We start from the raw sequence: 72,089 nt of genomic DNA on the forward strand, positions 1-72,089 counted from the left end.
GGAGTAAATATCAAAAGGAAATTTAATAGAACAAATAGAGGAGATTGACTCACATACTTTAATCCAAAAACATGAGATGTTAGGACAAAATAAAAAGGAGTGCATTAATGAGCCAGGGTTATGTTGACATGACCAGCAATTCTGGGATAGGTCTAAGCTATACTTGGAAAGAGACAAGGGAGTTAAAAATAGTCTGAGTGGTGCTAGCATTACAGGCGGTATGGTCTGAATGTGCCCAAATAGAGTTCCATGTGTGAATAGAGAGGGTATGCTGCAACTCTGATTCCCATAAAAGTTCAACCTCATTCTTAGGACGGTAAGGAGAGGAAAAATGTAGATATTTAAATATTTGAGAGGCCCGGGTTGAGGGGGAGGTGGATAAAGGTTCTACCGTTGGGACCGAGAAAGAGGGGGAAGATTCAGAAAGGAGAGAGAATTAATTAGTTAAGAACAACCTCATAGAATAATTTCTAAGTAGTGAGGGCACAGGTAAGTCAAACTTAGATTGGACCTCTCGGGTGAGAGAAAAAGCTAACCTTTTATTAAATGCTTAAGCAGGAAGATCCCCTTATCAGCCCATTTTTCCCCAAAAAATAGTATGATTTGACAATTTAATAAGTTTGTTACGCCCAAGAGGTGAGTCTAGAAATATTTGCAGAGGAGCATGGGATTTGCGTTTAATTGGATGAAAGGTAGAAATAATGTTAGAAATTGTCGGGTAGTTAAAAGAACGAGAATGAGTAAAATTAGCTAACCATGAAAAAGGAAAATGGTAAATCAGAGATTCCTCCAATCTGTGCCAGACCGAAGTGGAAATTCCCTCTGAGGGAGATAAATACGGTAGCACTTGACGAATTAAAAAGGAGGAGTGATTTTGTCGGAAATTGGGAAAGTGAACGCCTCCTCGATCCTTAGGAGCAGACAAAAGAATTAAAGAAATACGGGCTTTCCAACCATTCCTTAGAAATTTACTCAAAACCCCATTGAGGGTATTAAAAAATGTTAATAGATTTTTCACTGGTAACTTAGACAAATAAAAATGAATAACAGGAAGCAGCATCATTTTAATTGTGTCCAATCTACCCCACCATGATAAGAAAAGGGGAGACCATCTACCTATCATGTTATTTACTTTTAAAAGAACTTCATATAAATTAAGCTGAATCATTTTTGCAATAGAAGAGGAATAGTTATTCTCTAACCAAGTGATACTGCTAGTAGTCCACTTAAAATCAGATGCTTCAAACTTACTCTTTAAACAATATTTATTTAGCTGAAGCACTTCAGATTTAGAATTTTTTTTATCTGTATCTGGATAAGGAGGCATAAGAAGAAAGGCGATCTGAGAAGGTGGGTAAAGAGGTAGAGGGATCCGAAATGTATAACAGAATGTCATCCGCATAGGCAGTAAATTTGATTTCAATTGCCTTATGTTTGAAACCTCGGAAGATGGGTGAGTGACGTAAAGAATGAAGAAAGGGCTCAAGGGAAAGAATAAAAAGCAAGGGAGAAAGAGGACATCCCTGCCGAGTACCTTGTTGTAAAAAAAAAGAAGAAGATTGAGAGCCATTAGCAAATACAGAAGTAGTGGGAGAAGAATATATCAAATTAATAAGGGACAGAATAGGGGGGGCCAAAACCATGCCATTTAAGGGCGCGCATCATAAAAAGCCAGTGAACGCGATCAAAAGCTTTCTTCGCGTCAAGGGTTATGGCTGCAACAGGAGAGGAGCTCTTAGATGCTAGATGAATAATATTAAGAAAAGTTCTGGAATTATCAACTATAGTCCTCCCCTTGACAAACCCCGTCTGCTCAGGACCGATCAGTTCTGGAAGTACCTGATTAATATGAAGGGCTAATACCTTGGCAAATATTTTACAATCCAGATTGATCAATGATATGCGGCCATAATTAACATATAAGGAAGGATCTTTATCTTTTTTTGGAATTAAACAAATCATAGCCTCAAGAAAAGAGCCACGAGCTTCACTGTGGCAGATAAAATATTGAAAAAGAGATAAAAGATGAGGCAAAAGGATATGAGAAAAACAAGAATAAAATTCAGCAGTAAGGCCATCCGGGCCAGGAGCCTTATCCTTGGGCAACTGAGATAGAGAGGACTTAATCTCAGAAATGGATATATCGCTATCCAAAATAGAGCAATCTGGAAGAGGGGAAGAGCGGGGAGGTAATGAATCAAAAAAGGAATCCAATGCATCGTCAGATGGAGAAGATTCAGGGGTATATATGGTCTTATAAAAATCTGTAAAACATTTCAATATCTCCTCATCCTTAAAACGGTGAACGCCACAGTCATGAGTAATTTTGACTATTCTGGATCTTTGGGACTTAATCTTCAGGTAATTCGCCAACAGTTTATCTACTCTATTACGGTCACCGTTTAATAGTATCCCAGAAGCTTCTTCCATGGATTTCCTATTAAAATCTAGTTTTGCTTGAACCAAATTCTTGAGAGTTTCAGCATTATTGGAGGAAAAATATGCATGCTCCAGTTTTTTAATGGAAGATAGCATAGAGGCAGATTCCTTACAAAATTGTTTCTTTTTACTAGCTACAAAATCAATAATGAAGCCTCTATCTGTCACCTTAAAGGCATCCTATATGATGTGAAAGGGCATATCTGGACTGGCATTAAGGAGAAAAAATTCTGAAACTAAATCCTTAAAGCGACCGATAAAAGAGGAATCTTTAAGAAGGGAGTTGTTAAAGTGCCAGGGATGGGATTTGGGGGAGAAGGAAGGAAGATCTAAGTTGATAAGGACAGGGCCATGATCGGAAATCAAAATGGAGCCAATCTCAGCATGTTTTAGATTGGGCAGAAGATGTGGACTCAAGAAAATATAGTCGATTCTGGATGTAGAATTATGGGTCGGAGAATAAAAAGTGAATTCTAAACAATCGCAGTTGAGTATTCTCCAAGCATCGACCAGGCCTCTCGAGAGTATAGTATGAGCAAAGGTCTTTTGCATTTTATTAGGAGTATACCTAGAAGAGGATTTCCTATCTGTAAACAGGTCCATGACCTGATTACAATCACCCCCAATATGAGATTAGAGTCAGAGCATCAGTGAAGAGTGTGTGACGTGGATTGCCAGAATCGAGAGTCTATACCTGTGGGACCGTAAATGTTAAGAAGCGAAATACGGGATCCATAAATGAGAGTGTGAAGAAGAAGCCAACGTCCTTCAGCGTCTCTCTCTTCTCTTTACACAGTATAACCACTCTGTTTTTCCTGTCTTTAGATGGGGAACTATAAACATTACCAACCCATTGTTTTTTTAAGGGAGTTAACATCCTTGTCATTAAGATGCGTTTCCTGTAATAGTGCAATTTTACATTGTAATTTGGAAAGATGTGTAAGTACCGGTTGCTCCTTAACAGAATTACGTAAACCCTTTACATTGCATGAAATAATTCGAATATTATCAGTCATCGAAAGGGAGAGAGGACATCAACCAATAACATGAGCATTACAAAATTGAAAAAGGTCAATCAATAAATATGACAGCAATCAAAATCAGCAGGATAATAGCATTGAAGCAAAAACAGATAAGGATGAAAGAGGATATGAGAGAAATAATGAGTAAGAATAACAAAAAGGGGAAAAGGATAAGATATAAAGAAATTACAAACAGAAAAATAAGTGCCATGCCTGAGGGCAAAGAAGAGAAAGTAGAGAAAAAGAAATAAACAAAAAGGAACAGAAAGAAAAGAAAAGGTAGAAGAAGAAATAGGTGATAGGCAAAGAGAGGCTGACGAAAAGCCAGGGGGCTTCAGTCAAGAAGAATGGGATAAATATCCAGACTAAAAGAAATAGCATGGGGAAGCAGAGAGCCGCAAAAGGAAAAACAGCCGGCAAAGCCGGCAAGGACATCCGAGGAACAAACAGGGCCAAAAGTTGGAAAAATAAATATGAAAGCAAGGAGCCTCATATGAAATAACACAACAGGGGAGACCAACTACATATTAACTACATATTTAAACATAAAAAAATAAACATGAAACGGGCAAGCAGCAGCAACAAGAATATGATATAAAATGTTAACACTTACCAGACGTGAGGGTTAACTGTGAACATTAAGGTTGAGGTGAAAAGGCGGGGGAGAGAGAAACATCTGGGGAATGGGTCTGTACAGAAGGAAAGAACATCTGTAGAGTAAGACACAAGAAACAGTAATATGAAATGGCTTCCAAGGAGCAAACAAGCCACAATGGTCTAGAAAATATAACAATAAAAAACCATAACCAACAACCGTAAAAGAAGACAAAACTCTTCAGAACATTAAATTGAAAAAGACAAGACAGAGAGAACAATGATGCTCAAGATCCTCCAAAGTTCATCTTGTCTCCTTTATGGTGAGAAGTAAACTGTCTTAGATCTTCAGCACGATCAAAAGAGTAGGACCTCTCTTTATATGTAACTTTGAAGAAGCAGGGATGTACTAAGCCTAATCTAGCATTCATGGATTGAAGAGCTGGGTGAAGAGAAAGAAATTCCTTGCGGGGGGCTTCAGTAGCACGGGCCACATCTTGAGAAAAGAAAACTTTTTGACCAGGCCATAACATCTGCTTTCTTAGTTTAGCCGCTGAAAGGACCATTAATAACTCAGTTTACTCCAAAAATAAGACGATTATCCCTCTGGGTAGATTAACAGACGAAGAAGAAGGTGAACCTCCAGTTTTAGGGCCAATGTGGTGAGCATGCTACAGGTTAAGAGAGGTTCCATCCTTTAGACCAACAATTTTGGGGATGTGTATTTTCAAGAAGGCGAGCATGTCAGATTCTTCCTCTTCCCTCAGGAATACCATAAATACGAAGGTTGTTGCATCTATTGCAATTTTCTAAATCCTCTGTTTGCATCTTGAGGAGAGCAATCTCTTTAGACATGGCAGCAACTTGAGGGACCACATCTGAGTATCGCTAATCTTCTGTTCCACCGCCGACACTCTTAAGTCTAAATTAGCCCATTTCTCATCCCACTTCTGAAGAGTAGCATTGGTTTCAATCACAAAAGGTTTAAGCAACCTTATCTTTTCCATTAGGTCTTCCATTGTTATGGATATTGGAGTTAGGTTCTTTCATTTGACGGTTAGAGGGGGCAGCATGATTGCAGTCTTTACAAAGAGAAGACATGTTTGCTGAAGTAGTTTTCTGTCCTAGTGAGAAGGGGGGCTCCATGTATATAAAAGTATTGGTATAACGAAATATTAAGTGATAGGCAGCGCTTATGCATAGGATATGACACCACTTAATATCATTCCTTTTCAACATAGTGAAAAATCTCCGCTGATCTTATCTCACCACACCTGAATTGGGACGTCCGACTCTGCTGGCACCCAGACGAAGAGCAAATGCAATTTCACCAACAGATTTAGTCGCAACCACCTTGCAACAAAGGGTAACAGCCAGCGCTCCAAAACGTATCTCCCAACTATGCGAAAGAAAAACTAGGTTGGAGGAGCCTTGAATTCTAATGTAAAAACCTCAGGAGAGATTAGAGGTGAACATATTTCCAAGCAAAGCACCTGTTTCAAGAGTCCCACAGTATATATAACCAACTAGTATCTTGCTGCCAGTCCATGTCAAAAATATATTCCAAATTTTCCAAGACAACAAGGAACAGAGCTCCAAAATTGAAACAGCAGTGGTGCCTTGAGACACATGCCGCAAACAGTGCCAGAAAGCCGGTGATGAAAGGTAGCATCACGCCAAGGCAAAATGGCAGGCACCACAAGGCTTGTGTGAAGGGAGCGTGACGTGGGGGAAAACAGGTAAAAAAACTGGCTAAATGAAGAAAAAAAGAAGAGCTACCTGTGCCCCCTCTTCCGCTCCGCTAATGCATTCAGTTCATAGCTCGTCCAGTGTGAAAAAACAGCTCCGGTGGGTGAGAAAGGTTCCGTTCGTGGCACAGAGCCTCAGCCAAGCACAGCCATCTTGTGGCTGCTCACGCCACGCCCCGATGACTCCAGTCTTGTGACTAGCAGCTAACTTAGAGTGGTACTAATATGTATGGTGGTCCATGGGGGACGTTGGTTTTGATATGGCTGCTAGGAGCATGGAAGATATCACCAGTCACTGTTCACAGCATTTAGCTAGGGGTTGCACTATTGTCAGGGCTATAAATGAGATGAAAAAACTGGAGGGTATGGCAAAGCGGCATGACTGATGTAATTAAGGGCGTGATTTAAAAATACATAAGCTAAAAATATATGCTTTTGCATAGTGTGCCACCCGACTTGTATTTTGCTGCTTCTGTCATTGCACCCAGATATATAATCCAATAAATTACATTACATCTACAACATCTACAACAAGCCAGGACTACTGGTTTTGTCAGTGGCATGTAATTCCATTGGTTATATCTGAGGGTGAATGTGCACGGTCATTTTTAAATAGTTTGTTTCCTTTTTAAGTCTCCAGGGATGCTGGTTATCAATGGGTGGATTTGCAAAAGTTAGTTTACATATGCCGGCCAGGGTTCACAAAGGTAAACATTTACTTTTGTATACGTTTACTACTTTTCGGTATTCACAAAGGTAAACTCATACCAAAAGTCTAACTTTACTAGTAGTAACTTACCTTTTTGAATACGGAAAAGTAGTAAAGTTACACTTTTGGTCTACGTTTACCTTTGTGAATACTGAAAAGTAGTAAACTTACACAAAAGTATAAGTTTACCCTTGTAATTTGGGCCCGCCGTTTTTTGTTTTCTCCTTTTTCCTGTGTTTGAAGCAGAATATCCAAGTAAAGCCCTTGCCTTTCTTGAATAACTTTTGTGCTTTTGCACAACATCTTTTTAACAATGTTGCCATTTAACAAGATATATGCTCCAATACCTCGATTGCACACTTGAAGCATTTCTTCCTGCAGAGCTGTTTTCATGTAAAAACATGTATGGTGTTTATGTAAAGCACTCTAGTGGCCCTTGGCCAAGTTCGCACTATATAATCTGCAAAACCCCCCAAGAAAATAGCACAACCTTCCCTTGGCATGTCATGTCTCACCACCTGCTTTATAGAACTGCCGGTGCTGAACACCAGCAAGACCTGGCCCACTTAAAGCCCTGACTATTGTATTGTTTGGACATGTGGTTTACACTTATCTTAGATGCACTTTATCTACGGACTACTCATTAAAAGGGCTGGCCAGTTAATTATGAATCACAGATTACTTTTGGCACATCGAAGATACAAATTAGCATTTTTTTTGCATGATGAAACACTTGTTTCCCCACCACTTCATGCACAAACTACCTATCCCTACCCTATCCCTCTCAATCTTCATTTCTATCTATTCTATGCAACTCTTCAAACAAAAAACGTAACTAAAAACATTACTGTTCACAAAGCCAATAGCTCTAACCTTCACAAATGCGAGACAGATTGCATTGCAAACGCTTGTTCACTTGGCTAGGAACAAGTCTAAAGACTTTTCTGCACTGCCTAGTTGTTGTGGCTAGCCTTGCCTTTGTGGAAGAGCTAAGCTCAGAGATGTGGGCACATCAGAATGAATCCTTCTCATTAAACAACAGAGACGGGTTGCCATGAATGTTAGTTCTACAAATGCAGGTGATATGAGCTGAGCAGTGAGAATCCTCGTTTCGGATTTTTTTTTGCATTATTGGCTTCTTTGACCTACCTGTTGTCGCAGTTGTGAGCACCAGGTTGGCTGACAAGCTGGGGGATCAAGCTCTACATGGGCAATCCTTTTATGTTTATTAAATAGTTTTCCATGACAGACATATTATGGGATTGTGTTTTTCCTTTCAGGACTGTGCAAGATATCCATGAAAATGTGTAGCTCTTGAGCGGTATAAAGCCCTTACCGTTGCGCTGTGGCATTACTGTTTTATAATTTATTGTGTTTTATATACTTTCAACTATTAAACATGAATGTCCACTTTAAACATATGCATATTGTTTGATTGACTAATATGTTGTGTTTTTACAATTATGGTGTGGCATTTTCGACTTTATTGCAACTATGAGAATTGTGTTGAGATGTACCTAGGCTAACCTAAAGCGCCTCACTTCAATAGTCCCTCACTGCTCATCAACATCTACACAGAGGTCTCAGTGGTTTAGGGGCCAGCTCTCCATTGTAGGCCAAGTACTTAGAGCACTAGTTGATTAGAAATGCTTACACTCTCCCCCTTTGATCATGCATGATAGTCTGTGTAACGCCTACTTTTTTGGAAGCTTTTTCTCATCTTTTTTTAAATCCTGAGAAAATTTAGGAAGATCCACAGATGACAAAGTTCTTAAACATTTCCTATTTTTGATGAAGAAATCCCCTCAAAAGTAAATATTCAGTACAACATTTTAGGCAATTATACTGATAATATTATTTATCTTTGACTAGGCTGAACATAAACTCAATGATTTAATTTGTATGTTTACTTTTGTATTTTTGAATGAACCTTTTAATGTATTGCTTTTTATCACAAAAGGAATATGCCCCTATATTCTTTCCCAGTTTGATGAATACACTTTGAATGTTAAAAATCACAACGAGCCAGAGAGAAAGCAAAATGTGCCCTGATATCAATGAAGAGTGAACCATTCAATGTATCATGGGCAGCCATGTGTTTTTGGAATTGGCATGCAGTGGGGAATAGCATGAATCATAAAAAATGTCTGAGTGTCTATAATATTGAGTATATAGTGAATGCCCATTAGATATTTTCTCTATTACAATTGCGGATTTTCTTTTAATAGCCTTATTGAAAGATGTTTTGGGGTAATCAGGGTGATATTCTACAATTAGCATATTTGATTCTCAGCCCTTTAAACATAGATATGTAGTTTGTAAGAGTCGTTTGATATAAATTGACGAGAGTGGTTTGTCAAATGATATGCTTATTGGCACAAGAATATAATATGTAAATTAAATATTGTTTTCCAAGTACAGGGTAATGTTAATCAGTGAAATCTATTGAACTACACATGATGCTAGAGCAACGAAAGCACTTACGTTTTTAAGATTGCACAATGTTGTTCCTTTTCAAATAATAAATATAAACATTTAAATTACAAAATAAATAATAAATACCTTAAAAAAGTAATTTTTGTACACATAATATACTCATATTGATCAGTGATTTTTTTTGCAATGCTATAAAATGGCAATAGTCGAATTTATTTTGGCTATTACTTGATCCAGTGTGATATGACACCATATGCTCAGTTTGAAATATTAAAAGGTTTATAACGTAGTCTTTGTAAAAACAAATATGAGGATTTATAATTTCTACGATTTTCCTATGGATAATAGGTCCTAACTATAACTATCTACTGGCGACCACCAATAGGTAATACATATATATATATATATATATATTCACTTAAAAAACCATAGGTTTCACACATGTTATAGTTAGCTGGACATTTCACTCGTAAAAACCATTGAAATTCCCCTGTTATAGTTAGTTCAGATAACTATAACTCGCGCGACCGCAATCCACTGCTGATGACGTCTCATATTACATCACTCATGATATGGTCAGTGACATCACTCATGACATCACTGATGACATCATCCTTGTGATAGAGTGGCGGTCGCGCGAGTTATAGTTATCTGAACTAACTATAACGGGGGAATTTCAATGTTTTTTTACGAGTGAAATGTCCAGCTAACTATAACATGTGTGAAACCTATGGTTTTTTAAGTGAATTTGCAAGGTTTTTTAAATGCTAATTCCTAACTTTAACGTGTGTGAAACCTATGGTTTTTTAAGTGAATTTGTAAGGTTTTTTAAATGCTATTGACTGTATCCTGTAATATGGAATGGCTCAGCTCTTTTTTTTTGTATTTGGATAAAGTTGAACAGCATAGCTAATATCTTCTATAAACTTATAAACAGTTGAATTTTTTTTTTTTAAAGTTTTTTCACGGTGCGTGCACAGTGCTCGCACAGAGCGCGCACCCCGCGATTTTTTGAAAAAAAAAATGGTTTTTTCACCCTACGGGGTCCTTTAGGGACCCCCTGACAAAGGCTAGGGGGTCAGGAACACTCTACCCTGCCCCCTTTTCACGTTCTCCACCTTTCTTTTTCACTGTCACACACAAAATGGCGGCCGACACTTCCTGATTTCGACTGATTCGAATGTTGACTGACATGTAACCACCAATCAGAATTACGCTTGCGCACGTTATGGTGCGCGCACCGTGCGCGCACGGTGCGCGCCTATAGATCTTTATGTACATTTAACTGCAATTTTCTCAGGAACTACTGAACAGATTGACACCATATATGCAAAAGGCACATGCCTGACCTGAGGACTACCTCTTTGCCAAATTTCAAGTAATTCTGTTCAGCCGTTCGGGCTGTACCTTCGAATAAAGGTCCTATGGGAATATGCATGGGGAAAACACGTTTTGGGACCCCCCTTTTTTCTCAGCCCCCGCTTGACGAATCACCTCGAGACTTTCAGGGTAGGAGCTGAGCGGAGCGCCCCATTAGTTTTAAAAATTTCGCGGGGATTCGTCAACCGGCGCCAAAGTTATTCAAAATAGAATTTTCAGATTTCCTATGGGAACTCGGTCCTAACTATAACTATCTACTGGCGACCGCCAGTAGATAATATATATATATATATATATATATTATCTACTGGCGGTCGCCAGTAGATAGTTCTAGTTACAACCTAGTTTCCATAGGAAATCTCAAAATTCTATTTTGAATATCTTTGGCGCCGGTTGACGAATCCTTGCGAAATTTTCAAAACTAATGGGGCGCTCCTTTCAGCTCCTACCCTGAAAGTCTCGGGGTGATTCGTCAAGCGGGGGCCGAGAAAAAGAGGGGGTCCCAAAACGCGTTTTCCCCATGCATTTTTCCATAGGACCTTTAGTCGCAGCTACAGCCCGAACGGCTGAACAGAATTACGTGAAATTTGGCAGAGAGGTAGCCATAAGGTCAAGGAAGTGCCTTTTGCAGGTCTGGTGTAAATCTGTTCAGTATTTCCTGAGAAAATAGCATTTAAAAGCATATCAATATCTATACGCGCGCACCGTGCGCGAACCCTGCCGTGCGCGAGTGCAATTCTGATTGGTTGTTAGATGTCCGTAAACATTCGAATCGGTCGAAACCAGGAAGTGTCGGCCGCCATTTTCTCTCTCGCAGTCTGAGGGGGTGAAAAGAAAAGGTGGAGAACGTGAAAAGGGGGCAGAGTGGACAGTTCCTGACCCCCTAACCTTGGTCAGGGGGTCACAGAAGGACCCCCAAGGGCGAAAAAAGCAATTATTATTTTTTTTTTAAATCGCGAGGTGCACGCACGTTGCACGCACTGCAAACCGTGGGTGCTCGGTGCCCACAGCGCGCGCACGGTGCGCACGGTGCGCACGGTGCGCGCACGGTGAAAAACCTGGAAAAAAATTAAATAAATAAATACATAACTTAGCATTTAAAAAACCGTACAAATTCACTGAAAAAACCATAGGTTTCACACACCTTATAGTTACGAATTAGCATTTAAAAATCCTTGCAAATTCACTGAAAAAACCATAGGTTTCACACATGTTATAGTTAGCGGAAATTTTACTGATAAAAAACCAATGAAATTCCCCCGTTATAGTTAGTGCAGGCAACTATAACTCACGCGACCGCAATCTTCTGCTGATAACATATGTGTCTTTATGAAAAAAAAATATTTGTAATATATGTATAGCTAAAAATTTATGGAAGAAGACATGGGCAAATAAGTGTCTAAATACAGTATTAGCATCAGCAGAGGATTGCGGTCGCGTGAGTTATAGTTGCCTGCACTAACTATAACGGGGGAATTTCATTGGTTTTTTATCAGTAAAATTTCCGCTAACTATAACATGTGTGAAACCTATGGTTTTTTCAGTGAATTTGCAAGGTTTTTTAAATGCTAATTCCTAACTATAACGTGTGTGAAACCTATGGTTTTTTCAGTGAATATATATATATATATATACACATATACATATAATCACTGAAAAAAGGTTAAAATAAAACTATATATATATAAATATATATTTATGTGTATGTGTATATTATCTACTGGCGGTCGCCAGTAGATAGTTATAGTTAGGACCGTGTTTCCATAGGAAATCTCAAAATTCTATTTTGAATAACTTTGGCGCCGGTTGACGAATCTTCGCAAAATTTTCAAAACTAATGGGGCGCTCCGCTCAGCTCCTACACTGAAAGACTCGGGGGGATTCGTCAAGCAGGGGCCGAGAAAAAAGGGGGATCCCAAAACGCATTTTCCCTATGCATCTTCCCATAGGACCTTTAGTCGAAGGTACAGCCCGAACGGCTGAACAGAATTACTTGAAATATGGCAGAGAGGTAGTCCTCAGGTCAGGGATGTGCCTTTTGTATATATGGAGTCAATCTGTTCAGTAGTTCCTGAGAAAATTGCAGTTAAAAGCACATACATATCTATAGCTGCGCACTGTGCGCGCACCATGCGCGCACCCTAACGTGCGCAAGCGTAATTCTGATTGGTTGTTACATGTCAGTCAACGTTCGAATTGGTCGAAATCAGGAAGTGTCGGCCGCCATTTTGTTTGTTTTCAGTGCGAGAGTGGAAAGGGAAGGTGGTGAACGTGAAAAGGGGGTAGGGTAGAGAGTTCCTGACCCCCTAGCCTTGGTCAGGGGGTCTCTGAAGGACCCCAAAGGCAGAAAAAAACATTTAATTATTTATTTTTTTAAACGCGGAGGTGCGCGCACAGTGCGCGCACAGTGCGCGCACGGTGAAAAAACATTTAAAAAAATTAAATAATTTAATACGTAGTTTATTGAAAAATGAATATATAAAAAAAATTATAATACATACATAACTTAGCATTTAAAAAAACGTACAAATTCACTGAAAAAATCATAGGTTTCACACACATTATAGTTAGGAATTAGCATTATAAAAACCTTGCAAATTCACTTAAAAAACCATAGGTTTCACACATGTTATAGTTAGGTGGATATTTCACTCGTAAAAAACCAATGAAATTCCCCCGTTATAGTTAGTTGAGATAACTATAACTCACGCGACCACCACTCTATCACAAGGATGATGTCATCAGTGATGTCATGAGTGATGCCACTGACCATGTCATGAGTGATGTAATATGTGACGTCATGAGCAGAGGATTGCGGGTGTGCGAGTTATAGTTATCTCAACTAACTATAACGGGGGAATTTCATTGGTTTTTTACGAGTGAAATATCCACCTAACTATAACATGTGTGAAACCTATGGTTTTTTAAGTGAATATATATATATATATATAGGTGATCAAGGTCGCTTGGACGGCCGAAATGCGTCTGGACATCATAAGGGAAATAAATAAAACTGTTTGGTATCGCAAGAGGTCTGTGCCCGTGATTTCCTCAAAAGGGAAAAGAATTGCGATTTGCTTCATATATATAGTGAGAAATCCTTGGTAAGGCTTTGCAAGGATCTGAAACGCGTCATATTAAAACACCTCTTGAAGAGACTGGCAGTGGAGTTCAATGTTACTGAGAGCGCATCTATCGGCTACGTATTTTGTGACATTTCAGCCGGCATGCTCCGCTGGCATATGCGCCACCTCCCTCGGGTCCCATATGGTCAGAAGGAGCGAGATTTTGGGAATTGAAATTGAGACCGTACTTTGGACCGGCCGCTGTGGATACTTCGCAGGTCTGGTGTGGACTGCTTTTGAATCGGAGGTAAGCCTGCAGCCTGACTTTGTCTGCCCTTTTGGTGGTGAGGGGGTGGATCTCCTTCGTTCAGGGGGGCTCATGACCTCCGTCCCAAGGGAAGCAGCATTGTGATCGCCAGGTGCCCCTTATTGACACTGCGGACACACTGAAGTTTGTATGCATGTTTTCCGGGATTTGCAGGACTTTCATTGTTTGGGGTGAATTGCATTACGGACGTTGCTTCACCAACTAACAACCCCCCGGATACATCACCTGCCTGTCAGTACAATTTTCTGCAATTGATGGCAGAGTGAGACTTCACGCATCACGCGGCAGGAGGAACCTGTGATTACACAGGGGTAATCTGGACTCCCAGCTCTCTAGAAGAGTTATCTCAGAGGTGTCAGCAACATGGACGAAGACGATGAGAGAAGAGCGGCAGCACATGCAATGTTTGCAAAGAGACAGCCAAGAGCAGCCACAACTGTGGACACTTTTCCCACAACACTTATAGATGACAAATTACGTAAATTAGAAAAACTGAAAAAAACAGAGATTTCCAAATGGTGGGAAGCGACTTCCTTACAAAATTACATCGATCAGGACATGGTTCCCAGGGGTTTGCGCATTTTCACTACGCCAACATATGAAATACCCAATCCAGAAATGTTACAAGAATGGTCTCAGAACTCTGCCCTCAGTTCTAAAAGAATGCTTGAAATCTTGGTGAAATATGCTAGGATAGACCGTGACAAGATAATCAAACAAATACAGGAAATCATGGAAGACATTAAAAAATCCCCTGAAGTGGAGAAAGCGAATAAAGCGATGAGCGCCATGAAAGACCGCCTTAAAAAGTATGAGGAGGACATTAAGGCGCGAAAAGAAAGAAAACTCAACCGTGACTATGGTGACTATGAGAGTGGAAGGATTCTCACATTTAGTCGCAAATACGATCATTTGTACAAACAAAAAGAAACAATCTTGCCTACCAGCACTGATAAAGAAGAAAGCCAGGCAACTACTACCTCCCTTACAAGCGACACTGAATCTGACATCTCAGTGGAGAATGTCGCTGCCATTAATTCCATTTCCCGTCAGGTGAATTTTTTAGAGGAATATCAACACTTACGCCGGAGCTGACGGACTATGCAAGAAACCCCCATACCTCAGACACGAGGACAGAGGGGGAGGAGTCGGGGCAGAGGACGCGGAAGCGGAGAAACAGAAGCAAACAAATACACCAGCGATGGCAGAAGAGGCAGATCAAGGGGCAACATGGGAAACAGAAGATCACGTCCCAAGAAAAACTATTAATGGATCACGAAATGGTTAATAAGACTATAATTCATCTTTCCAGCAGAGTCATGGGTGATGTTGAGAAACAAACTTTATGTCTAGGTTTGTCGTTTTGTCCTTCTAAGCCATTTGATTTCATTGAGACCAGAATAGATCTTTTCAAATTTACGAGGAAATTAAAACTAAAGAAATGGCACAAGTTGAAAAGATTAGGGGACAATAGAAGAGTGAGAACTTCCATGTCTAAATGCCAGGATAACATTAACTCTGGTGATATAGATACACTAATCACCATGATACAGTTAGGACAAGAATCAGATATTAACAACAGCAACAATATCATAGAACCCACACAAGCATGTACATCCACAACTGACAGTGAATTGTCCACTACACAATTCATTGTGAGCTTAGAGTTATCCACTGATTCACCGTGTGCTACAGGTTTTAAACCCAAATCAACATTTTTACCCATGATGTCACACAATAGCATAGACACTTTCCATGACAGTGTCAGTAAGGCACTTTGCACCTTCAGACACAAGAATAGATATCAGAATAGGACTACCAACAACCTCTCATACAAACAAAGAGAGGCGTTAAGATCACTTGCAGAGGATACTAAGATTGTCATCCACCCAGCTGACAAGGGCGGGAATGTCGTTATACTGGATAGGGACAAATACATTCATGAGGCTTTGAGACAACTGTCAGACGACAAATATTACATGCCGATCTCGTTTGAGATCTATAACAACAGCATCACTACCATTTGGGAGAAATTGACCACTTGGCATGACAAAGGCATTTTAATATGGGAAGAATACTGTCATCTTAAGAACGACCATCCCATTCTTCCTGTGCTGCACCTATTGCCCAAATTACCCAAGGATCCCATCAATCCACCAGGGCGTCTGATTGTATCGTCTAGGGGGAGTGTCTCTGAAAACATTTCCAAGTACGCAGATCACTTCCTTAGGGATTTTGTTATCAAGTTGCCCAGTTATGTGAGAGACACCAAGGATTTCTTAAACAAATTACAAAAGTTAAGCTGGGAGGAAGGCTTTCTGTTTATCAACTTAGATGTCCAATCTCTATACACCATCATTGATCACAATAAAGGTTTGGCAGCATGTAACCATTTTCTTAAAAATAGGCCAATTCGCTTCAGAGAGCACACCAATATGATACTAGACATGATTGAGTTCTGTCTCAACAATAACATCTTCCTGTTCAATGGTGCTCTTTACAGACAAAACATCGGTACTGCGATGGGTTCTTGCTTCGCCCCCAGTTTTGCGAATCTTTTTATGGGGCGCTGGGAAGAAGAACTTTTTGCGAACCCTGAAATGGCAGGACACCTTGAACATGTAACTACTTGGATGCGCTATATTGATGATCTGTTCATCATATGGAAGGGCACTGAGTCTGAAGCTACCCAATTTATTGAACAGCTTAACATCAACACTTACAATATTGTCCTCACTAGTAACATCAGCAGCACGATGGCTGAATATCTCGATGTCAGGCTTGACATCAAAGATAATTTCATTTGCTCTGTCCTTTTCAGGAAATCCACTGGTCCAACATGTACACTTTTAATGCATTGCACTTCACCCTCATAATGTGGTCAAGCACAAACACGCTCTATATTCACATATAGATTTTCTTTGATATTGCCTTCCTACAACACGACATACTGTCTATTAGTTTGCACAGATGCACTAGCTCATGTCTGGCAGACAGGGACACCTTTGCTCCTACACGTGGCAACAGCACTATTAGTGCATGCATTAGCTCACGAGCTGACCCGCGCTCATGATGTATTTTACATCATCTTGCCTCTATATATGTATACATGTTGGGAGCATATCATTTTGTGTCATTATGTCCATAATTTCAATATTCAATATTTGTTGTGGTTTTGGCCGTCAAACATTTATTTTTTGTGTGTTGTGACACCACGCCAATGGTCTTAAGGATTGTCCTTATCACCCCAGTCTTATGACACACTTGGTATAGATACTATGTATATATAAGGACATTATGTTCCGAGGAACTTATGTATATAGGATACAACTTTGATGAGTTTCTATCTATATCATACCGTTCCAACATGTCTACCATACACACGACAGTATGGTATTTGTTTATGTTGTCCCTTGTCGATGTCCATGATTAACTTTATCAGTCACCTTGTTTGTTTGCACAAGTCATTACGTGATCAAGGCTTTGCAAGGAGCTGAAACGCGTCGTATTAAAACACCTCTTGAAGAGACTGGCTGTGGAGTTCTATGTTACTGAGAGCGCATCTATCGGCTACGTATTTTGTGACATTTCAGCCGGCATGCTCCGCCGGCATATGCGCCACCTCCCTCGGGTCCCATATGGTCAGAAGGAGCGAGATTTTGGGAATATATATATATATGTATATATATATATTTACATATATATATTAACTAGTGGCGGTTCACTCTAAAAACCCTTGCTAATGACACTGATATCATCAGAAAAAAGCAGACAAGGGAGGAGCAATTGTAATCATGGACCAATCATTTTACAGTCGAAAGGTACAAGAACACATTTCAGATTCTACCACGTATCTTCTACTAGAAGGAGATCCTACGGAACAATTGATTGCGACTTTGAACATGATTTTGACAAAAGCCATTGACATGGGATGGATCACGAATAACACCCGTTTGTTTCTGACAAAAGAGAATCCAAATAGACCAGGGCTGTATATGCTACCGAAGATCCATAAAGATCTCCTGGATCCACCATTCAGACCTATAGTTACAGGTTGCGGGACCATCTTCGAACCAATTGGAAAATACGTAGACCACTTTCTACAACCATTTGTCCAAGAATGGACATCTTATATCAAGGACACCACCCATTTTTTGCAAAAGTTACAAAATACACGAATAACTAACAACACTTTACTTTGTACGTTGGATGTGAAATCATTATACACCTCCATCCCTCATTCCAGAGGGATGGAAGCAGTGGAATGGGCATTATTGAAACAATCCACCGTAGGGGCGGACAAAGTTTTTTTATTGGAAGTGTTACACTTTTGTTTACACCACAGCTATTTTGAGTGGAACAATGAATACTATTTACAATTAAAAGGTACATCCATGGGTTTTGCGGGCGCACCGGCGTACGCAAATACCTATATGGCTTTTGAAGACCAGCATATTTACCAAGATAACGAATGGACTGAAAATCTTTTATTGTATGGTAGATACATTGATGACATTTTTATATTATGGAAAAATAGCCTCGAACTCTTGGAGAGGAAAATAATTCAATTGAACCAGAAAGATGAACACATACAATTCACAAAAACAATTGACAAGAAATCGTTATCATTTTTGGATGTACTAGTAAATGTAGTAGAAGGAACAATTTTCACAGTAATATACCACAAACCCACAGACAAGAACAATGCTCTATTGTTTACAAGTTTTCATCCATACAATTTGTTACACAATCTTCCTTTTTCTCAGTTCTTGCGAGCCAAAAGGATCTGTTCCACGGAGCAAACACTACAAAAAAAAATAACATCTTGAAGGACAGGTATTTATCAAAAGGATATCCTGAGAACATTCTCAGTGAAGCCATTCAAAAAACAACACAAAGGAAAAGAGAAAATCTTCTCACTACCCAGCCAAAAAAGAAACTGACCAGACAAGTTTTCGTATCTACATATTCCACATGTTCCAGACAAATTAAAAAGATCATCAACACCAGGTGGGAAATGTTACAAAACGAAGAAGACTTCAAAGACTTCAAAGACTTATTTAATGAAAAACCATTGTTTGCCTATAAAAGGTCGAGAAACATAAAAGAAATTCGCACCATCACTTCAAAGACCAACACAACAGAATTTAAAGGCACTCAACGTTGTTTGAACTGCGTACATTGCAATAATGTAATAAGTGGAAATGAAGTACATCACCCATCAACGGGAGAAACCATAAAACTAAGACATAACACAAACTGTAATTCTATAAATTTAATCTATGCTATAAAGTGCCCGTGTGGATTTCTCTACATAGGTAAAACAGAGAGAAAAATAAAAACCCGTATCTCGGAGCATAAGAGCACCATTCGCAATGCCAACATGAAAAGTAGTTTGGCAGCTCATTGGATTACATTTAAACATTCCATATCTCAACTCAAATTTCAAGTTATTGAGCAAGTGGTCCCAACCCCTGGTAGAAATCTAACTAAAATGCTTCTACAGAGGGAAACCTTCTGGATTAGAAAGTTAAACACCCAAGATCCCAACGGGATCAATGATAAAGTAGATTTAGGATGCTACTTATAGCCCGATAAGCAGCACCTGTGATGGAGTCCTGCAGACTTACTGTATATAATTGTGAATGAAATATGTACGTAGCATTGGGAACACGAAACAAGTGTAACAATCCTTGTTCATTGAGTATCTGTAAAACCTTATTTCTCTTCCTATACTTTTTCCATGTTTTTTCCCACATGTATATTGATCACATCCCTTCACACAGCCCTTTTCGTGCGGAACACATTTTCGGTATTTTCTAGTGTGGTATTTCATTTCGGTGCAGTTTTTGAAACAGTAGTGATATCGAGTATTTATGGAGTTCTTGTAAGTTTCCCATTTCAAGACGGCGCGGATTTAGTTGTTAGAATCACGAGATATAGTCCGTTTTTCATTATGTCGGCACATTAGCCTTATATGGTAGATGCTGGAGGCAGTGTGAATATTGCCACGGGAGAACCAGTCGAGTATATTCCAGGTTCCAGTTTATAGACACCGGAAGGTCCAGGTGAAGGTGAGCAGGAGATCTACACAGCAGTATATCTGCTTGACTGGTTAATGTGCAAACGGGGACGGTAACTCGTTTTTTCAAAATTTTCGTTTTCTTTTTGTAGTCATACAGTTCCACGTTGCGAATCTACCAGGCGGTATCCGTACACGTTTACCAGCTTGAATTTGAAGGTTAGTTTTGGCTTCACTGAAGTTGGGGTCTTAGAACTTTATGATTTTACAATTGTTCAGTAACTACAGTCATGTTTAATTGCGTTTCATAAAGTTCATAGCACAGATTTACCAGGTATGTTTCACGTATTATCTTATTGTCATTCACCGATTCTTGTACAAATCTCGATACACGACAAGTTCTCTACATCAACACACTGGGTGATTGGTTTTTCTAAAAGGGTTTTTGATTCTGAAACGCCACATTTCTTGTTTTTTACCCTTTATTGTCATTCTTGGTTTCTATTATCAACTATTTGAAAGAGAAAGACATGACATGGAATGTTCATGAGAGTAATGTTACCTCTAAAAAATATTTTTTATGTTTAATCTTGAAAACGGTAGTTTCCTGTACGAGTACACTAAAATGTTCATATCATTTATATTGTTATTGTTTTTAGATCATTGCCCCTGAAGAAGGGCCGCAGAAAGGCCCGAAATGCATTGGGCAAGCATGAATATGATCAGGAACAAGTTTATTGTATTTCTGTAAATGAACATGGCATAAATTTGTGATTTCAACAATAATAAAATTGAATATTTGAGCAATTTACAACAAATTGTTTTACTATGAATTGTAATATGATGAATAGAAAAATTACAGTCATTAGTATTTGTTTTAAAAAAAAACAGCCAGCATTAGCTAATTGGGTAGGTTGCTCCGAGGGCAAGTTCTGATCTACTTGCATTGTCCTCCATTTAGTTACGGGCCTGCCCAGACAGCAAGCCTTTCTTGGAAGCACCCTGGAATAGTATATAAAGCCTTATTATACAAGCGAGTGCCTATCTTCAATTCTTATTTGTTTATGTTGTCCCTTGTCGATGTCCATGATTAACTTTATCAGTCACCTTGTTTGTTTGCACAAGTCATTACGTGATCAAGGCTTTGCAAGGAGCTGAAACGCGTCGTATCAAAACACCTCTTGAAGAGACTGGCTGTGGAGTTCTATGTTACTGAGAGCGCATCTATCGGCTACGTATTTTGTGACATTTCAGCCGGCATGCTCCGCCGGCATATGCGCCACCTCCCTCGGGTCCCATATGGTCAGAAGGAGCGAGATTTTGGGAATATATATATATATATATATATATATATATATATATATATATATATATATATATTTACATATATATTAACTACTGGCGGTCGCCAGTAGGTAGTTATAGTTAGGACCTAGTTTCCATAGGAAAATCATAACATTCTTTTCCCAATAACTTTGGAGCCGGTTGACGAATTTTCGTGCAATTATTAAAACTGATGAGGCGCTCTGGTCAGCTCCTATCCTGAAAGTTTGGGGGTGATTCATCAAGCAGGGGCCGAGAAAAAAGGGGAGTCCCAAAACGCATTTTCCCCATGTTATTTCCCATAGGAAATTTTACACACAGCTACAGCCCGAACTGCTGAACGGAATTACACCAAATTTAGCAAAAAGGTAGCCCTTGGTTAAGAAAGCACCCTTTTTTAAAATGGTGTAAATACGTTCAGTAGTTCCTGAGAAATTAAAAAAATAGAGGTCAACAAATCAATTTCCCATAGGAAACTTTAGACACGGTTATAGCAAAAACTGCTCAACGGAATTACACCAAATTTGGCAAAAAGGTACTGTTTGGCTCAGAAAGCGACCTTTTCAAAAATGGTGTAAATCCGTTCAGTAGTTTTTGAGAAATTAAGAAATAAAAATAGTGATATCTAGAGGCAAGGAGGATCCGTGCACCCTCCCGATCACAAGCTTCATGCTAATTGGCTGTCAACACTCAAAACCAGGAAGTGTTGGCAGCCATCTTGTGCCTCGGTAGAAGCGAGGCACAAGAAAACAGAAAAACAAATGCGTAAAACGGGAAAAGGGGCAGGGTAGAAACACCCTGACCCCCTAGGCCTGCTCAGGGGTCCCACAAGGACCCCCAGGGCCCAAAAAAGCATTTTTTTAAAATAAAAAATCGGCAGAATTCGCACTGGGTGCGCAAATCCGGATGAGAAAATAAAAAAAACAAAGCACGGGTTTAATTGAAGCCCCCGAGTGGGCCAGTGCATTAAAAAACATGTGTGGCGGGGCCCCAATTCCCCCCACACTGCCCCGGGGACTGCCAACCCCTGAGGCTTTGTATAAATATTTGCGGGTGGGCACACACACCCCCTGCAGCCCTGGGGACCGTCACCCCCTGGGCCATTGTATAAATATTCACGGGAGCCCACTGCCTCCCCGCAGCTCCCTGCTCATGCTCATCCTCGCAGTCTTCTCGGCAACTGGCTGTGAGTCCGAATTTCGTAGCGCGCTGCATCGCATTTTGCGATGCAGCATGTGCTACGAAATTCGTTTCATTTATTTAATTGTTTACTTACCTGCAATTATCCATCTTCCGGTTTTTAGAACCCCCCACCCTGCCCCTCCCCCGCCCCGCCTTACCGCCCCACGGAACTCCCTCCACGGGCCACGGCTGGTCACAGCAAGAGTGCCACGGCACCCATCCTCCTGGCAACTGGTGGGTAGTAAAATACAGCACTGAACAGGGTTCGCAGGGCCCCTCTGGAAACTGGGGGTCGGGGGCCACTGCACCTGCTGCACCATTATTAGCCAGCCCCCTGAGTCCTATCACTTTACGGTTGGTTACCTGGTCTGGACCCAGGATGTAGAGATGAGTTTATATAAATATATATTGTGCACTGGGTTTCAGGTGTTACACTTCAGCGGAGGAGCAAACCTTGAATTTCACAGCGTCGTTTTCCACTGTGGGTCAGGTTATGTGTTGTAGCTAGTACTGGGTTTGTTGTGTGTTAGAAAACCCAGTTAGTGCACCTGGACTCAAAGCTGTGATGTCGATGTGCAATTTACGGAATCGTCTATTGTATTTTTGCATTTTGAAGTTTATGAAAATGGATATTATTATTATGTTTTTATTATTAGGCATTTCATTTCACTTTAGAGGGTGTTCGGAATAATATAATGACGTTGACAGCTCTAACTTGCCACCGCGAGGCCACGTTCTACTAAACTCTTTTCTGTACATTTTTGTCTGAAGCCCTGGGCAAATGGATCTGGAAGAAAAGATTGAACATTTCCACACTATTGTAGGAAAGTGGTGTTCAAGTTGGGGTACTAAACAATTGCCCTGATATGAATTAAGTGTGCAACTTAAATGTGCCGGCCTCTTGTGTTTCTGTTGTATGTGAAGAATTTGAAGATGCTACCCAAGGTCAAAATGTCAGCTACGAATGAGTTTGTGATTGCCTGCGCATCTCTTTGTCGCCCCTAGGTGGCAGTGCCCCTTTACAAATCCCACCACCACGGTAACCCTTGGATGGCACTCGTCTCTGCATGACGTGAAGTGGGGCCCTCTCAGCCCCTGTAAAAGCGTGTAACATCAGTTCGAATGTTTTGGACAGTGATATATCTTCGCCAGAGACATGCTAGTGTATTCCCGATGAAAAAATGTGGTTAGTCTGTTTTTCCGCCCCAGTTCTTAGGCAGTTGTCGTGCACTCGAGGCAGAATACATATCATCCTTCCATCATTGACAAAACTGCATTTTTACAGTATTTATATTAAACTTAAAAATGTGCATTTAAAAAACCTTTGAAATTCACTGAAAAAACCATAGGTTTCAGGCACGTTATTGTTAGAAATTAGCATTTAAAAAACTTTTGAAATTCACTGAAAAAACCATAGGTTTCAGGCACGTTATAGTTAGAAATTAGCATCTAAAAATGCTTAAAAATTCACTGAAAAAAACATAGGTTTTTGGGAAAGTTATAGTTAGTTGGACATTTCACTCATACAAAACCTGTGAAATTCCACTGTTATAGTTAGTTCAGCTAACTATAACTCGCGCCCCCGCAATGCACTGCTGATGACGTCACATATTACATCACTCATGACATGGTCAGTGACATTACTGATGACATAACTGATGATATCTCAAATGACATCACTGATGACATCATCCGGTGAATGTGTGTTTCTGTTAAGTTTAAATATGTTTAATATATATAGAGAAAGGCGTATTGAAGAATGAGTGCGTGTATAAGTGTCTGAATGGATGATTTAGTAGGTGGATGACTGACTCTATAAGTGAGTGATTAAACGTATCTTACTGAATGCATGGGTTAGTGATTAAATTATGTGAATGTCTGTATCTGTCTGTCTGTTGGTGTGTAAGCAGCTGTATGGGTTTGTAAGTAGCTACATGAGTGTCTATGTGAGTTATTGATTGGTTGTCTGAGTATCTGCATCGGTGCCTGAGTGTTTGTGTGGGTGGGGTGTCTGTGACTCTGTCCATAGATGTGTGAGTGGGTGATTGACTGGGTGCATGATTTCAAGAGTGCATCTGCAATGGACTGTATGGGAGGGCGAGTGTGTGTATGGGTCTGTTAATGAGTGAATGTTTATCTTAGTGGTACAATTGTGTTATTACATATGTGAAAGTCAGTATATATGTTTGTTAGAGTATATAAGTGGCTATAAGTGAGAATATGTGTTGTGAGAGTGGCTGTATGGATGAGTGTGTGCTTGTAACAGTGATTTTTTAAGAGTGTAAGAATGTGCTATTATTTGTATAAGTAAGTGAGCTGGTGTGTGTATAACTGTATAGGTGAGTAAAGGGGAGTGTGATTAATTATTTATATCACTGACTAGGTGTGTGAGTACCTCTATGGATGAGTGGCGGTGTGTGAGTGTCTATATAGGTGTATGAGTACATATGATAGTCCTGTACTTAGTGACCGTAAGTATGAGTAACTGTACGGGTGAGTGAGTGGATGTGTGTGTAGACCTAAGAATCAGTGAGTGGGTATCTAGTTATTGGTCTTGGAGTGTCAATAGTTTTGAAAATGGCAGTCTGTAATTTAGAGTGGGTGTATCAAAAGTTATGTTAGGGTGTGAGAAGCTGCATGAAATTATCACATGGATGATGTCATCAGTGATGTCATTTGAGATGTCATCAGTGGTGTCACTGACCATGTCATGAGTGATATAATATGTGACGTCATCAGCAGTGCATTGCAGGGGCACGAGTTATAATTAGCTGAACTAACTATAATGGGAATTTCACGGGTTTTGTACGAGTGAAATGTCCAACTAACTATAACTTTCCCTAAAACCTATGGTTTTTTCAGTGAATATATATACATATATATATATATATATATTATCTACTGGCGGTCGCCAGTAGATAGTTATAGTTAGGACCGTGTTTCCATAGGAAATCTGAAAATTCTAATTTGAATAACTTTGGCGCCGGTTGACGGATCCTCGCGAAATTTTCAAAACTAATGGGGCGCTCCGCTCAGCTTCTTCCCTGAAAGTCTTGGGGTGATTCGTCAAGCGGGCGCTGAGAAAAAAGGGGTGTCCCAAAACGCGTTTTCCCCATGCATTTTCCCATAGGACCTTTAGTCGAAGGTACAGCCCGAATGGCTGAACAGAATTACTTGAAATTTGTCAAAGAGGTAGTCCTCAGGTCAGGGATGTGCCTTTTCCATATATGGTGTCAATCTGTTCAGTAGTTCGTGAGAAAATTGCAGTTAAAAGTACATAAATATTGTGCACCGTACATGCACCGTGCGCGCACCTTAACGTGCGCGAGCGTAGTTGTGATTGGTGGTTACATGTCAGTCAACATTCGAATCGGTCGAAATCAGGAAGTGTCTTCCGCCATTTTGTGTGTGACAGTGAAAAAGAAAGGTGGAGAATGTGAAAAGGGGGCAGGGTACAGAGTTCCTGACCCCCTAGCTTTTGTCAGGGGGTCCCTGAAGTACCCCGAAGGGTGAAAAAAACATTTTATTTTTTTTAAAAAATCGCGAGGTGCGCGCACTGTGCGCGCACCGTCGCGAGGTGCGCGCACGGGGAAAAAAATCATTAAAAAAATAGAATAAAAAATCAAATTTAAGTGTTTAGATGTTAGGTGGCTCTTAAAAGAGCCGTTGTGTTAATTGAGGAACAAAAAAATGAAAAAAATTATGGGGTGCCGCATGTGTGCTGCTGTATCTTTCTCTCTATTAGGGGAATACTGGTGTCACCATAAGAGAGAAGAGCATTGCACGCATTGCACTTTATATGCACCCTCTTGAACAGAGGGTGCATATCCAGAGGGACAGAAGCAGGTGAAGCTGCCGTCGCAGATGAAGTGCTCGGCTGAGCTGCCGATGATGGGCTCGGCTGAGCTGCTGGGGATGTGCTCGGCTGAGCTGCTGGAGGGTTGTCTCTAGCAGCTCGAGCAAAAGCCACAGGATGTACTCCTTTAACGTTCCCGATCATAGTGAAAATACTAAAAGAGTATTTCTTTTTAGGATCTCCTCTTGATAAGACAACACCACAAATAGTGCAGGTGACTTTTGGAGCATTCACCTTCTTCTGCCCCTCTGGAAATGTAAAAAATTGCCATATAAAAGAGTCTTTCTGTTTCCTCTGTCTCTGTAGCACAAGGGTCTCCTGCTCACTCCCAGAAGATGACTGCTGCTCTGCCATTCTCAAGTACTGGAGTACTGGAAAAGCTGCTCAGCTCCTTCTCCCAGGGAGTCAGGCGAAATAATGAGGAGAGTGGGTGTGGTGTTGGAAGTTTCTGCAACTGAAACTACTCCAATGAAAAGTGTTGTTTCTTAATCACATGACCTGAAACTACTATAAACCAATGAAAAGTGTTGTTTCTTAATCACATGACTTGCCGTGCGCGTGTACAGAGCACGGAGCACACGCGCATGTGCGTACGGTGCACGCGCGTACGGAGCACACACGACATGCGCACGTGGAGCACGTACGCATGCGCACACGGAGCACGTTCGCATGCGCGCACCGTGCACACACGGAGCACGTACGCATGCGCACACGGAGCACGTACGCATGCGCGCACCGTGCGCACACGGAGCACGTATGCATGTGCGCACTGTGCGCGCACGGTGCGTGCACGGTCAAAAACCCTAAAAAAAAAAGTGTTTATAAATTTATAGAAGATATTAACTATGCTGTTCAACTTTATTCAAATAAAAAAAAAGAGCTGAGCCATTCCATATTACAGGATACAGTCAATCTATAACTATATACATAGGTAGCCTATTGTAAAATAAATATTTAAAAAATATAATAATACATTCATAAATTAGCATTTAAAAAACCTTGCAAATTCACTTAAAAATCCATAGGTTTCACACACGTTATAGTTAGGAATTAGCATTTAAAAAACCTTGCAAATTCACTGAAAAAAACCATAGGTTTCACACACGTTATAGTTAGGAATTAGCATTTAAAAAACCTTGCAAATTCACTGAAACAAACCATAGGTTTCACACACGTTATAGTTAGGAATTAGCATTTAAAAAACCTTGCAAATTCACTGAAAAAACCATAGGTTTCACACATGTTATAGTTAGCTGGACATTTCACTCGTAAAAAACCATTGAAATTCCCCCGTTATAGTTAGTTCAGCTAACTATAACTCGCGCGCCTGCAATCCACTGCTGATGACGTCACATATTACATCACTCATGACATGGTCAGTGACATCACTCATGACATCACTGATGACATCTCAAATGACATCACTGATGACATCACTGATGACATCATCCTTGTGTAAGAGTGGCAGACCTCCTCTTATCCGAATATAAACTTTGATACACGCATTGAAAAATACAAACTAAGGTTTTGAATACTATAGAGATACCAATACCAGTTAGAATAGCCTATTCAGTAATTCCAAAATCTACATGCGCATCCACTCATTCATCAACTCTTCTATATAGTCACTCATACATGTACTCAGTCATCATATGTACTCATACACCTATACATCCTGTTACACACCTACACTCATACATAGAGTTACTCACACACATACTCACACATGCAAATAAACATCCATTTACTTGCATGTACAGCTATTCACACACCAGTACACTTATTTCTACAGAAATGTACACATACTTACTCTCTAAAACAATCACTTATAGAAACACATACTTATTTATACAGGAACTCTTCCAATCTCTCACTCTCATATATCCTCACTTATATACATCAATACTCACATATACTAGTTCAAAACATATGGACTTACTCATAAAGACACTATTGAGACAGTCATTCACTCTCTTACTCAGCCATACACACACTCACCCACCCATGCTGTCCTGCTCACATACTGTCTTCAAAATACATACAAACAGTGAGTCACTCATTCATGCATCCATACGCTAAGTAACATCCCCCAGTGAACCATACAGACACTCATACTGATACTCTAAAAACGAACTAATAACCCATATACACACTCTTGTAGCTACTCACCAACCCATGCAGCCACTTATACACAAAGCGAGACGCTGATACAGATATTTAAATATTTAAACATTACTCACTAATACTTGTATTCACTAAGATACTGTTAATAAGTCAGTTATACAATTAATTTTACAACAAAAAAATCATCCATTTAGACACTTATTTACCCATTTTTTCTTCCATTAACCTTTAGATATACATATATAAAAAAAAAATATTTTTCAGAAAGACACACATTCACTGGATGATGTCATCAGTGATGTCATGAGTGATGTCATTTGAGATGTCATCAGTGATGTCATGAGTGATGTCACTGACCATGTCATGAGTAATGTAATATGTGACGTCATCAGCAGTGGATTGCAGGCGTGCGAGTTATAGTTAGCTGAACTAACTATAACGGGGGAATTTCAATGGCTTTTTACGAGTGAAATGTCCAGCTAACTATAAAATGTGTGAAACCTATGGTTTTTTCAGTGCTGAGAAAAAAGGGGGTCCCAAAATGCGTTTTCCCCATGCATTTTTCCATAGGACCTTTAGTCGAAGGTACAGCCCGAACGGCTGAACAGAATTACTTGAAATTTGGCAGAGAGGTAGTCCTCAGGTCAGGGAAGTGCCTTTTGCAGGTCTGGTGTCAATCTGTTCAGTAGTTCCTGAGAAAATAGCATTTAAAAGCATATAAATATCTATAAGCGCACCGTGCGAGCACCCTAACGTGCGCGAGCGTAATTCTGATTGGTTGTTACATGTTAGTCAACGTTCGAATCGGTCGAAATCAGGAAGTGTCGGCCGCCATTTTGTTTGTTTTCATTGCGAGAGTGAAAAAGGAAGGTGGCGAACGTGAAAAGGGGGCAGGGTAGAGAGTTCCTGACCCCCTAACCTTTCTCAGGGGGTCCCTGAAGGACCCGAAGGCAGAATTTTTAAAAAAAATTTTTTTTTTTTTAAATCGCGGGGATGCGCGCTCAGTGAAAACCCCCCCCCAAAAATATATATTTTTTAATACGTAGTTTATTGTAAAATAAATATATAAAAAAATAATAATACATAAATAAATTAGCATTTAAAAAACCGTACAAATTCACTGAAAAAAACATAGGTTTCACACACGTTATAGTTAGGAATTACCATTTAAAAAACCTTGCAAATTCACTTAAAAAACCATAGGTTTCACACATGTTATAGTTAGCTGGATATTTCACTCATAAAAAACCAATGAAATTCCCCCGTTATAGTTAGTTCAGATAACTATAACTCACGCGACCGCCACTCTATCACAAGGATGATGTCATCAGTGATGTCATGAGTGATGCCACTGACCATGTCATGAGTGATGTAATATGTAACGTCATGAGCAATGGATTGCGGGCACGCGAGTTATAGTTATCTGAACTAACTATAATAGGGGAATTTCATTGTTTTTTTTACGAGTGAAATATCCACCTAACTATAACATGTGTGAAACCTATGGTTTTTTAAGTGAATTTGCAAGGTTTTTTAAATGCTAATTCCTAACTATAACGTGTGTGAAACCTATGGTTTTTTCAGTGAATATATATATATATATATATAGTGTGTGTGTGTGTATAGTATTCTGTATTTTTGTTCTGTTATTTTTAAAGTAACCATAAAAGCACTTCACATAAATACAGTAAACATATAAACACCCTCTGGCCGCTGGTATCTACCTTTGTTACCAAAAAATCTATTGATTAATAAGTGATTGTTCATATGTATAAACATGATTGTCTATTTCTTATTACAATTATCATAAGTAACACTACTGAAAATGCTCACTTTACATTGAATTTCCTGAAGTGCTACTACATTAAAACTCAAATTTTACCTGCTGTAACCACTCATAGTACATAGGTAACAAAATTGTGTGAGCTTGCTCCTATATAGACTATGTAAAAATATTTTTTTTAATGCCTTTTAGTATGATTTTAGCACCTTCTATGGTTAAGGAAAATTGCCAACAGCATTAATACATTCTAAAAACATTTTAAAGAATTGCATTTCTTTAAAAGTAAAAGGTATAAAATGATCTCATACCAGTATGAAAATTTGTTAGTAGCACTCTGACTGGAACGAGAGCTGCCTATGACAGAAATTGGCATCACTTCAAGTTAGCATTCATATTTTGGCCCCTAAAGTGCATGGGCAATACAGTTTAACAGAATTCATACTTTAGGAACAACCCCTCAGAGACTAACAGATTTCTTGTGAACATAATTGCCCCCTAAGTAGAACAGGAAGAATACACATTTTTTGAAACAAGATGGTCACATTCCTAGTCTTACAGGTTATTTCCAGTTACATCTCACCCACCAAACAAATAACAGAAACCAGACAAGTAAAAACTAACCACTCTGTAGTATCACTTTTAGTCCCTGAAGTGCGTATGCATTAGATATTAGCAGCCTTCATATAAAAGTGTAAACCCTCTAGGACTAGCAGATTTAATGTGCACTTTATTGCTACCTTAAGTAGAATAGAAAGAATACAGTTTACTAGGAACAGTATGAACAAATTCATGACCTTACAGGTTGTTTCCATTTTTTTACATCTCAGCCGCCAGGCGTATAACAGATACCTAGACAAAGTAAAAACTAAACATTCAGTGCTATCACTTTTGAGGATCCTTCAAGTGATTTGTGGCTAGAAGGTGGTAGACTGGGATTAGCCATGTTCTCCTGATATCAAAATACTTGGGGTAGAAAAACAGAATATGTTTCAATGTTTCGTAACTAACCAGACATAAGGGACAATATGAGGACACATTACAACCAGACCATCTACTACAGAACTCATTTAATTGTAAAATACCATACCTAAATTCCAAGTACAGTGATTTAGCCTGATGGGGTTCGATTTGGTTGAAAAAATGGTTCCATTCCACATTATCTTTAAAATCCAAGAACCTCCCAGTTAACTGTGGCCTAGCCATTGACTATTGATGTGATTCCAATATCTTTTTTTTAGACAAATTAGAATTTTGTTTCCTGAATACCCTCAGGATTGGACCACAATGCTCTTATCCCAAGTCTAGTTAGCCACTTCTTGACATATTTAAGCCAGGTTACGGTTTCTTTAGAGTCAAATGCAATTACCTCAAGGAATGATTGTCTCAGTGGTAGTGGTGAAGTGCTATTCCATACTCTAATCTAGAAAGCTAAAGGTCAACATGCAGTCACATGTACTATCTTTTTTAGACCAAGAATCAGCTGAATGAAGGTTAAGGGCTCATTTCAAGGAAGCGCGAGAACAGATCTCATAAAGGTGCTCTCCGTTTTGTCAATAACCTGTACATTATTGAAGCCCCAGAGTACAGCGCCATATAACGCTACTCTGATGCCTTTTGTCTGGTAAATTCTGATTGCCAGTACAACTGGCCTATAATTAGAGGTTTTCAACTTTTTACATATGACAGATCTTACAAGCTGGAGTGCTAACTGGCTCTTGGCGATTTGCTGTGTCCATGATAGTGTATTTGGCGATTTGCAGTGTCCATGATTGTGTATTTGTAAACCTGACTCCCAGATAGTTAAATTGATTAACTTGGTCCATGAAGGTGTTGACCAATTTGACCTTGCCTCTGAATGACCTATGTCAGTTGAAAGTCATGAATATCATTTTGGCTTAATTGACTTCCAACCTAAAACTTTCACAAGAAGATGAAAACGAGTCAATTAGATTTCGTAACCCCATAGCGTACTCTGAGACTAATAAGGTGCCATTGGCAAATAGTAGTGACAAGACTCTCTATCCTGCAATCATGGGAGGATCATTGTTACAGTTAACCAAAGACTCAATGAGCCCATTGATGTACAGGGTGCTTTGTCGCACACCTCTGTTCACCCAAATATGTTCAGTCAATTCACCCTTTGCGCCCCATCTAACTTGGGCGTAGTTTTTCAAGCCTTATTATGATATGCAACAGGTTCTGAGGAACCTCCATCTTCTCAAGAACGGACCACATTTTTTCTCTGGGAATGAGATCAAAGGCGGCACATAAGTCCAGCAATACTACATATATAGGTTCTCTTTTGATGACCAAGTATTCCCATAAAATTATTAAGAACCTAAATATTTGATTGACAGTACTTGTGTTCTCTCTAAACCCAGCTTGTAATTTTGATGAAATCTATTCCTCACCCATACAGATTTGGATCCTCTCTATCAAATGCCTGCAAAATAATTGCTGTGAAATGTCAATTAGACGAATGGGCCTGTAATTCTCTGGATCCCCTTTGCCACCCTTCTTGAATACAGGCTCTACCTTGGCAGGAATGAAGTAACTCTCCCCCTTTAAAATTGTATTAAAACTTTGATTAAGGATAACTCTCCAAGAGTCTGCTTCTGAGAGATTGAGGCAAAAACAACAATTGATGGACAGAATGTAGAACAATGTCATACATTCACCCCAGTACAGAGATCTGGGCCTAAAATCATCATTTTTTTGCTCACCATGCCGTTCCAGTTTGAACCCAGCCATATGCAAATCAGTCTTGACCCTGTGCCTCATGGGAACAGTCCAGACCGAACTGCCAAGCCAGGTCCTCCCTGGACTGGAAACAAGCATCCTAGGACCGGTTTCTGGCATTTCAGCCGTCTTCAGCCAGGCTTGCTTGATTTTCAGTGGCATGGAGAGCAAGGGACCCACGTCTGGGCATACCCTTTCCACTCGGGGTGACAAATGCAAAAACAACAATTGATGGACAGAATGTAGAACAATGTCATACATTCACCCCAGTACAGAGATCTGGGCCTAAATCCATCGTTTTTTTGCTCACCATGCCGTTCCAGTTTGAACCCAGCCATATGCAAATCAGTCTTGACCCTGTGCCTCATGGGAACAGTCCAGACCGAACTGCCAAGCCAGGTCCTCCCTGGACTGGAACCAAGCATCTTAGGACCGGTTTCTGGCATTTCAGCCGTCTTCAGCCAGGCTTGCTTGATTTTCAGTGACATGGAGAGCAAGGGACCCACGTCTGGGCATACCCTTTCCACTCGGGGTGACAAATGCAAAAACAACAATTGATGGACAGAATGTAGAACAATGTCATACATTCACCCCAGTACAGAGATCTGGGCCTAAATCCATCGTTTTTTTGCTCACCATGCCGTTCCAGTTTGAACCCAGCCATATGCAAATCAGTCTTGACCCTGTGCCTCATGGGAACAGTATAGACCGAACTGCCAAGCCAGGTCCTCCCTGGACTGGAAACAAGCATCCTAGGACCAGTTTCTGGCATTTCAGCCGTCTTCAGCCAGGCTTGCTTGATTTTCAGTGGCATGGAGAGCAAGGGACCCACGTCTGGGCATACCCTTTCCACTCGGGGTGACAAATGCAAAAACAACAATTGATGGACAGAATGTAGAACAATGTCATACATTCACCCCAGTACAGAGATCTGGGCCTAAATCCATCGTTTTTTTGCTCACCATGCCGTTCCAGTTTGAACCCAGCCATATGCAAATCAGTCTTGACCCTGTGCCTCATGAGAACAGTCCAGACCGAACTGCCAAGCCAGGTCCTCCCTGGACTGGAAACAAGCATCCTAGGACCAGTTTCTGGCATTTCAGCCGTCTTCAGCCAGGCTTGCTTGATTTTCAGTGGCATGGAGAGCAAGGGACCCACGTCTGGGCATACCCTTTCCACTCGTGGTGACAAATGCAAAAACAACAATTGATGGACAGAATGTAGAACAATGTCATACATTCACCCCAGTACAGAGATCTGGGCCTAAATCCATCGTTTTTTTGCTCACCATGCCGTTCCAGTTTGAACCCAGCCATATGCAAATCAGTCTTGACCCTGTGCCTCTTGGGAAAAGTCCAGACCGAACTGCCAAGCCAGGTCCTCCCTGGACTGGAAACAAGCATCCTAGGACCGGTTTCTGGCATTTCAGCCGTCTTCAGCCAGGCTTGCTTGATTTTCAGTGGCATGGAGAGCAAGGGACCCACATCTGGGCATTCCCTTTCCACTCGGGGTGACAAATGCAAAAACAACAATTGATCGACAGAATGTAGAACAATGTCATACATTCACCCCAGTACAGAGATCTGGGCCTAAATCCATCGTTTTTTTGCTCACCATGCCGTTCCAGTTTGAACCCAGCCATATGCAAATCAGTCTTGCCCCTGTGCCTCATGGGAACAGTCCAGACCGAACTGCCAAGCCAGGTCCTCCCTGGACTGGAAACAAGCATCCTAGGACCGGTTTGTTGTAACGCTTTTCGCCCTAAGTGGGATGGGTATTCCCAGACGTGGGACCCGTGCTCACTACGCCACTGGAGTAAAGCTATCCTGGCTGATGACGGCTGATAGCCAGAAACCGGTCCTAGGATGCTTGATTCCGGTCCAGGGAAGACATGGCTTGGCAGTTCGGGCTGGACTGTTCCCATGAGGCACAGGGTCAAGACTGATTTGCATATGGCCATGTCTGAACTGGGGTGGTGTAGTGGGCAAAAGAACGATGGATTTAACCCAGATCTCTTGACTGGGGGAGAATGTCTGCATTGTCAGCATTCCGTCCATCATTTGTTTGTTGTAACGCTTTTCGCCCTAAGTGGGATGGGTATTCCCAGACGTGGGACCCGTGCTCACTACGCCACTGGAGTCAAGCTATCCTGGCTGATGACGGCTGATAGCCAGCAACCGCTCCTAGGATGCTTGATTCCGGTCCAGGGAAGACATGGCTTGGCAGTTCGGGCTGGACTGTTCTCATGAGGCACAGGGTCAAGACTGATTTGCATATGGCCATGTCTGAACTGGGGTGGTGTAGTGGGCAAAAGAACGATGGATTTAACCCAGATCTCTTGACTGGGGGAGAATGTCTGCATTGTCAGCATTCCGTCCATCATTTGTTTGTTGTAACGCTTTTCGCCCTAAGTGGGATGGGTATTCCCAGACGTGGGACCCGTGCTCACTACGCCACTGGAGTCAAGCTATCCTGGCTGATGACGGCTGATAGCCAGAAACCGGTCCTAGGATGCTTGATTCCGGTCCAGGGAAGACATGGCTTGGCAGTTCGGGCTGGACTGTTCCCATGAGGCACAGGGTCAAGACTGATTTGCATATGGCCATGTCTGAACTGGGGTGGTGTAGTGGGCAAAAGAACGATGGATTTAACCCAGATCTCTTGACTGGGGGAGAATGTCTGCATTGTCAGCATTCCGTCCATCATTTGTTTGTTGTAACGCTTTTCGCCCTAAGTGGGATGGGTATTCCCAGACGTGGGACCCGTGCTCACTACGCCACTGGAGTCAAGCTATCCTGGCTGATGACGGCTGATAGCCAGAAACCGGTCCTAGGATGCTTGATTCCGGTCCAGGGAAGACATGGCTTGGCAGTTCGGGCTGGACTGTTCCCATGAGGCACAGGGTCAAGACTGATTTGCATATGGCCATGTCTGAACTGGGGTGGTGTAGTGGGCAAAAGAACGATGGATTTAACCCAGATCTCTTGACTGGGGGAGAATGTCTGCATTGTCAGCATTCCGTCCATCATTTGTTTGTTGTAACGCTTTTCGCCATAAGTGGGATGGGTATTCCCAGACGTGGGACCCGTGCTCACTACACCACAGGAGTCAAGCTATCCTGGCTGATGACGGCTGATAGCCAGAAACCGGTCCTAGGATGCTTGATTCCGGTCCAGGGAAGACATGGCTTGGCAGTTCGGGCTGGACTGTTCCCATGAGGCACAGGGTCAAGACTGATTTGCATATGGCCATGTCTGAACTGGGGTGGTGTAGTGGGCAAAAGAACGATGGATTTAACCCAGATCTCTTGACTGGGGGAGAATGTCTGCATTGTCAGCATTCCGTCCATCATTTGTTTGTTGTAATGCTTTTCGCCCTAAGTGGGATGGGTATTCCCAGACGTGGGACCCGTGCTCACTACGCCACTGGAGTCAAGCTATCCTGGCTGATGACGGCTGATAGCCAGAAACCGGTCCTAGGATGCTTGATTCCGGTCCAGGGAAGACATGGCTTGGCAGTTCGGGCTGGACTGTTCCCATGAGGCACAGGGTCAAGACTGATTTGCATATGGCCATGTCTGAACTGGGGTGGTGTAGTGGGCAAAAGAACGATGGATTTAACCCAGATCTCTTGACTGGGGGAGAATGTCTGCATTGTCAGCATTCCGTCCATCATTTGTTTGTTGTAACGCTTTTCGCCCTAAGTGGGATGGGTATTCCCAGACGTGGGACCCGTGCTCCCTACGCCACTGGAGTCAAGCTATCCTGGCTGATGACGGCTGATAGCCAGAAACCGGTCCTAGGATGCTTGATTCCGGTCCAGGGAAGACATGGCTTGGCAGTTCGGGCTGGACTGTTCCCATGAGGCACAGGGTCAAGACTGATTTGCATATGGCCATGTCTGAACTGGGGTGGTGTAGTGGGCAAAAGAACGATGGATTTAACCCAGATCTCTTGACTGGGGGAGAATGTCTGCATTGTCAGCATTCCGTCCATCATTTGTTTGTTGTAACGCTTTTCACCCTAAGTGGGATGGGTATTCCCAGACGTGGGACCCGTGCTCACTAAGCCACTGGAGTCAAGCTATCCTGGCTGATGACGGCTGATAGCCAGAAACCGGTCCTAGGATGCTTGATTCCGGTCCAGGGAAGACATGGCTTGGCAGTTCGGGCTGGACTGTTCCCATGAGGCACAGGGTCAAGACTGATTTGCATATGGCCATGTCTGAACTGGGGTGGTGTAGTGGGCAAAAGAACGATGGATTTAACCCAGATCTCTTGACTGGGGGAGAATGTCTGCATTGTCAGCATTCCGTCCATCATTTGTTTGTTGTAACGCTTTTCGCCCTAAGTGGGATGGGTATTCCCAGACGTGGGACCAGTGCTCACTACGCCACTGGAGTCAAGCTTCCCTGGCTGATGACTGCTGATAGCCAGAAACCGGTCCTAGGATGCTTGATTCCGGTCCAGGGAAGACATGGCTTGGCAGTTCGGGCTGGACTGTTCCCATGAGGCACAGGGTCAAGACTGATTTGCATATGGCCATGTCTGAACTGGGGTGGTGTAGTGGGCAAAAGAACGATGGATTTAACCCAGATCTCTTTACTGGGGGAGAATGTCTGCATTGTCAGCATTCCGTCCATCATTTGTTTGTTGTAACGCTTTTCGCCCTAAGTGGGATGGGTATTCCCAGTCGTGGGACCCGTGCTCACTACGCCACTGGAGTCAAGCTATCCTGGCTGATGACGGCTGATAGCCAGAAACCGGTCCTAGGATGCTTGATTCCGGTCCAGGGAAGACATGGCTTGGCAGTTCGGGCTGGACTGTTCCCATGAGGCACAGGGTCAAGACTGATTTGCATATGGCCATGTCTGAACTGGGGTGGTGTAGTGGGCAAAAGAACGATGGATTTAACCCAGATCTCTTGACTGGGGGAGAATGTCTGCCTTGTCAGCATTCCGTCCATCATTTGTTTGTTGTAACACTTTTCGCCCTAAGTGGGATGGGTATTCCCAGACGTGGGACCCGTGCTCACTACGCCACTGGAATCAAGCTATCCTGGCTGATGACGGCTGATAGCCAGAAACCGGTCCTAGGATGCTTGATTCCGGTCCAGGGAAGACATGGCTTGGCAGTTCGGGCTGGACTGTTCCCATGAGGCACAGGGTCAAGACTGATTTGCATATGGCCATGTCTGAACTGGGGTGGTGTAGTGGGCAAAAGAACGATGGATTTAACCCAGATCTCTTGACTGGGGGAGAATGTCTGCATTGTCAGCATTCCGTCCATCATTTGTTTGTTGTAACGCTTTTCGCCCTAAGTGGGATGGGTATTCCCAGACGTGGGACCCGTGCTCACTACGCCACTGGAGTCAAGCTATCCTGGCTGATGACGGCTGATAGCCAGAAACCGGTCCTAGGATGCTTGATTCCGGTCCAGGGAAGACATGGCTTGGCAGTTCGGGCTGGACTGTTCCCATGAGGCACAGGGTCAAGACTGATTTGCATATGGCCATGTCTGAACTGGGGTGGTGTAGTGGGCAAAAGAACGATGGATTTAACCCAGATCTCTTTACTGGGGGAGAATGTCTGCATTGTCAGCATTCCGTCCATCATTTGTTTGTTGTAACGCTTTTCGCCCTAAGTGGGATGGGTATTCCCAGTCGTGGGACCCGTGCTCACTACGCCACTGGAGTCAAGCTATCCTGGCTGATGACGGCTGATAGCCAGAAACCGGTCCTAGGATGCTTGATTCCGGTCCAGGGAAGACATGGCTTGGCAGTTCGGGCTGGACTGTTCCCATGAGGCACAGGGTCAAGACTGATTTGCATATGGCCATGTCTGAACTGGGGTGGTGTAGTGGGCAAAAGAACGATGGATTTAACCCAGATCTCTTGACTGGGGGAGAATGTCTGCCTTGTCAGCATTCCGTCCATCATTTGTTTGTTGTAACACTTTTCGCCCTAAGTGGGATGGGTATTCCCAGACGTGGGACCCGTGCTCACTACGCCACTGGAGTCAAGCTATCCTGGCTGATGACGGCTGATAGCCAGAAACCGGTCCTAGGATGCTTGATTCCGGTCCAGGGAAGACATGGCTTGGCAGTTCGGGCTGGACTGTTCCCATGAGGCACAGGGTCAAGACTGATTTGCATATGGCCATGTCTGAACTGGGGTGGTGTAATGGGCAAAAGAACGATGGATTTAACCCAGATCTCTTGACTGGGGGAGAATGTCTGCCTTGTCAGCATTCCGTCCATCATTTGTTTGTTGTGACGCTTTTCGCCCTAAGTGGGATGGGTATTCCCAGACGTGGGACCCGTGCTCACTACGCCACTGGAGTCAAGCTATCCTGGCTGATGACGGCTGATAGCCAGAAACCGGTCCTAGGATGCTTGATTCCGGTCCAGGGAAGACATGGCTTGGCAGTTCGGGCTGGACTGTTCCCATGAGGCACAGGGTCAAGACTGATTTGCATATGGCAATGTCTGAACTGGTGTGGTGTAGTGGGCAAAAGAACAATGGATTTAACCCAGATCTCTTGACTGGGGGAGAATGTCTGCATTGTCAGCATTCCGTCCATCATTTGTTTGTTGTAACTCTGAGAGATTGAGGTCATCTGGAATCTAGTCAAGTGCCAGTGCTTTATCTTTTTATAATATAGTAAGGGCCATCCTAGTTTCCTCCAGGCTGTAAATAAACAAGTCTACATCACACATCTCTCAGTTTATCTTTGATGCTTACACCCATCTAATTATCTAACTGGTTTGTGTAGAATAAACTAAAGTGGTGTACCCATGTTTGTGGTTGGATATTATACACTACTTCTGTTATTTAGCTCTTAGTTCCTTTCCCCTAGTATATGCCAAAACTGTTTATTATCCCTAGGTTTTGCTGCACTAGGTAGATCTCTCCAAAAGGCCTCTTCCCAGTTTCTTTTGGCCTCGGTTTGAACTGCTTCGTATTTTTTCTTATTTGCAGCCACTGTGCTCCTACTGTAATTTTTTATGCCACCCATCAATTCATGCCTTGCAGTGCTCATCATACCATTCTGCTTGGTCATTGCAAATCATCGAGCACCTAACATCCTGATTAAAAAATGTTTTGAGCTTCCTAGTTCAGCTACTAAACATCTCAATATTTGTTCTGGCCCCCTCTTCATACTTTTTGGAGTCGGATAGTGACTACAGAATAACAGTATACATTTGTGCTAGGATGGCTTTGTTTTTTTCAATCATGGGCCACTTAACTCTTCTATTGTTACTAAGGACTGTTGGGTTTGTCGATATTCCCTCAATTTGAGCCTGAAAGGAGGTAAGTTAAAAATCCAGCTCTAGTATCAGAGCATTGTGGTCACTATCTAACCTTTCTGTTACCCGCATATATATCAAATGGTGCCAAAAAAGTATGTCCAGTAAAAAAATAATCTATTCTGGTTTGACAGTAAGTCAGTTTGAAGGTATGGCTAAGGTCCTTATCTGATAAAGTATGTCCATTACAGGCTCTGAGGCCATGTTTTAGAGCAAGGGAAGCAGTTTGAAATGCTACTTTTGTATTTATGGCAAAGCCAACTTGGCTCAGTCTAGGGAGTTCCCATTCCTCATTTACTTTGTCAGTGAGATTTGACATCACTTCTACAGGTACATAGGTGGTGTTCAGGTCCCTTGCCATTAGTAACTAACTATTGTTCTCATTCCTTTCCAAGAAATCATCAAGGCTGAAATAGTTTTCTGGTTCTGTGAGATGAATCCATTATGAATGATAACGAGAAGAATAAACTCTTCCCCCCAGTACGAATGAGTCTCAGAGCCAATACATATTTCAATCTTCTTTGAGGTTTTTTAGTGGAACAGCTCAAGTGTGTTTTGGCCTAGATAATAAGACTCCCTACTGCCAAGCCTGCTGGGAATCGGGATGCATCAATACTAACATTTGTTAAGCCCACCCGATGGACTGCATCAGTGGCTCATGTCTCCTGCAGAAAGCACATATCAAGTTCCCCCATTCCTCTCTGTGAAGTTTGGGCTTGAGGCTAGCTAAGTTCCAAGATAGAATCTTCAGATTTATATTTACTGCTGTTATTTGTTGAATAAAATCTAGGGATTGCCTCCCCTCACCACCAGTCTCGCTAAAAGTGATAAGCAGTTCTGCACCTTCAAATTACTTTGGCTTGAGAGCCCACCTTGGCCAGACAAGATTTTCCGGCTCGAGGTGGCAATCCCTCAGCCCATCATACCTTTCTGTCTTCTACCTCCCCATTACATTTCTGCAACATGAAATGACCTTATACAGTTTCAGATAGGCTAGACATATGCCTAATGTTCCTGGTGTTGTGCACTATCCTCTTTTCTGGTAATTGCAACTTAAACTGGATCACTGATCCATTGGAGGGTGACGTGTATTGGTCCAGATTCACTAATTCTGCTCCAAGAGCGCCATTGGATAAGTCACAGATAATGTAGTCAAAATCATCAATGTAATGCACCGCCTTGCAGCTAAAATGTCCAATCTTATTATTGAATGACAGTGTCTTACCTGCCTAATCCAATGTGTCACTTTGTTAATTAGGATCTCTCCATTTCCCCTTGCCCTTGGCGTGATTTCGGGGACATTTACCATGTATATTTTATTACTGCATCATCCCTGGTGGAACAAAGGGCCTGTGCAGTGATTTCCTGGTATGTGCATAGAGTTCATCCACATGGGTGGTAGATCCCCCTGTGAGTTTATTTCTGGCCTTCTGCCTTGTGTGCCATATGGGAAGAGAGAAGTCCTATCTACCCCATTAGCAAGCCATGTATCAAATGCTTTGAGAGAGTTCCTCGTGCAAGGATCAGAGGGAGCATGTGTTGGCACACTAGGAAGTCCCCCCTGGAACTAGATCATGTGAGGTCCCTATTTATAGATGGATATGTCTGGTCCTAGCTGTTACTAGGTCTATTCCCTGTAATTGGCTGGTGTGATATGAGGTTTCTGTTTTGTTCAAGACCCCTAACAGACTGCTCCCAGTTGTTTTCCTGGGACCTAATTCCCTCTTTTTTCCAGTTGGTATAGTATGTCAATTTTATCTGTGATTTTCCCCAAAGTTAATCACATCAAGGAAACTTCATTAACTAGTCGTTGATCATTTCTTTAAGTTGACTAACTTTAGTCTGGCAAATACAGTTAATAACCACTTGGTTTCCCATAGCCTCTTTCATAACCCCCAGTGCAGCAGGTTTACACAAATCAACAACTTCATTTGTGTTGCTTAATTGCACTAGTGGCTTAAGCAGTTTGAACGTACAATATTGGGTTCCAGAGCCATAATCAATGAGTCCACACCAGAAACATTGTCTACAGCATTACATAATAGCACTGGGTCAGATATACCCAACCAATCATCAACACCTTCTCTGACTACACAAACCCCTTCCTTACTAGCCGCATGTGTTGGTAACACAGTCAGGGGTTTCTCAGCTGGGGTTTTATTCTTTTTAGAAATGCCCAACACCTTCCAACTTGATTCAGAATGTTTAGTGAAAGCCCTGTCTCTAAGCAGAGACTCAGCCTCTTCTATTAAATTATCAATATCATTAGCTACACAGTTTTTTTGCTGTACAGGGCCCTTAGATATTAGCCATATTTGTAACCCCATGAGTGCTCCCTTTCACCTCCCTTTTGCTCATCTGTGGAACGTCCCTTATCCAGAAAGTCCAGTGCCTCATGTATGTGATCTGGGAGAGTCAAAAGTCTGAACCTTACAGCTAGCTGGGCAAGGGCGATAGATGTTAGGGGTGTGGGCCTGCCCTACCTCTTCTTGTCTCAGATGGGCTAAGATGGATGAAAGTAAAAGTAAATAGTAATTGCTTGCTGGGGCACCTAGGGCAATCTGAATCAGGGGCAGAGGGAACAAAGCATTTGGATAACTTCGGTAACACACCAGGATGCATTTACATCACATAAAAAGGGAGCACTGAGGGTTGAGTAATGCAATTGTGTACTGGTGGCATGCAGATATGGCTTTAGGGATGTGAAAGTGATACCTATGGACACGTAGAATTGACAGTGATGGGTGTGGACACAGCAAGGGAGCATTTCACAAAGATGAATTAGTGCATTTAGTCATTTAGAGGTCTAAATGATGTTGAGTAGGGGCAGAGTGGTAAATCTAACTGCTCAGTAAGCAGGTTATATAATTCTCTGCATGTGATTATCAATAGTTGACCCCTTAAACTGATGAACGTTCTCTACCGAAGCACCTGGTAATAATAGAAGATGCTGTGCATATGGACAAATAGAAGGAACAATTACAGTTTGGAGTATAATTCATAGCAGCACTGAGCAGTGTAATATAATGCATGGAGAGGACACATTGTCGGTTGGGGCCTCAATGAGTGGGTGTTAGAAATGTTGTTTCTAGTTGACAGAGGTATGCACTCTTTCCAAGTAGGGACCACCATTCTAGTCAGGGTAAGTAAGATACACACTAAAAGATAACCTGTGCGCACCCTCTGGTAGCTTGGAACAGAGCAGTCAGACTTGTTTAAAGAACCAATGTGTAAAGTATTTATGCAACACACACAGTCACAATATAAAAACATCACAAAAAGACTCCACACAGGGATAGAAAATAGACAACAATTTTATGAGTAAATTAAGAGCAAACAACAAATATCCAATAAGTAGAACTACTGTTATGAATTTTTAAAGAAAATGTAAAAATATAGCGCTTGGAGTCTTGAAACACCAACCTGGGATATCAGGGGCCATATTATACAAAGTTTCCCAGGGATGTAATGGGTGTTAGCAGTTACTTTGCATGACCCTGGGGTACTTAGTTGTTACAGAAGGGGCTGCAGACGCTTGTGATGCAGCTTCTGTAATACAGATAGCACTGGCACACATATAGCGTCACTACTCTCATCAGAGGGCGTTCCCTCATTTGCATAGTGGTGTGGTCTCATGCAAATGAGTGAATCTCCTTGCCTCTGTCTCGGAGCCATATTTAAGACACGGGTGCAAAGGTAAAGTACCTTTTAGGAAGCGCTCTGGTGGTGCTCCACCTAGATGCTTGTCTCCAGTCCAAGGAGAACCTGGCCCGGCAGTTCGGGCTGTATCACCCAGAGTGGGATGGGCATTCCCAGATGTGGATCCCCTGTTCACCATGCCACTAGAGTCAAGCTAGCCTGGCTGATGAGGGGTGAAACCCTGAAACCGGCCCCAGAATGATTGTTTCCAGTTCAGGGAAGACCTGGCCCGGCAGTTCTTACTGGACTGTGCCCATTGGGAGCAGGGTCAAGAGTGATTTGTATATTGTTGGGTTTAAACTGGAATGGCATGGGGAGCAAAAAAAATGATGGATTTGGTGCCAGATATCTGTACTAGGGTGAATGTTTGACATTGTTCAACATTGTGTCTATCATTTGTTCTTTTTGCATTTGTCAGCCCAAGTGGGACTGGTATGCCCAGATGTGTTCCTGTGCTCTCCATGCCACTGGAGTCAAGCTAACCTGGCTGATGAGGGGAGAAACCCTGAAATCAGTCCCAGGATGCATGTCTCAAGTCCAGGGAGGGCCTGGCCTGGAATTTCAGGCTGTACTGTTCCCATGAGGAGCAGGGTCAAGACTGATTTGCATTTGACTGGGTTTAAACTGGAATGGCATGGGGAGCAAAAAAATATGGATTTTGGCTCAGATCTCTGTACTGAGGTGAATGCTTGATATTATTCAACATTCTGTCTATCATTTGGTCTTTTTGCATTTGTCACTCCGAGTGGGACGAGTAGGCCCAGACATGGGTCCCGTGCTCTCTATGCCACTGGAGTCAAGCGAACCTGGATGATGAGGGGTAAAATCCTGAAACCGGTCCCAGAATGCTTATATCCAGTCTAAGGAGGAGCCGGCCTGGCAGTTCGGGCTGGACTGTTCCCATACGGAGCAGGGTCAAGACTCATTTGCACATGATTGGGTTTAAACAGTAATGGCATGGGGCGTAAAAAGCAATGGATTTGGGCCCAGATCTCTGTACTGAGGTAAATGTTTGACATTGTTCAACATTCTGTCCATCATGGGTTCTTTTTGCATTTGTCACCCCGAGTGGGACAGGTATGCCCAGACATGGGTCTCGTGCTCTCCATGCCACTGAAGTGATGCTAGCCTGGCTGATGAGGGATGAAATACCGAAACCGGTCTCAGGGTGCTTGTCTATGGTCCGGGGAGGACCTTGGTGGCAGTTCGGGCTGGACTGTTCCCATGGGGAGCAGGGTCAAGACTGATTTGCATATGGCTGGGTTTAACCTGGAATGGCATAGGGAGGAAAAAAACAACGGATTTAGGCCCAGATGTCTGTACTGGGGCTAATGTTTGACATTGTTTAACATTCTGTCCATCATTTTTTCTTTTTGAATTTGTCACACTGAGTGGGACGGGTATGCCCAGACGTAGGTCCCATGCACTTCGTGCTACTGGAGTCAAGCTAGCCTTGCTGATGAAGGGTGAATCCCCGACAAAAGTCCCAGGATGCTTGTCTCCGGTCCAGGAAGGACCTGGCCTGGCAGTTCAAGCTGCACTATTCTCATGGGAGAAGGGTCAAAACTGATTTGGAAATGGTTGGGTTTAAACTGGAATGGCATGGGGAGCACAAAACGATAGATTTAGGGCCAGATCTCTCCACTGAAGTGAATGTTTGACGTTCAACATTCTGTTCATTATTTGATTTTTATCCACCTAAAAGGTGGAGCACTGTCAGCGTGCCTCTGGATGGTAGCCCTCTGAAGGGGGCAAAAGGTTTTCTGTGGCCCCCTTAGACATTCCCTTGCAGGTGGGTGCAGTCACTCCTAAAAGTGCATGAGGGTTGCATCTGCACAGTGAAACACGGAGAGGCTGCTTCAAAGCTGCTCCATTTTTCACTTGAATGCACTGCTCCCATGGTAACACAAGTTCACGCAATCTCCTTGTTAGTGACAAGAGCACCTTTTGAAAGGTGCACCCAGTGGTAACAAGGAAAATGTGCCACATTGTATAATGAGGCCCCTGGTTGCGCTAGATTGGGGCACATCCAAAATTCAGACTGACCGCTATGGAGCTCGGGTCGGATACAGAGATCAGCCTTGGTCTGCTGAAAAAGCACTTTGGATGGATGCTGCATCGACATCAAAGACACGATGCAAGGAGCAGAGGAGGCAATGCATCATCATCGATCCTCTGGATGTAGGCAATGCATAATTTCTAATCCACACAATCGGCCAAGCTACATTGGTGAACCCCTTTGCGATGCAGACAATGCATTGTCGTCAAGTCGAGCAGTCATCGAAGTGATGTCCTCAAGCAGCGTATGCATCGGAGAGGATGTGCCGGTTCCAATCGGCGCACTGGACATGATGCTTTGATTTTGCTGAGTCAGCACAGCAAACTCACTTCCAAGGCACCACTTGGCAGGTTGGGGACTTACGGATGGCAGACTCCAGATGCTATTGCAGGGTTGCATGTCCGTGATACCTCAGACCAGGGGGTACCCAGGCATGCCTTAGAGTCATTCTGGATTCAGGTGAAATGGGTCCAGTCCTTTTTCTGAGCATTGCAGAGGGTAGCAGGCAGCAGGGTAGCACAGCATAGTTGGAAAGCAATTCTTCCAGAACAGCAGTCCAGCAGAGTGGCAGTTCTGTAAGCATCACAGAAGTCCTTCCTCCTGGCAGATTTGTTCACAGGTCCAGTAGTGTCTGATTTTGTGGGGTCAGTGACCCAGTACTTATACCCTATTGTGCCTTTGAAGTGGGCGTGACTTCAAAGAAGGGTCTTTGAAATGCACAGAGGTCCTTTCTTCCCAGCCCTGGCTCCGGACTATCATTAGGGGGTATTCAGTAATTTGTGTGGGGACAAGGCAATACACTTTGGTGCAAGTGTCCACCCCTCCCTCCGTTCCTGCCCTGGAAGAGCCACCAGATGACTACTCAGACACACCTGACCTTCTTGTGTTTGTGGCTGTCTTGTCGGAATGCACAAAGTGAAGCTGTCATGCAACCCAGACATGTATTGGAGACAGTCTATAGGCACACAGAGCAGTAAAGGCTGAGAAAGGCCCACTTTCTAAAAGTGGCATTTGTAAAATAGTCATGTTAAATCCACTTTTACTAGTAAAGAGGATTTATCATTAACATTCAAAGAATATGTGACGTTACAACGTGATGATTTACATCGCGGTTCGTTACATCGCAGTTATTACAACGCAAGTCGTTACAACGACTTGCGCTGGAGGGAGCTGGACTTAGGAATAGTATGATTTACTATTCCAACTATAGCCTACGTAACAGTAGGGGAGGGGTGGGAGTAGTAAATCATACTATTCCTTAGTGTATAGTGCCATCCAGCGCAAGTCGTTGTAACGACTTGCGTTGTAATGACCGCAATGTAAATTTATCACGGTGTATCGACCGCGTTGTAAAGGTCGTTCGCCCCATTCAAATTATATAAAACATAATACTGCTACTCCTTTCTAATTAGAAATTACCGCTTAAAAGTGTATTAAAGGGTTTCCAATGTTAACCTTGGAGAGGAGGAGACCTCGCAGTAGTGAAAAATGAATTTGGGTGTATGTCACTACCAGGACAAGCAAAATTTAAAAATACATATCCTACCTTTTACTTGCATGGCACCCTGTCCATTGGGTTTCTAGGGCCTACCTTAAGGTTGTCTAATATGTAATAAAAGGAGACTTTAAGGTTTGCCAAAGGGTTTTAAGTGCCAAGTCAAAGTGGCAGTAAACTGCACACACTGACCCTGCAGTGGCAGGCCTGAGCCATATTTGAAATGCTTCTTGTGTGGGTGGCACATTCAGTGCTGCAGGCCCACTAGTTGCATTTTAATTTACAGACCTTGGGTATATGATTTACCACTTTACAAGGTTCTTATAAGTAGTTTAAATATGCAAATCGGGTATACCCCAATGTTACCATGTTCAGGGGAGAAGCACATGCACTTTATCTCTGATCAACGTTGGTAAAGTGTTCAGAGTCCTGAGGCCAATGAAAAGAATCAACAAAAAGAGGACGTAAGCAGGCAACGGTTTGGGGAAGGCCACCTTATAGATGACAGCTCTGACAGTGGTGCATGTGGGGTTGATGATAGATCATCTGGGGAACATAGAATGGGCGCGTCAGGTGGCATGTGCATCATACAAATATTTGTTGGGGTCAAGTGTCTGCTGCAGTTGAGCTAGAGCATATAAGCATCATTAGATTGTGGATACTGAAGACATTGTCAGCCATAGATTGGGGAATTCAAATGTGGGACATATTTTGGCAGCTGTCCATCACCAGTGTTAAATCTGCTGGACTATTACACTTAAAAAATGTTCAACTAAACAAACCAGATAAACTGGGGTAGATCTAGCAATATCATTGCAAAGTTAGTTGCATTCTTTTTGGCACTAGTACCCCATTGATTTAAAAAAAGTAAACATATATCTAGGGTTGAAAGTCTTATAGGATGGCAGAAAAACATCATGGGACTGTCTCTTCCCTGCATTAACTCTGACTATATGCCTGAACAAAATATGTATTTGGATTTACAGTGGAAGAGCTAGAAACATATTTGGATTCATACATCATCCCAGTAAAAGCTAAGATCTTAAGTGTTTAGTGTACATTCAATGCGTCCTGTTGTTTGATCCATTGTTAAAGAAAGGCTAATTTTTTTTTTATGAAACAGCTGTGGTAGGATATTGACTTTACTGTGATATTTTGTTGTCTTTTTGCATACACATTTATAACTTTCATCACCCTTTTGTAGGACACCTTATCAGCTCACATTTGTTGTGCCTAGTGTATCAGGTTTGGTAATGGATGTACTTGGATATCCAAATAAATGTCCAAGGACCTGACCTCCTGGGATGAAAGAAAAGTGGCAAATTGTGTAATCACCTAAATGCTATAAATGAATCAATGATATGATGCCTTTTTCGCTGGACCCTCATGGTAGCCACAGGTTTTAGGCATTAGACCTCTGACTAATCGGGGGTTATGACTGTATACATTTCATTCAATAAGAGCATAATTGTATTAAGGGACAGTTGGAAACATACCCCTAGTCTAGTAGCCTATAGTGCCTCATAATGGGCCTCCACAAGAATAAACCTGCATGGTGTCTTTAGGGGTGATACTGCTGCGAGAGAGGCTGTTCGCAGAAGTCTCAATTTGTAAATCCACCTAGTCCTAGATGTGCACCTCCAGAATAGTCAGTCCTTGCCAGGTGACTTTAGGGCCAGGTTGTCATAAATTTTCCACTGAAACATCACTAACCACACACGGTCTTGACATGGAACCTCTCTCATTATCTTTTGTGCTCTGAAGCTTTTCAGGGGCCAGTGCTGGGAAACGTTACTTTTACAGTAGTAACCCATGCACATGTAAGTGGACACATGTCCTAGTGGCATGGTGGGTCTCTAAGTCAGAGCAATGACAGTTAATGAAACTTTGCTAAGTGCCTGCAAGTACATTAAGCCTAATGAGGAATATGGATTTTATAAAACATATATATGCAAAGAGGACAGTTTATAAAGAAAACCATGACTTCTGCAATGCCTTTTAATGCAATTTAGATTTTCCTAGTGCACAATTTAGGAAATCCAAACCCAGGGGTGCATCTGAGCTTAAGGTCACCCTGGAGGCATCCCGAAATTCGTAGTGCACATGTAAGTGGACACATGCCCTAGTGGCATATGTGCACTTCATGTCACATTAAAAGATGCATTTTTAAATAAATTTTCTAACTCTACACATGGTCACCATCGACTTTGAGTTAATGGTAATAGCATTTCCTAAATGCCCAATTCGCATTTAGGAAATGCTTTGCACACAAGCTTTAGGAATCGCAAATAGGTATCCCAATTTGTGTTTCCTAAATCGCTGTTGCAATTTGTGATTTCTACCAGGTAGAAATTGCAATTTTCAACCGTTTTTTGCCTTTGTACATATGAAACGGCTGTTTAGTAATTTATTAATGGCCCGAAATGGCAGTTCGGCCCGTTAAGAAATACAAAACTTTAAAACATCTGGCCCTCTGTTCTTTGTGTATCAACAGCCCCTTTATTTTAGAGGCAGGCAGCAGGCTTGGAAAAAGATTCTCATGCAAGAGACGGCTCTCCACTGAGGGTGTGTGCATCAATGCAGGCATAGAAGAATCTGCATGCATGCTCCCAGCACCAGGTTTAACACTGTTGATCCTTTTAGATCGTATGCCAGTAAAATTTCTTAATTCTAAATTCTTTCAATTCATTAAAGTTTGGTAAACTTCCTGTGTGTCTGAACTCCCATTTGTTCGACAGCATGCCTTTTTGCAATTTGACCTAATTTTTCATAATATTGCTAAGTGTGCACAGTTAAACAAGCATTTGCAATGAAATCGGTGTTGCATTAGGTTGGGTTAGAGTTACTGAATTTGTAAATTACATTGTTTCTACCCTTGTGTTATGAGGTGTAGATATGTGGTGTGTAGTGGAAATATGTGGCTTGAATTGGAATTGTGCGGCGTGGAGTGGATTTGTGTAGTGAAATTATGTGTCATGGTGTGCAGAGGAATTATGTGGATAATAATTATGTGGTGTTCAGTATACTGGCGATATGTGGAGTGAGATTGTGTATTATGGAGTGTAATTATGTGGAATGGCGATATAAATGCGGTATTTGCCACTACAGTGTCAATTGCTCAGCTCCACTGACAAAGTGGAGCCACTGAAATCAAATGGGGTGTGCCCTAGCGGAACACAGGCTAAACAGCAGCCTTTGGGGTGGGCTCAAATTCACAGGTAGTCACGACAGGTCAGGCAAAAATATCATGGAGACATTCGGCCATTTTGTAGTAAGGCAAAGCAGGTCATCAATCTGTCTGAGAGCTGGGAGAAATAACACCTCTCCTGCGTCTACGCAAGTCCTCCACATGGAGCTCTGTGATTCACAGGGGTGGGCAGGCAGGCGGCCACTGAGTGAGGCCAAGCACTCACTTATCTGGTGTTAGATGGTTGTGGTGGACCGATGGGCAGCCTTTGAGCCTCAAGCCAATAGGAAAGGTGTGTGGGGGAGCTGGTGCCTGTGCTACAGCAAATGTAATACATTTATCAGAGCCTTTTAATGCTTTGCATTTCATCATTCATTGACGAGTAGGCTGACATTGTGAGAGACCCATGAGTGGGTGTGCTGATGACAAAGGTGGACATCGAGCTTACTTTCAAAACCCTACCTATGTACGCAGACAGCTTACATTTACTGAGTTCTTAATGTGACAACAAAGTATATAGATACATGCATGCCTACAGACTGTCCTGTCTCCTGTAAATATGTGGACATGTTTGCCACTATTGGAAGTGGCTCTTGCACAGATTGCACCATAGCCCCACAGGGAGAGTATGCAGCACTGCCTCAATGACTTCTTGTCTGTGGGTGACCCAAATAGTGGGGTTTTGCTACAGTACTGAGAGCATGTCATTCATTGAGTTCTTAGGAATCGCCTTAGTGAGGGAAAAGATATTGGATCAAGTGGTGATCCTTACATTCTCAGAACTTAAACTGAGTCAGCGGCTGAACTCGGTGCTCACTTTTAAAGAGATACTCTCTGGAATAGAGGGTGAGAAACAAAAGTCAACCTATAATAAATCCAGTTGTAAATGGGAAAACTAAACCTCACCATGTGAGATTGGGTTCATGTATTAAGGGGGATCTGAGAATGTGGATTTATTTTAGATGACTTCAGAGCACACTTATTTGTAAGGTGTTTGGGTCAACAGCAGCCTGCTGGCATAGTTCACAATTGCCTCGAAAGAAGACTTTGGTGAAATATTGTGCACTGTTTGGTGAGCGTGGAGATGGTCAGTGTCACAGCAGCATAGGAGCTTAGCAAAGAACATCACTGTGCTAGAACGCATTCCCATCATCACAGCTTGTAATGCAAACACAATACAGTAAAATCTGCTTCCACCTACATCACTGCACCCTTTTATGGTACTGTCCTTGCTTTTCCGGTGATTTCTTTACTCCAAGCGCTCGGAAAGCGTTTTGTGTCATACAGGACTAAACACATACAACTAATGAATAAAATAAATGAATCTGTGTTGCACTTTATTAGGAAAATCTTAAGGTTCGGTTTCGAATTTTCCCCCAAAACAGCTCAGAACAGGTAACTGCATAGTCTAAAATCCCTTACTCAGATAGGGGAGTCGAAGACCTGAAACAAAAAGCAACCCTTGCACCCGTTACAGTAACAGGGGACTGCTGACCTGTGCATGACACGGAAATAAATGTGAAACACTACTGTCTTAAGAAGGAAACAGCTAAAATCAGCACTTCACCACTCAAACACAACATTGTTTTAAGCACCACGTTTTAACATTCTGCGTCCACGTTACCAGTGTGGCACCTTCCTTTCAACTCAGCAATTTCACATTGCATTACATTTCTGCATACCTTGCTGCAGACTACTTTTGTCACTGCACTATTTATTTCTAAATACTATTCACAAATAGCTTCAGAAACACCAATGTTTCTACAAAAACATGTGCACATTAAAATATGTTGAGTCACCTTGTGCTAATCAAGCCCAAAAATTCCGATTCGGAGAGTCACTCAATTTTCTACATGAAATAGTGTGAGAGATTTTTACTATCCACGTGACAAAGAAAAAATCTTGTGCAAGATTTTCAACATGCAGCCTAGGACACAGCTCCCTTACACTCCATAAACCAAACTGCCAGAACCATCCACAGCACATGCTATAAACATGAGACACTACTTAGTAGCTCACTGTACCTTTAGTTCCTATGGCGCATGGTCACAGAAGTATTAATACTTAGATTTCTGGTGTGGCCAAATTTACCATACCTGCCACGCTGGAGACCAGCCGGAAGGAGGGGCCATATGGCGGGAGGAAGTGTTGAGATGGTCAACCGAAAGGATCACTTAGTGAAATCGCCCGGGAGGGAACCAGACGTCCAAAGGAGGGACAATGCACTAATGAAAAGGCAGCATTTCCAATTGCCAGAACAAAGAACCAATGGCAATCGTTGGGCTTGGTTAAAGCCCATATTGTAAATACATTAGTTCATGCGCGCTGCCTAGCCTTGACCTAAAAGCTAAGGGGCAGATTTACAAGCCCCTTGCGCCACTTTTGCGTCACTTTTCCCATGTTAAATGTGACGCAAAAGTGGCGCAAGGGGCTTGTAAATCTGCCCCTAAGAATTTTTTTTTTAAAAAGAGGCAGCAGAAACATGCCTTAATTATGGTGTCAACTTTCTTGATGCTAGGCGCCATATGAACGCTGCGTAGCAGCCACAGCTCAGTTTGAATTAACCGTTGGAGTTATGTAACTTTCTGTGTGTGCGACCAGGCATTACTACAGCAATCCTGTTGCAATTCAACGTTTTTCAAACTTTTGCCACATTCGCATATTGAGAAGCTGAGAAAAGTAAAAAGAAACAGAAAAAGAGGCAGCAAATATGCCGCTTATTCACTGTGTTACCATTCTTTGTTACCACTTGCGGATACTGCCTTATTGCCACAGCTCACCGCCTGCATGCGTGTAGCCTGCTGATGAACCGCATACTTCCAATTTCCCAGCTGCCAGAGAGCGTTTGCCAGTGGGGGGTGCAGGTGGTGGTTGAAGGTTTGGGGGGTAGTGGGGGCTTTTTTTGTATTGTCACCAATCATTCTAGAGGAGCAGAGGAATGTCAATTGTGATACTGCTGATGGACACCAAAGTGATATTTGACTATGAATCAAAGATACAAGGAGGAGTGGGCTTGAATACTGATGCAGGAAAATGGTGCATTATTCCAAAAGAGTTCTAGAACTGGAAATGACAACAATATGCAGTTGAGCATTTCTGAAGAGATGCTGCCATTCTACTAAAATCAAGCAGCAGACAAGCCTACGATCAAGAACACAAAACTGGATGATTCACTGGGGTATAACACCAAAAAGAATAGATTAGCCTAAGTTAGTAGGTGAAATGCATCCTTAATTTTTGAAGCCCAAATGATTTCACCAAAATTAATTAAGACTTGGATATATCTATCAACTATACCACACACTATTTTTAGTGAGTAGTAAGATTATAGAGTTAAGGTTTAATTTACATACAAGCCGGGGGTAAAAATAATCAAATGCAGCAATTATACACAAAAGAGGGTGACGTGTGGCATTTAGTAAATGTTTATATATTGTTATATGCAGCACAGGCCCTGCCATATATTGAAATGTCTATTGGTTGTGTGAAGAACGCATTGAAGTGCATGACAGTAGTTTAGGGCCTAGATGTCAGACCTGTAAAATACTAATCTGGGCCTTTCCGTTTCTAAAAATTATTGTGCCGATTCAGAAAGGCTTTTATAAGTATTTAAAATAATACTCCATGTTCTCCACATTTGTACATTAGCCCCAATACATCTCAAAATGGGGAATAAAATTGGGAGATTCATATAGATTTAGTTCACACAGAAAGACCTAAGCCTGCTTTGCCCTATTACTAATAGGGAGTGGGATATTTTTTTTTCTTTGGGGGGGGGGCAATTCACAAAAAGATGTATGACTATGTGTCCCTTGTTATTCAGCACCTTTCTCAGATTAACTGTCATATACTTGTTGTGTGGGTGGCTCTTGTTAACATGCCAGAGAAGGGATTGTTCCACATACTGCAACAGCTTGTTATTCACAACTGTGCATGGCCTTGCGCAGTTACATATCAGAGAAACTAAAGGATACAATAGTGGCATCTGAACACACGTATTGTTCATTGTTTGGTGCAATTGAAACAAGAGCTGAGCACGAGCAATCCACACCTGGCTCCATAGGCTACCAAATATAAAAAGGTCTGAAAGATACAAGTAACAGGGGATGAGGACCACAACTAGTGGATGCTGAGAGATGCATGTCCAACTTTAGGACTTTTGACGTTGGCTTTTGTGTAGGTGTGCAAGGCTCACTGCAGATATTACAAAACACACTAAGCTGCATTTAAATGCTAAAAAAAAGCGAACATTTATGACTTCCCTTTGCAGTATTTCTAAACAAAAGTAGTTCTTTGACAAAATAGAAAGATATTCCTAATCAGGGAAGTCTTATGAAATAAGATTGGGTGCATTTAGGGTTCACACCTTTACTGATTTTGTTGACTGAGCGTTTAATAGTCAAAGAAATTATTCTGTTTTGTGACTCGTGATTTGTGATTAGCGAATTGGAATTTACAACAATGTCTCAGACACTGTTTACGATTCCTAATGGGGATGCAAATTGCCTGCCTAATTAATATTCATGAGGCAGGTGCAATTTACGACCCCATCGGGAATGAATAGCACTCCTAGGGATGGTGGCCTGCTGGGGTCAGCAGCTCACCGTGTCTGTGACTGTTTTTTCAATAAAGTAGTTTATTTTTTTTTAATACTGCTCGTTTTCCTTAAAGGAAATTGGGATGTATTGAAAAAAGAAAAAATACTGTTTCATTTTTGAAGAGTAGGCAGTGGTCATCGGGACCACTGCCTGCTCTTAAAGAATATTTGCAATGCCAGTCACAGAGGGGGAAGGGGTCCCATTGGGATCCCTTACCGTTTGCGAGTGGCTTACCACCCATTTGAATGGGTGGTAAATTGCAAGTGTTTTGCTGCCACAATTGCAGCCGCCAAACAATCTTACATTGAAGTGCAATCGCTATTAGAAAGGGACGCCCTTGGCAAGCTCATTCCTAATAGCGAGTCACAAACCCTATTTTGTGAGTCTTAATAGGTTACTGACTCGCAAAATAGGGTTTGTAACTGGGGCAGACCTATTTTGTGGTCACAAACGGTCCGATTGCCCATTTGCGACTGCAAAAGGCAGTCGTACATCTGGCCCTGTATATATTAATTTCTGGATTCAATACATGGCTCTGCACTTTCAACTGCAGACAAGAGATTCTGTGTTTACTAGTGAGCTAGGTTTGCTTCACTCATAACACCATTCCTTATAGCAGCAGTGTTCCTTTTTTTCAGAAAAGCTTTCAATTTCTCTTTGGGTTTTAGGAAATTTATCCGGTGTAACCTCAAAAAATATTTCAGGGAAAATTACAGCATCTCCCAAACATCCTAGATCAATGGCGAAAACTTCAGACACAAATAGGTAAACCAAGCAAAATATTTGTGGGATCCAAATGGGCACTCGCAAAATCCCCATATTCGGCATATGAAGGGTCAGAGTAATATGGACATTAATCTAAGCCGATCAAGCTGCTCCAGGAAACCTCAAGCAGGCAGCAGGAGTGAGACTGCAAAAAATCACTTAGAGATTGAAGATAACATCTGTGGGCCCCTCTAAGCATAACATTTCTCTAGAGAAGGAAATATCAGACTGGCAAAAATCTAAATTAAATTGAAATGTCTGTCTTTAAACCCTACAAGCTCCCATTAGACATGCACACAGCAACAGGAAGACTGGCAAACATCAAGTAATCAATTACAATAGAGAATAATATATGTGGCCCAAAAACTAGTTCTCCACCTCTAAATACCCTAGGACAATGGGCGTACATTTTTAAAACCCTCTAGAAAATGTGTCGAAAAAACAAGAAAACTCAGAAAAAACACTGCAGGCCGTACTCCACAAACATGTCAATTGCCCTGTCTGCACCTTATTTATTTATTTATTTAATGCAGTTTTATATAGTTTGAAGTTTACCCAAAGGTGTCAAAGCACTTTACAAGAGAAACAGGGAAGTTACATTAGGTACACAAGACACAATAAACACGCTAACAAGTTACATATATGCAGTTCCAACTCTAACTAATTGCATATTTATATTGTAAAAATATAAAGGTGTCAGCGTTAAAATAGGAGTAAAATACATATTTACAAAGTTAAGCTCATGTGAGTACTAGATCGCCATAAGGGTCAAGAAAAGGGTTGAATTATTCCAGGAAGTGCCTTTGGGGGAGGCGAGTTTTAAGATCAGTTTTGAAGGTCCGGAAAGAGGTGGTGGTTCAGAGGGATGTAGGAAGTGAGTTCCAGATTCTGGTTGCATTACCAAAGAAGGATTGAGCCATAACTCTTTCCCTTTTGAAGGCAGGAGCACTAAGTTGTCCGCATTGTGTGAAGGTCTAGAGCCGCCCGAGATTTTGAGTTTATTAGCCAGATAGCAAGGGGTGGAGGTGTGCAAGGCTTTGTGGGTGACCCAGGCAGTCTTGTAAATTGACCTTGCTTTGATAGGATGCCAGCAAAGAGACAACAGTAAGGGTGGGATGTGATCATTTCAGTATGGGTGGGATGTGTGGTATATGAAGTGAGCTGCTGAGTGGAGGATGGATTTTAGAGGGGAAAGGTGGGATTTGGGGAGGCTAGCAAGGAGAGGGTTGTGGTAGTCCAATCTGGAAAGAACCAAAGATTGAACCAAGGTTTTTAGGTCTTGCTCAGGAAACAAGCTTCAAACCCCCCCAGAGAATGTGCAGTTGGTAGATTGCATTTTTGGTGAATGTATTGATGTGGGACTGTTAGTTCAGCCTTTTGTCTAGGATGACGCCTAGGGATTTCGAACAACAATGAACATTCTCAACAACAATGATAGGATTGTTGTTGAGAATTTTCAGATTGTTCATCCAAGATTGGATAGGAGGAGGAGATAGTGAGGTCGAGAGGAGAAGGAATTCTGTTTTGTAAGGATTCAGAATTAGTTGATGAGTTGACAGCCAGTGATAGACGGAGTTGAGAGTGGTGTTGAGGATTGAAATTGCATTAGTGGAAGATACCTATAGGTACATTTGGGTGTCATCCACATATAGGTGACAATGGACCCCAGATTTATTTCTGAGATTATAGTGGTTCAATATAAAGGTAGAACAGTGTGGGCGCAAGGATTGAGCCTTGAGGGACACCTTCTCCAAGAGCCATTGAAGTGGAGACACAGTTTGCTATTTTAATCATCTGGGATCTGCCAGAGAGGAATGATTCAAACCATTTGAGCACTGTGCCTTCAAAACCAATTCTTAGCTTTAAAGTATTCAAAAGAGTTTTGTGATTAACAGTGTTAAAGGCTGTGGATAGGTCAAGAAGGATCAGGAGACAAGATTCACCAGAGTCAAGTACTCGCAGGGCATCATCGATCACTTGAAGTGGGGCTTTTTCGGTACTGCAGCCTTGGGTAAAACCAGATTGGAATTCGTCGAGGAGGAAGTTGACCTTGATGTGTTGGGAAAGTTGCTTTGCCACACTTTCTGTAATTTTAGCAAGAAAAGGGAGGATAGTGATTGGGCAGAAGTTGTTGAGATCTTTCGCATCAGCAGAGGGTTTCTTAAGAAGTGGAGTAAACTGTCCTTTTTTTCAGGGCAGCAGGAAGGGAGCTTTGGTTGAGTAAGAGGTTTATCAGACTGGTCCAGTAGGAGAGTGTGTGGGTGTAAAAGTCAATGGGAATGTCACTGAGGATGGGGTCAATAGAATGGCTAGAGGGTTTAGTTTCTAGAATGCGTTCAAGGAGGGCCATTTCGGTGATGGTGTCAAAGTTCTGCCACGGAACTGAGGATTTGCGGTCCTCAGGAGGCGTAGAATGGGTAACCTGATCCACAAGTGATTTTACTTTATCATCAACAAAAACTGCTAATTGTGCCGCTATCTTGAGGGAGTCTTCAAATATGTCTGGAGAGGTAGAGATGTTGGTGCTTTTGATTAGTTTGAATAACATTTTAGGCCTGGTTTCGGCAGAATCAAGGAGGGTTCTGAAGTGCATCGCTTTTTCATGGAATATGTGTTTGTGGTAACGAGTTCTTGCAAGGCAGAGATTGGATAGATTTGTGGCGGAAGGAGAATGTTTTCAAAGTTTCTCAAGGTTCCTAAAGTGTTTTCTTTCGCCGTAGAGGGATTTATTGAACCACAGAGCACAAGGAGTGGGTCTTTTGCCTTAAGGTCCCTTATTCTCTACATGTGACTGTTGTGGCTGTTAATAAATTCCTGTTTCCAAAAAAAAGTCCAGCATGAGAACCTAATATGCATGCCTCCATCATCGATCAGCCCTTCAAACATAAATAACTCACAAACAAAAAGGATGTACTTGATTTCCCTAAAAAATGCATGGGGAAAATCAATTTCCAGTATTTAAATGCAGAATGATGAGGCAGTCAGCAAATTTGAGGAAGAAGAGTGAAAGATAGGAAGACAAAGCTGCTACCATATCTTAGGTTCCAAATAGTTTACCAAATGTTTTCTATAAATTGTGCAACTTCTTAACTGATTTAGTGAGATTCGATAATAAGACTGGTATATGATTGGAAAGCATGATATTTTTGAAACATACCTCTACATATTGTTATACAGGCAATATTTGCATTCTCGTTCTCTCAAAATGTTCTATCCAATACTGCTTCAAAATGCACAACGAGGGTAGCAAGACAATATGTTGAGAGAAATAACAACTTTACCTTCAACAGGAAACTCATCATTGAAAAACCTGGGGTTTATCAATTTACTGTGACATTTAAGAGGGGAGTATAGATTGCATGGGACCAGTGTTGAAGGTATAGAAACAAAATCGAAGCCAGCACAGCAGTCAACCCCTTGAAAGTTAGTTCAGAAAAGGTGCAAGTCCTGCTTATATAAGCACAACCCCACTTCACAAAAAAATAATTAAAGAGGAGCATGATAAAGAATAAAGTTTCAAATTGCTGTCATGAAAGACACAAAACAAAAAAGAATATTCTTTCAAATCATGAACACTGATTGTTTTTTTCAAATATAGCCTGAGGGAGGCAAATATAAAGATCCAAATTGCCATATGTTTGATGCCAGTAATTTCTGTCTTACATTTTATCTACGCATTACATTGTTGGCCTAATTATTCCTATGGGATGTAGCATTATTTACATTGTATGTACTTGATATCATTAATGTGCTTGCACTACTGGGATAAAAACCACAAAGAAAAAGTATAGATAATGTTTCACACCCTCTTCTGCAGCTAGTCCTTTATTATTACACCCAATTCCAAACTTGCAAAACTTTGCCTTCAGTTCATTTTTATGGTCTAGCTTGACTTTAGCACTTTAGCACTTTAGCACTGTAACAAGTTAGAATTGCATATCTGTAAAACGTTGGGATATGAACTTAAGCACTTTTGAAAAACGGGTAGGCTGCCAGATTATGGTTGCACTATGCTTCTTTGCACTTATCTTGCACTTTCACTGTATTGGTTTTATTCATGATTTGTATGTTCTGATCAAATGCTATTTTTAAACCCCCTGTTATTTATTATCATTGTTATACCATTCATGCTCTGCTCAATAAAAAATGTATAATAAGAAAAAAAGACAATCTCGTAGTAATTAGAAGCAACAATATTTTGCAAGTGTAACTGCGCCTGGCTAATAAATTACTGGGCAACATATGGAGAGTTGTACCATAGATTGGCGGAAGACAGGCTGTGAGTGGATTACGTTGAATTTTAAGTGTTATGGACTGTGTTTATACGTTTGGAGGACTGTATGCAACTGAACAGAAATTTACGTTTCTCTTTTTAATCTTTGCCTTATATTTGTTGATTTGCACAGTTAATTCTTTGGGGGAGCAACGCTTTCTAAACGCTTTTCAAAATAAATATGATATAAGGGGCCTTTCTGTATTTGCACATGATTAGTGCTCTGGGGCTTTTTTGGAGACAGGTGTATCCCTGGCTGTGTTCAGTGCCAGTTATACTCCCAGCAGCACACGTACGGACGCCATCTTGGTTTGCAGCCTAGTTTTTATCTCACCCTGACCTCAATATTTAATGAGATCCAGTGCATGGACACGCCTTCGGTAGCTAAGGCAAGCCCGTATGCACCTGTCTACGCCCAAACAGGCTCAGGGACTCTGCTTTTTTAGTACCAAGCCAGATTTTGTTGTCTGCTGAGCAATTAAGAGGACTCCAGACCCTTTGTCCTGTGGGTTGTCAAGGCTCTCTTGACTTGGATATGGAATTTGCCTCATGCATGAACTGCAAGTTTACTCCCAACCTGAATGGGAGTATGGAGCTGCCTTCGGGTAACTCCACTTCCACTGTTTAGCGGGATGATTAGGTTTTTTCCCTCATTCAACACACAAGAGAATACATTTCTTTTTTTTAACGTCAATGTTTGCTCTTTTTCATGTCATCTGCAACAGCTCTTAGACTTTTTAGAGTCTCCGGATGCCCTGTTCATTACAGAAACCTGGCTTCACGGGGCTCTTATGCCGGACGTGATCAATCAATCAGGTGTTTGTTAAGCACGACTACTCACCCGTAAGGGTCTCAAGGTGCTAGGGTGGGGGGTTAGCAGGCTCCAGTCCATCAAGGGGGGGCCTGTCGAAGAGCCAGGTTTTTAGGTTTCTTGCAAAGATGGGGAGCGATGTTGTCTGTCTGAGGTGGATCGGCAGGGCGTTCCAGGCTCGGGCCGCGTGGAAGGAGAAGGAGCAGCGTGCCGATCTGGTCTTTCTGGTACGGGGTACCACAGCGTAGGAGAGCTGGACAGATCGTAGGGTCCTCTGGGGTGCATGGAATTTGAGTCGGCTGTTCAGGTATGCTGGTCTGGTGTCGGGTAGGGCCTTGTGGGCGTGGGTGAGCATCTTGAAGGTGACTCTAGCTTCGATGAGGAACCAGTGGAGTGTGCGCAGGTGCTGGGAGATGTGGCAGTGTCTTGGCAGGTCGAGGACCAGTCTTGCGGTGGCGTTCTGGATGTTCTGTAGCTTGTGGGTGAGGTTTTTGTTTATTCCGGCGTAGAGTGTGTTGCCGTAGTCGAGTCTGCTGGTGACCAGGGCGTGAGTGACAGTCTTTCTGTGTTCAAGGGGGATCCATTTGAAGGACTTACGTAGGAGGCAGAGGGTGTGGAAGCAGGAGGACGAGACGGAGTTGATCTGGCGGTCCATTTTGAGCTTGGAGTCCAGGATGATTCCCAGGTTGCGTGTGTGGTCCGTGGGGGTGGGCGGGCTTCCGAGGGCGCGGGGCCACCAGGTGTGGTTCCATGCATCGGGGTTTGTTCCCATGATAAGTACTTCTGTTTTGTTGGTGTTTAGTTGTAGGCAGCTGTTTTTCATCCATTTGGAAACAGCTTCCATGCCTTCTCGAAAATTGTGTCTGGCGGTACTGGGTTTGTTGGATAGGGAGAGGATGAGTTGGGTGTCGTCTGCGTATGACACAATGTTGAGTCAGTAGGTTCTGACGATGGGGGCGAGCGGAGCTATGTAGACGTTGAAGTGTAGGGCTGAGGGAGGACCCCTGGGGAACTCCTTAGGTGGTAGGTGTATGGTCGAAGAGGAAAGGGGGGAGTCTGACCCGCTGCGTTCTCACGGAGAGGAAGGAGAAGATCCAGTTGAGGGCCTTGTCTTGGATCTCTGCGACGTGAAGTCTGCATATTAGGGTGCGGTGAGAGACTGTGTTGAACACCGCTGGGAGGTCCAGGAGAATGAGGGCTGCTGTGTCTCCTTTGCCCAGTAGGGTGCGGATGTCGTCTGTTGTAGCGAGGAGGGCGGTTTCCGTAATGTGGTTTTTTCTGAAGCCGGATTGGGAGGAGTCGAGGATGTTGTGCTCTTCGATGAATGTGGCGAATTGGCTGTTGATGGCTTTCTCAATGACTTTCGCTGGGAACGGGAGCAGGGAAATGGGTCTGTAGTTTTGAGGTCGGTGGGTCCGCCGAGGGTTTCTTCAGGAGAGGGTTGACCTTGTCGTGTTTCCAGTAGTCGTGGAACGTGTCGGTTGCCAAGGAGTGGTTGATGGTGTGGCAGAGCATGGGTGTAATGGTATCGGCAGCTCTGTTGAAAATGTGGTGGGGACAGGGGTCTGTGGGGGCCCCGGAGTGGATTGACTTCATCGTCTTCAGTGTGTCTTCAGTGGTGAGGGCTGTCCAGTTGTCGATCGCTGGCTTCAGGGTGTCGGGGGTGGTTGGTGAGGGTTCAGTGTGTTGGTTGACTTCGTCAAAGTTGTCGTAGATGCTCTTGATTTTTCGGTGGAAAAAGGTGCTGAGTTTGTCGCAGAGGTCTTGTGAGGGAGGGATGTTGGTGGACTCGCTGGTGGGTTGGGCAAACTCCTTGATGATGTTGAAGAGTTCTTTGCTGTTGTGTGCTTGAGTGGAGATTCTGTCTTCAATCGCTTTCTTCCTTGTTTTTCTGATGAGTTGGTGGTGGTCACTGGAGGCGGCTCTGAATTTGTTGTAGGCTTCTGTGGATTTGGTGTTCCTCCAGGCCTTTTGAGGCGGTGGCAAGTGCATCTGGACTCTCGAAGTTCGGTGGCAAACTATCTGGCTTTCTTGGCATGGGTGTTGTTTTTTTTCTTGAGGGGGGCTATGGTGTTGGCGCTGTTGGAGATCTATCTGTGCAGGGTTCGGACTGCAGTGTTGGGGTCGTCGTTTTCTGCAATGGTTGGGGTGGAGTTGCTGAGTGATGAGGTTAGCTGGTCGTTGGTGATTCTGGGCCAGTGTCTTTGTGAGAGCAGGTGCAGGTGTCTGTGAATGGTGCGTGTTCTGAGGTTGAAGTGGATGCATCGATGGTCACTCCATGGATTGTCGGTGGTGTGGCTGAAGGTGATGGAGTTACCTGTTGTGAAGAGGGGGTCGAGGGTGTGTCCTGATGAGTGTGTGGGTTCGGTCACGATCTGGCGGAGTCCAATGTTGTGGAGGTTGTCCAGGAGGGATGTAGTGCTGGGGTCCAGTTGGTTGTTCAAGTTGAAGTTGAGGTCTCCCAGTAGGGTGTAGTTGGTGGATGCGATGGCATGCGGGGAGATGATGTCCGTGATGGAGTTGGTGAAAAGTCAGCGGGTTACGGGGTCGGTAGATGAGGGTTCCTCGGAGGGTGGTGGTGGGGCTGGCCAGTATCTTGAAGTGAAGGTGTTCCATCAGGTCTGTGGGCTCGTCAGGGAGTGTGCTCAGGCGGAGGTTGGATTTGTGGACGATGGCGATTCCTCCTCCTGGGCGGGTGGGGCGATTCTTCCTGGAGATCTTGTATCCTTGGGGAACGGCGATGGCGATGTCCGGTCCCTAGGTGGTGTTGGTCCATGTTTCGGTGAAGAACGCTACATCCGCGGTGGTGCTGTCGAGGAGGTCCCAGATTTTGGTTGCGTGTTTTTGGAGGGATCAGACGTTGAGGAGGATGCATTGCAGGGTCTTCGGTTGGGTTGTGGTCTTGCAGGCGGGTTGCGCTGGGTCCCTGGTCTTGGCGGTGCTGCAGGTGTGCCGGCAGCGGTGACAGCTGAAGGGTCCGTGGGTGTCAGCTGGTGATGCTAGCTTGCAGTTGTTGTTGTGGCCTGGGTTTAGAGTGTGGCGGGCCACTGGGTCGTAGCGTTGGCGTTGAGGAGGTCCAGGATTCCTGGCGCTGGTCGGGTCCTGGACGGGCAGAAAAGGCAAAAAGAGAGTAAAGAGTGGAAATGAGGCAGTGAAAGGTGCAAGAAAATACACAGAAGGAGAGTGAGAGGGGAAGATTAAATCAGTGAAAAACAAGTGAAAATGGAGGGAAGACACAGAGGGGAAGTGAAAGAGGGAGATTGAAATCAGTAAAAAATGAGTGAAAATGGAGGAAAGACAGAGAGGGGGCATGAAAGGGGGAGATCTAAATCAGTAAAAAAATGAGTGAAAACGGAGGAGAGACACAGAGGGGGAGTTAAGGGAGGGAGATTGAAATCAGTGAAAAACAAGTGAAAACGGAGAGAAAGAGCGGAGCGAGAAAAAGGAGACAGAGGTCCACTGGACCACCAGGGATGAGGCGCAGGTAGGGCCTCGAACACTAGCACTCGAGAGTGGAAGGGCTCGGGGGAAGGCCTCACTTGATGGTGGAGCTGCGAGGGGGGAGAGCAATTTCACTGACAATGAGTCAGCTCTCCCTCAAAATTGCTCCACGGTGAGGAGAGATAGATTAGATAGACCAGGTGGTGGGGTAGCAATTGTATTCAAAACAAACAAGAAATGCAAAATTCACAAATTGCCTATCCTGTCCTGTGAAGCAGTATCTTTTGCACTGGAACTGATTTCTAACGTCACTCTTTCCGGCAATTTGATCCGCTGGGCAATGATGGTAGCTGGGGAAAGTCACTACCTGATGTTCTAACCCCTTTAATTCTAAGATCAACCAACTTTGCATCACTAGGAGACTTCGATATTCATCTTGAGGTTTCTTTCTGCAACTCTGGCCAGACATTGATTGAAGGCTTAGAGGCACTGAACCTCAGTCTTATGAATGACTCTCCGACTCACCGGGCAGGGCACTTGCTGGATCCAGTCTTTTCTAATATAAAAAACATACACTCCCTGCCTCTAATACCGCTTTTTTGGTCAGGTCACTTGGCTGTCCCTTTTAGGGTATCTTACCATGGAGGGATTGTTAGGGAGAGGAATAGACCTCAGGGCTTGGTTAAAGCTGGACCTAGGAGTGTTCAATTGCCACCTGAGAAATTTGAATCCTAATCCCCTAGATGAGGACAGGTTGGATCAGCCTCATATTGAAGTTTGGCTCCACAGCTTGCTAGATAATATCCTGCCCTTAAAAATTCATCACTCCACCAGATTACATCCCTCAGCCCTATGGTTTACTGAGGAAATAAAGGTAACAAAAACAGGCTGTGAAAGGTTGAAAAGGGCTTGGGGAATCACTCCACCAAGCTTAATTATAAAATAGCTTTGAAACAGTATAACAGCACCTGCAGGACAGCCTGTGCAACTTTTTTCTCAGATCAGATCACCTGCCCAACATTGCCCTAAGATGCTCTATTGAATAGTAAATGAGCTGTCTGACCTCAGTAGAACTGCCCCTTGTCCTCTTTATCCCAAAGCCAATGTGAGGAATTAGCGCTGTTCTTTTTGAGCAAAGTACAGAACATTCAACATTCCTAAAGGGAGACATGTGGAGAACCTTCTAATCTCTCCAATTGCTTGCCACCTTCAGCCTCTGAGGACCCTACCATTAATAATAACCTTCAGGCATTAGACACTTGGGATGCTCTGGACCTGCTTTGATTTGTAACCCTGGCTCAAATAATAAGTTTGGGATTTACTAAAGATCCCATTCCTCCAGCCAGGCTATGCCTCTTGGAACCTGAAATCATGCTTCCTCTGGTGAGGTTTCTCAACTTCTCGTTATAGGAGGAAGTCATTCCTCAGTCTTGGAAGCATGCTATGGTTCTCCCTTTTATGATGAAATCTAATTTGGAACTTTTTATTTGGTCCAATTATAGACCTATCTTGCTGCACCCCATTCTATCAAGAGTCATAGGAAAGTATGTCTGTAAGCAATGTACAGCTTTTGTGGAGGCACAAACTTTTCTTCATGACTCCCAGTCAGGTTTCTGAGCCTGGCACAATACAGAGTCCGCCCTCCTCTGGGTCACTGAACATCTCAGGTGGCTCCTAGATGAGTGCGAGACGGCAGCATTTATCTTACTTGATTTCAGCGCTTCCTTCAACACTGTGTCCCATGACATGCTCATTCAGAAGCTGGCACAACTGGGGCTCCAGTGAATGGCACTTGCATGGCAATACACTTTTCTAAAGGGCCGAGGCTTTTGGGTTTTCTCAGGTAGTCACTCTTCCAGGTGTCATGAAATTACTTTTGGAATAATGCAGGGCTTGGCCTTAAGCCCAGCACTTTTCAACATTTATTTACGCCATTTGGTAGACCTTGTGGAAAGTTGTGGTCTAATGCTGTTCTCCTATGCAGATGATAATCAAATCCTCTTTTCTTTATCATCCGAACAGGAGCACAACTCTGTGTCACTAAATTCCTGCCTGACGTGCATAGCATCTTGGATGAATAACAACGCTCTGAAATTAGATGGATAAAAATGGAGGTGCTGGTGCTTGGTAAGAGCCCATCACTCAGGAAACCTCAACACTGGCCAGATGTATTGGGCCTTGGGTGATATTCCTGTCCCTCCTGCTAAAGTCAAGAATCTTGGCTTTTTAGTGGATTCTAAACTCTCTGTGAAGCCTCAGGTGGCAGTGACGTGCTTCGCCACTTTAAAATGGATTATTTCTATATCTGCTCAAAGAACGGCCCACAAGGCACTTATTCTGTCTTGCCTGGATTATGGTAGCATTTTCTATTTGGGGTTGATAAAGCCTCCAAAAGATGAATGCAGATGTGCAGAATGTGACTGCCAGACTGATTTACAGGCTGCCAAAACATGCTTCGGTCACTACTCTTCTCTGTGAGCTTCACTGGCTAAGGGTGGAAGAAAGCATCCAGTTTAAGGCTCTTTGTTAAGTCTTTAAAGAAAGGGCTGAGTTTGCCAGCTTAATAAAATTGCATCAACCTGGGCATTTTCTGCGCTCTAGCAACCTCACTCTGTGCACAGTTCCCAGGGTTAAAGAACAAACCTGTATGGGAAGTTGCTCCTTTGTGTACCTTTGGGCAAAACTCTGGAATCCCCTACTGGAACATCTGAGATTCTGCCCTTCATTGACTATCTTTTGTAGACAAAGACGTGACGGTTCTGAGATAGATAGGCCGTGATCACTCTTGCCTGTTGTTAAAGCACCGGGAAACCTCGAGTGGGTAGCTGTCATGCTATATAAGCTTCTTAGTTTAATCTGGTTAGCTAAGAGAGATACACCTCATATCTTATATGTGTACATCAAACATTTGTACAAAAAGCATGTGTAAAGATCAAAGCAATTCCCCCACGATCAAGGGGTGTGCTCAGTCAGAACTACAGTGGGAATGCGATTAAATGTCATGTCCTCCCATTATAAACAAGAAGCATGTGAACTGGCTAATTATGCGGTGGCTCAGCATTTCACTGGTAGAATTATGCTTTAGCGCTAGGAAGTCCTCGGGCAGCTATGCGGTCTACAAATCCCTTAAATAAATAAATAAACAAATAAATTGGTAATAGGCCTTATATGTGTAGAAGTAAAGGAGAGTGTTGGTGTCTATTGTTGTGAGTGAAGACAGAGAGTAGGGGGAGTCCATGGATATTCACATGTGTTCCGTCAGGGGCAGCGCATTGTATAGTGATAGTGGAATACTTACTCCAAGCACTTCAGCGGTATTGGAAAGGTGAAAACCTGGCATGTATCATATTGCCTTTTGGGGGCCTGTACGTTATCCTGTCTGTTCTCTGCCATATTTGCACATAAATCCCAGTCTCTGGCTATTGCCTCTACTCTGTGTAGGGCTATGCTTTCATGAGCCATGAATCGCTTATCAGCCGCTTCCCATTGGTGAAAGTGTGGTCTTGTGTGGGATTTACAGTGCATAGTGTTAGCATGTTTTGATAATATGAATATTAGGTCTGCAAGCTTATTCACCATTTCCCCTGTACAGTGCTGTGTTTGAGACCTATGAGAAGGTTTCTGGGGTGGAGCAGCAGTTGCTACCAGGGACATTGCTAATGATCACTTGTATCTCATAGGTCATAGGGTGATGACAGGGCAGCTCCACATCATTTGGTATAAATCTGCTGGTTTTCTACCACCACTGAGGCAACTAGTTGTCGTGGAAGGGTATAGTTTGTTGAGTATTTAGGGGGATAAATAAGCTCTGTGGAGGTGATAGTATTGGATTTCCTGAAGTTTGACGTTGAGTGAAAATCTCTTAAGATACTCAAGGCATCTATCCCATTCCTTGTAGATAAGTGAGTGTTCTACCTCTCTTTCCGTTTGAGCTTTATCAGGGGTAGCGTAGAGTGTTAGCAACACACTGTATATCTCAGTGATTAATTTGCGGCCTACACCTATGGTATAGAGTGAATGCATGTATTTATATGGCTGAGCTTTTTTAGTGGTAATAATCCACAGGCGTTGTAAATGGGCTAAGAGCGTCCTGTGTGTTAGGAATGTTCCTTGAGGAAGGTCGAATCATTTATTTAAAGTATCAAAGGGAAATAGTACCCTGTTCTAAAAGAGATGTGCAAACATGGTATGTTCCACATGTTCCCATTGCTGGTACTCGGCTGTTTGTGGGTGGGGAGGCAAACAAAAAAAGAGAGCAAAATGTCAGGTGTATAGCACGTGATAGGATGAAACAAGTGGAGGATCCACTAGTGGCAATCTTAAGTTACTCTAACTAGACAGAGTTGAGAGTTTTGTGCTCTAGAAGAGTGGTAGACCCATTGTGCTATTTGGTTCACGTTACTACTTCCTCTTGAATCACCCAGTTCATTGAAACTGAAGCTTGATCCCCAGCACGAAGAGCCACTGAACATGCACCGAGAGTTAACAAAGCTCCACGCCCCCGTTGGTCTGCATGTAAATTTAAAGTGACTAGAGATACTCTAGTGGGCTTCCATTCCAAATCAGGTTCTGTAGTCCTGTAGTGGGCTGACCATCTCCTTAAAATGTGATTTGGGTAGGATGCAAGGTAAGTTCATATAATAATAGAACAATCAGGGTAGCATCACCATTTTGGCAACAGTCATCAGGCCGACATTGCCTGGGAGAGTGAACATCAGAAGTAGACCTGGGAGCAGAGGTTACGGACAACTCACCCTATAGTTCCTTGCAATTATATCTACCTTGTCCTGGTAGTCCCATAACCCACCTGCTTGAAGGTGTTTTTCTTCCATTTAGGGAGGATAATTGTAGCTGACTCCTAGGCCACTGGAGTGTTCAATCACAACGGAAGGAGGTTTCGCTAATCTCACAATTAAGCCTGATTTGTTTTCAAACCAGTCTAGTTCCTTAATGACCTCACAATGTTACCTTCTGCATTGCGAAGATAAAGAAAGAGGTCATTGGCAAAGAGTGAGACGGTGACTGGCAATCTGGCATTGGGCATTCCCATTCTCTGCCCATTCTCTAACGACTATATATCATCTGATTGAGAAGGGTTCCATTGCCAAGGCGAATAAGAGCAGTGAGGTCGGCCAGCCCTGTCTGGTGCATGTATTTGATATTGCTCTGAAATCATACGGCCTGTATAAACTCTTGCAGTGGAAAGGGTGTAAAGGAGTTTCAATGTATTGAATGCCCTGATTAGTCAAAGATATCCAAGACTAGTGGTGAGCAGAACTTGTGGAGTTGTACTCTGCGGAGTAGCACAAAAACTCAGTGAGATTTTGTGGTATCCCACCCAACCATAGTGAATTCCCTTTCCAGACCTTTTTACAGGTCTGGGCTTGGATGGGCCAAAGGGTTTAAAGTCAGCAGAAGAAGCATAGTCACCACTGTAATCAGGTGGCGCATGGAGGGGATTGAGAGGGTCGCAGTGCAACAGTGTGAATTATCATTGAGAATCAAAGCAAAACCACACTGAATGCCAAAGACAAATAGAGCCTTATTGAGATCTCTAATAACACAATCCAGCCCCCACCTGTCATCCCACTGAGCACCTATAGAACACTCACCCTGTCACAGGTCCTGGTTCTCCATCAGATTTTATGCTCCAGATATCCGAGCGTGCAACATCATCTGTGCCATGGCATTATTGAAACTGAATCCACAATGGCAGCTTCATGGCGCCCTTCCATGGATCGTTGCTGGGTAGCAGCAAAAGTGCACTGCCCATAGGTGACAAGGACGAAAGGGGAAAGCGTGGCTGGTAGATATTTTGTTTCAAAAAGTTAACATCATTTCTCAGGGTCTCTGCACTGTAACAAAATCTCGGCTACCCTGGGCATGTGCGGGTCCGTAACACTCCTATTTGTCGTTTTACACTACTCTAAATTACAATTTGAAAAGGGAGGCCATCAACCTGCACATCGAGCCGGTTATGCCCTTATATTTAGGAAGTAGATGACACTGCTGGCAGCCAATAAAATTAAAGGATGATACAGCTGCTCCCAAAAGACAGAGACTAATTAGCAGAGTGTGCAGGAATTATATTTATTTCGTTATAGGTCATTGGGGTAATAGAGCATGTTGATATTACTCCACTGTGCTGGCATAGTTTTTGCTGAAATGCGGCAGGAATCCTTGAACTCCACTGGCAGAACAGAACTCACGCCCACCCTCATCCAAAACCTTATGTAAGTATCGTCAAAGGCTTTCTCTATATTGATTGCCAGCACAGACAAATTAGGCCATTTCGGAGGGGTGAGACTGATTCAGCATTTCTGAATAGTCTATAAGTATTATGCCTGGGATAAAACCCCTCTGGCCAGTATGAACCAGGCATGCCATTTGTGGTTGTAGTCTGTTGGCTAGGATAATCCCCAATAGTTTATAATCTACATTTAGGATGGAAATAGGGCAATGTGATGAGAGCTGTTCAGGAGGCCTGCCAGGTTTCAGAAGTGGTGTAACAAGTGCCTCACGGGTGGTAGGTAGGAAACACATTTGTGTTTAAGCCTCATTATAAAGCCAAACTAACTTGGGAGCCAGTTGTTTCATGAATGAAAAGTAACATTCCAGAGTTGTGCCATCTGCAGCTGGGATTTTCCCATGTGCCAATACAGCAATGGAGTCTCCAACCTCTTGTAGGGAGATCAGATGCCCCAAGTCCTTCATATCTGCATGCGGAGTGTGGGGAAAGGAAGGGTGTCTAAATGCATATCTACATCTGAAGTTGGACCAGTATCAGTGTTGGTATACAGTGTCTGATAGTATCAAAAAAGGTTGCATTGAAGGTTTCTAGGGATTGGTGAAGAAACCCGTCCCCGTCAGCAATTCGGGTTGGAATAGTGCCTTGCCATGTCTGCATTCATTAAGCAGGCTAGTAGATGTCACGATTTGTCGCCTTCCACATGTTGTCTGGCTGTGTATGCTTTATAATTTATGCAGCACTGTTGTTCTACCAGCATCTGCTCTAGCTGCCTGTTAAGGACCAAGGGCCCACGTGTGTGCCCCATCACTGACTTATTTTTCGTGTTCTAAATTTTGGATTTAGCTTTTGAATGTACCAAGCAGTTAGATGATATGTTTTCTCATCCCTATTGAGGTTTTATACAGTGTACCCTGAGAATTACTTGAAAGGCCTCCCATGTAATGGTGTTATAGATGTATCTGTGATATCTTCAAAGTATGAATCAATAAACTCCTTAAGTGCTGCCCGAAAGGCTGAGTCCTCAAGTGTCCTGCATTGTAAGTTGTACATCATGATTGATGTAATGCCTCCTCCTCAGTTAACGATCAGTAATGGTTTGTAATCTGATATATTTTGACCCAGGTATTCAGTTGCGTATATGTCAGTATGGAGGCTAGTTATACCACAGATCTTTCTAAGCAGGCATGGGCTTTGATGATGGATGAGTAGAAAGAGTATTCTCAAGAGTAAGGACATTTGATTGAGCACACCTTTATAAGGCTGAGTGCTGGAACCAAATCCTAAGGTCTTTGTTGTCCTATATGTTGGTGCATTGGATAATGGGGGGTGGGAGCGATATAGGTATATATCCAGTATACCATTAAATTCACCCCTAGGATCATGGGAAAATTAGGCCACAATTTTGCAATAGGATAATGGAGGCGTAGAAGGTTGGATGTCCTGAATTGGGGGCAT

This window comes from Triturus cristatus, chromosome 2_1, assembly GCF_964204655.1.
Source record: "Triturus cristatus chromosome 2_1, aTriCri1.1, whole genome shotgun sequence".
NCBI classification, from domain to species: Eukaryota; Metazoa; Chordata; class Amphibia; order Caudata; family Salamandridae; genus Triturus; species Triturus cristatus.